We start from the raw sequence: 63286 nt of genomic DNA, 5'->3' as shown, positions 1-63286 counted from the left end.
TATATATAGAGGCAGTACCAGGTCTCGTGGCCACAGTATATATAGAGGCAGTACCAGGTCTTGTGGCCACAGTATATAGAGGCAGTACCAGGTCTCGTGGCCACAGTAAATAGAGGCAGTACCAGGTCTCGTGGCCACAGTATATAGAGGCAGTACCAGGTCTCGTGGCCACAGTATATATAGAGGCAGTACCAGGTCTCGTGGCCACAGTATATAGAGGCAGTACCAGGTCTCGTGGCCACAGTATATATAGAGGCAGTACCAGGTCTCGTGGCCACAGTATATAGAGGCAGTACCAGGTCTCGTGGCCACAGTATATATAGAGGCAGTACCAGGTCTCGTGGCCACAGTATATATAGAGGCAGTACCAGGTCTCGTGGCCACAGTATATATAGAGGCAGTACCAGGTCTCGTGGCCACAGTATATAGAGGCAGTACCAGGTCTCGTGGCCACAGTATATATAGAGGCAGTACCAGGTCTCGTGGCCACAGTATATAGAGGCAGTACCAGGTCTCGTGGCCACAGTATATATAGAGGCAGTACCAGGTCTCGTGGCCACAGTATATAGAGGCAGTACCAGGTCTCGTGGCCACAGTATATATAGAGGCAGTACCAGGTCTCGTGGCCACAGTATATATAGAGGCAGTACCAGGTCTCGTGGCCACAGTATATATAGAGGCAGTACCAGGTCTCGTGGCCACCCTCAAATACAAATATAATATAATTGTGGTAACAAACTGAGTCAGTTTCTTCCCCAGTGTTTTAAGTATTTTCGTTCCCCGTCTCCACCAACATAAATAAATAAATTAATAATAATAATCTATATTTTTACAAATACAATAATACAACTAACTTATACACATCTACCTGACATAATATTTATAATAATAATAATAATAATAATAATAATAATAATAATAACAATAATAATAGTAATGATAATAATAATAATAATAATAATAATAATAATAATAACAATAACAATAATAATAATAATGATAATAATAATAATAATAATAATAATAACAATAATAACAATAACAATAACAATAACAATAATAATAATAATAATAATAATATAATGATAATAATAATAACAATAATAATAATAATAATGATAATAATAACAATAATAATAATAATAATAATAATAATAATAATAATAACAATAACAATAATAATAATAATAATAATAATAATAATAATAATAATAATAACAATAACAATAACAATAATAATAATAATAATAACAATAATAATAATAATAATAACAATAATAATAATAATAATAATAATAATAATAATATAATAATGATAATAATAATAACAATAATAATAACAATAATAATAATAATAATAATAATGTTTACATGTATAAGTACATGATAGACCTTATACAGACCATAGCTGACATCAGTGCAATACTATATAGAAAGTCTCTTGTTATGTAGATCATTTTATCCCCCAGGATGCTACCCACATCAGTCGACTAACACTCAGGTACCTTCTTACTGCTAGGTGAACATAGGCAGCAGGTGTCTTAAGGAAACCCCCCTCCCCCCCAAAAAAAAACAAAATTCCAGCCGTACCGGGGATCGAACCAAGGACCACATATTAATAAGCACAGTTTTTGTTGTTGATTGATAATTGTTATGAATGGTGATCGAAGGATCACTCGTGGGCAATAATGTTCTGGTATTCTCAGCATTTATACGTGATTAATTACTTTTTTAATAATCCACATACCTTGGCACAAAACACATTAGTCTCATCCACCATCAATTAGCCGGATCTAAACCCAACTGGTCGTTTTAGATTAAATTTGTATCTGGGCTTGTGCGCATTAACAACCCCCCCCCCCTTGTCCCTCCCCCGCTACTAGTGCCCGGTTGACCTTTGACCTGATCAAGAGTTGACCAGAGAGTCCAGGAAGAAGAATTCACAGGAAAAAAGTCACAAGAAAAAAGGTACAACCTAATCTGATGTGACTTTTTTTCCGAGCCAAAATTGTGACTTATTTTCCGTGAACTTTTTTCCTGTTTTTTTTTTTTTTCTGAGACCTGAGGAGAGGCCGGTCGGCTGTCTGTTGTGAACATGACATTAACGTCACAAGGTCCGGTCACTGCCACCGTTGCTCCTTGTCTTCAACAAAATTGGATACATCAGCAGTGGCCCGGTGGCCTGGTGGCTAAAGCTCCCGCTTCACACACGGAGGGCCCGGGTTCGATTCCCGGCGGGTGGAAATTCCGACACGTTTCCTTACACCTATTGTCCTGTTCACCTAGCAGCAAATAGGTACCTGGGTGTTAGTCGACTGGTGTGGGTCGCATCCTGGGGGACAAGATTAAGGACCCCAATGGAAATAAGTTAGACAGTCCTCGATGACGAACTGACTTTCTTGGGTTATCCTGGGTGGCTAACCCTCCGGGGTTAAAAATCCGAACGAAATCTTATCTTAATCTTCCACGGTAGGTGTGTTCCCCGTCAAGTTCCACCAGACACCTGGTAAATAACGTGCTGAAAATATCTAGCCAAAACAGGAAGCGCAGCGATGGGTTTAAGTTTGAAAACTTTAGATTTAGAGAGGATATAGGAAAGTACGTAATATAGTTGTGGATGAGTGAAACAAACTCCCGAGTAGCGTTATTGAAGCTAAAACTTTGTGTAGTTTTAAAAATATGGGTGTGGGTGGGCGAGTTGGATCTGACTGGCCTGGGCCAGTAGGTGACTTGGACTTGCCTAGCATGGGCTAGTAGGCCTTCTGCAGTGCTCCTTCTTATGTTCTTATGAGTCACATATATAGTACTGAACTATCAGCCTGAGCTGGGCGACTTCAGCACGATTTATCAGCTACGACAACTTCAAAAATTTCGCTTTAGCGGAACTGGAGTTACTATCACTTGGGAAGTGCCGTCTCTCAACACCACCGTCCCCGTCTACACCAGAAGTGGATTTTTGGTGGATTTATCTGGAAAAGTGATGAAGGGAGGAAGTGTTGCAATAGGTAGTAATTTATTATCTATATTACGTGTGGGTGGTAGTCACCACATACATACCCATGGTGTGGGTGGTAGTCACCACATACATACCCATGGTGTGGGTGGTAGTCACCACATACATACCCATGGTGTGGGTGGTAGTCACCACATACATACCCATGGTGTGGGTGGTAGTCACCACATACATACCCATGGTGTGGGTGGTAGTCACCACATACATACCCATGGTGTGGGTGGTAGTCACCACATACATACCCATGGTGTGGGTGGTAGTCACCACATACATACCCATGGTATGGGTGGTAGTCACCACATACATACCCATGGTCTGGGTGGTAGTCACCACATACATACCCATGGTATGGGTGGTAGTCACCACATACATACCCATGGTGTGGGTGGTAGTCACCACATACATACCCATGGTGTGGGTGGTAGTCACCACATACATACCCATGGTGTGGGTGGTAGTCACCACATACATACCCATGGTGTGGGTGGTAGTCACCACATACATACCCATGGTGTGGGTGGTAGTCACCACATACATACCCATGGTGTGGGTGGTAGTCACCACATACATACCCATGGTGTGGGTGGTAGTCACCACATACATACCCATGGTGTGGGTGGTAGTCACCACATACATACCCATGGTGTGGGTGGTTGTCACCACATATATACCCATGGTGTGGGTGGTAGTCACCACATACATACCCATGGTGTGGGTGGTTGTCACCACATACATACCCATGGTGTGGGTGGTAGTCACCACATACATACCCATGGTGTGGGTGGTAGTCACCACATACATACCCATGGTGTGGGTGGTAGTCACCACATACATACCCATGGTGTGGGTGGTAGTCACCACATACATACCCATGGTGTGGGTGGTAGTCACCACATACATACCCATGGTGTGGGTGGTAGTCACCACATACATACCCATGGTGTGGGTGGTAGTCACCACATACATACCCATGGTGTGGGTGGTAGTCACCACATACATACCCATGGTGTGGGTGGTAGTCACCACATACATACCCATGGTGTGGGTGGTAGTCACCACATACATACCCATGGTGTGGGTGGTAGTCACCACATACATACCCATGGTGTGGGTGGTTGTCACCACATACATACCCATGGTGTGGGTGGTAGTCACCACATACATACCCATGGTGTGGGTGGTAGTCACCACATACATACCCATGGTGTGGGTGGTAGTCACCACATACATACCCATGGTGTGGGTGGTAGTCACCACATACATACCCATGGTGTGGGTGGTAGTCACCACATACATACCCATGGTGTGGGTGGTAGTCACCACATACATACCCATGGTGTGGGTGGTAGTCACCACATACATACCCATGGTGTGGGTGGTAGTCACCACATACATACCCATGGTGTGGGTGGTAGTCACCACATACATACCCATGGTGTGGGTGGCAGTCAAGTATGTAAAGAAGCTGGAAAATGTGCAAAGGTTTGCAACGAAACTAGTCCCAGAGCTGAGTGATCTAAACTATGAGGAGCTGAACCTGACGGCACTAGAGAACAGAAGGTCCAGAGGTTACATGTTTATGATGTACAAAATACCGAGAGGAATTGACAGGGTAGACATGGAGAGCATGTTTGCGAGGCAGGTGTTAGGTACACCAGGTTACAGCTGGAGGTTAAAAACACAGATACATCGGTCACAGGGATGATAAATGCTTCTTTAACCCTTAAGTGGTTGGGAAGTGGAACAACAACAGAGTAAAGTGGTAGAGACAGAATCCATACACAGCTTGAAGAATAGGTATTACATGACTCATGCAGCCATGAAAGTGAACCCAGTAGAGGCTTAGAGATGAGACTCGACCCCCTGCAATCGCAATAATGTGAGTGCAATTAGATGAGTACACCTGTCTTCAGAAGAGGTATCCCTAACTCCGAACACCTGAAGATATATATTACAGTCCAGAAAATCACTCGAGTAGTATTTCATTTCTCTGTTCCTTCTACTACGGTATTTTCCTCACATTTGTTAGTTAGTTAGTTAAATATTAGCCGGTATTCTCCCGGCCCGGGCCCTTTCCAAGTGGTGGCCCGGCCTTGGCTCCCTCTTTAGGGAGTGTCTGAGACCTAAGTCTCCCATGGGAGGAGGCACAAGTACCTCCTCATCTTTGGGACCAACTGTCCCCAGGCCTAGCCACAAGCTAGGCCTCTCTGGTCTACCATCCCCGCCCCAAGGGGGCAAATGGGAATGACAGTCTTATGAGGTAAAGGCTCGGGCTCAGGCACCTACCCTACCCTAGAAGGGTTAGGCATGGTGTCGATCCTCACATTTGCAATCACTACCAATGTGATTTCTCTCCTCAGGGATAAATCAAACTCTCCATATATTTAAATATCGTAATATTTAATTGCCCGTAAATACTAAGGTTTTCTTTCACACATACTTAAATAAATATACAATAAATATTAAAGGTACACATGATAATGGGGTTTTATCATACTATTTACACGGGGTTAATTATGTGGCAAGCTGAGGTGAAGTTCTGCCTGCTGGAATAAAATAGGGGGGGGGGTCTATGTATCAAGACTCTGTATGTATGTATATCTATATATACATACAATATATATATATATATATATATATATATATATATATATATATATATATATATATATATAGTGTAAGTTGGTGCTATGTTAGCATTATCTACATGAAGGTGGTGTTAAGAGCCAGAGAATAAGAAGACACTAGGAAAATATGAGTGGGTATGACTTGGATAAGCGCAGCTAAGACCACAAGGCCTGCTGCAGCGTTCCATCATTCCCCCACAATGGAAATAAGTCACTTTGACTTTATTTTTGGGTTATCCTAGGTAATTTACACATATGTTACTATATATAATAATTTGTGTAACTGTATTCATGTGTACCTAAAAAAACTTACTTATTCTCATGTTCTTTAATGTGCGTGAAGTTGTACCTGGGTTGGTCACCAGATAGATGGCATGAGATATGGCAGACGCTAGTAAAACACTCATACCAATAATTCATTCCTTGAAACACAGTGTTTCAGTGGGGCACAAGTGGTGCATACATATCGTACTTCACAAGCCTCACTTGCCGACTTAGATCGGCAACGATCGATTTGCGAAACAAGCCGAGTATGTTAATATTTTTTTGTAAGAGAGGAAAGCTAAATAACAACACTTAAAGTTAACACAGTTAGGTCAGGGTATATAGTCTCGGTGCACCATTTATCACTGGTACAGCGTATTAATTTACCATTAGAGATTATTTGTACGAATAAATCTATTAATACAACTGGGTTTGTTTGGCCAACTTGGCTCCTTGGGCACGATATACACAAGATCAGTCTGTACAACCTGAGAGGGTTAGAATGCAGAGACACATTAAACATATTCAGCACAAGACGTGTAGGGTTCCTAGAGAATGGAACGAGAAATGTAAAAGTCTGTCTTTCATAAATTATAGTTTTCTTTGATAGTGAGTTCTTTAACGTTTTCTTTGAAAAATGAATTTTGGTTTCTTTGAGGTTTGAGTTAGTTTTTGAATTTTTCTTCCAGGTTTTGGAGAATATCTTCCTCATTAAAGATGGTCTCCAGCTCATGGGCCAGTATGCGGCCAATGCGGGGTACATCGACAGCCTGGACGACCTGCGTGAAGGACATACTTGTTAGTTCATCTATTTAATGGATTTTACCTTAAAATTTCTTAAGAGCACTGACTACTACCTGGCTTCAGTTGAAGACCACTTAATTCAAAGATCTGGAGGTACCTTCCGTTTCCCTGCACAGGATAACACCTATAAAACAAATATTAACCCGTAAAAGAACCCTGAAGATGTATATACAGACCTGATCCTGCACCGTAGAGACCATTTCCGACTCGAAGATGAGGTCAGAGCGGGACACACTGACGGTGTCGTGTGTCATGTCCATCATCTCCATACTCAGAAGTTTGAGCTTGTCCCGGGAACGAACCTTTTTTGGGGAGAGGGAGAGAGAGGTACATCAGTGCCAGGGGTAGGTGCTCTCTCAGTTACCCAGTAGATGTGTCATCATATCTTTATTTACTACAAGTACATGTACAAGGTATACAGTCCTAGCTGACAACAATGACATCTACTACTTATGCTCCGCATGTCGGGCAAATTAGGTCAGTGTCCCAGGATGCGACCCACACCAGTCGACTAACACCCAGGTACCCATTTTACTGATGGGGAACATAGACAACAGGTGGAAAGAAACACGCCCAATGTTTCTACTCTGGCTGGGAATCGAACCCAGCCAGGCCCTCGCCGTGTGAAGCGAGAGCGTTAACCACCAGGCCACCAGAGCCTATACCCACGTCAGATTTTCTCTCACGAGTAAATGAACAAGAGAGCAAGTCACTTACATTCTTGGCTTTGAACAACGCCCGTGCACTGAGGATGATGGCGACCTGGGTCTTGGTGAGGTCTCTAGCCTTGTCTGCCATCTCCACTTTCAGAGGACCCACTGTAAAAGTCGCCTCGAACTGCATCAGACAAAGACGTGACAGTCAGCAAGTGAAGAGTAAGGTAGGCAGAGAGGTCATGGAAGGTACGTTTGATGGGTTTGTGTTGAGAGCAGGGAAAGGAAAGATAAATTGATTAGTACTACAGTAGGTAGCAGTAGTAGTTGTAGGAGTAGTATTAGAAGTAGTAATAATAAATAAGGGAAGGAGTAGTGGTAATAACAATTGCAGTACTAGCAGTGATGGAGGTAGTAATAATAGCGATAGTAGTAGTAACAATAAATCGTGGATACTACTATTCTACGTAGTAAGTTTTAGGTAAACATTTGTCTCTCTAATAAGAATAATAATTTGAATTATTAGCAGGAACAATTATTTTTAGCATAACATAAAGCCAGTTTTTATTTATATCTGGTAAACATGGGTAAGACGATGTAACAATTATTACAGTAGTAATCGACACCATGCCCAGCCCTTCTAGGGTAGGGTAGGTGCCTGAGCCCGAGCCTTTAGCTCATAAGACTGTCATTCCCATTAGCCTCCTTGGGGTGGGGATGGCAGACCAGAGAGGCCTAGCTTGTGGCTAGGCCTGGGGACAGTTGGTCCCAAAGATGAGGAGGTACTTGTGCCTCCTCCCATGGGAGACTTAGGTCTCAGACACTTCCTAAAGAGGGAGCCAAGGCCGGGCCACCACTTGGAAAAGGCCCGGGCCGGGAGAATACCGGCTAATATTTAACTAATTACAGTGGTAAAACTGGCTTCAGTCCTAATGTTACTACGTTACTAAATCTACTTGTCACTATGTCGTAATAATATTCCAGTTACTGTTACTCTGATCTACCTGAGGTTGATTGCCGGACAGGTCGACACTGACATCCTGGCTGCGGGCAAGGTTGCTGAAGCCTGTAAGTCTAGCATTGCTCGTCTCCATCTCGTCTTGAGTGGGCAGGACTGGACCAGTACTGAGGGAGGGAGCACAGTAAGGTGTTAGTGCCTCTGTACACTTACCTTCTTCAAATTCAAATTCAAATTCAAAAGTTTATTCTCTATAAGGATTACAATGCTGAGTTTACAGAAATTTGGTTATTGTTTGGTTTACATGTAGTAAAATTGTGATTACAGAGTGTACCACTAGAACGCTTAGCATGGCTAGGCATTTCGGGCATACTTAGTTTTATTCTTAATTGTAAAATATTACAAATTATGTTGCTGTAACCTTGGTTCCTACTCTCACAAATAAGATGGGTTCAGAGGTGCATCTCTGATCCCATCAAGACGTTATAGTTCTCGATATGAAGCCAAGAACCTTATTGGCTTGGCTACAAATTTCTGCTAATTAGAACTTATAAATATTTATCGCATTCACTTTGCATAATATCTTCATTTATATTATTAATGACATCCCATATGGACAAGATGAATAAGACACATGTATAACACATGGGCAGCAATAATGTGATAGTTATCCCTGAGAAAGATACTCACCTAATTGTGGTTACAGGGGTCGAGACTCAGCTCCTGGCCCCGCCTCTTCACTGAGGGTATACACCCACGAGTGTACCTCTTGAGTTTATACAGCGAGAGGTGCACCTCTTAGTGTATATTAAGTGTATATACACAGATGTGTATACACTTAGTGATGCAACTTAGAGGTGTGTATATACTTAGTAATGCACCGTAGAGGTGTGTATACACTTAGTGATGCACTTCTAGGTGTATATTCACCTAGAGGTGCAGTTTCAGGTGTATATATTCACCTAGAGATGCATTTTCAGGTGTATATATTCACCTAGAGATGCATCAGTACGTGTACATTCGCCTAGAGTGCATTTTCAGGTGTATATTTTCACCTAAAGTTGCATTTCCAGGTGTATATTCCCCTACAGATGCATTTCCAGGTGTAAATATTCACCTAGAGGTGCATTTCTATGTGTGTATTCACCTAGAGATGCATTTCCAGGTGTATATATTCACCTAGAGGTGCATTTCCATGTGTGTATTCACCTAGAGATGCATTTCCAGGTGTATATTCCCCTACAGATGCATTTCCAGGTGTAAATATTCGCCTAGAGGTGCATTTCCATGTATGTATTCACCTAGAGATGCATTTCCAGGTGTATATATTCACCTAGAGATGCATATTCACAAGGAAAGTCACTAACTGCGTCACTACTCACTTCTCCTCGAGATCCAGCGACTCTGAGCGGCTCTTGGAGCCGCTGTGTTTCCCCTTGTTCTTCTTGTTCTTCCTGTTCTTCTTGTTCTTCTTCTTGTTCTTCTTGCCTCTCTTCCCCTTCTTTCCCTTTCCGTTCTTCTTGTTTGCCGGGCGACCGCCCTTCCTGCGTCCCTCCACGTCCTCCACCTCCTGAAAGACGTCAAGAAATCCAGTGCTCTTTACGCTGTCCTAAATGGTCCTCTGGCCAGGGAAAAACAATCTTATTCTTCAAAAAATGCTCTTACTTTGTGATGAATGCTCTTACTGTGTGATGAATGCTCTTACTGTGTGATGAATGCTTTTACTGTGTGATGAATGCTCTTACTTTGTGATGAATGCTCTTACTGTGTGATGAATGCTCATACTGTGTGACGAATGCTCTTACTGTGTGATGAATGCTCTTACTGTGTGATGAATGCCCTTACTGTGTGACGAATGCTCTTACTGTGTGATGAATGCTCTTACTGTGTGATGAATGCTCTTACTGTGTGATGAATGCTCTTACTGTGTGATGAATGCTCTTACTGTGTGATGAATGCTCTTACTGTGTGATGAATGATCTTACTGTGTGATGAATGCTCTTACTGTGTGATGAATGCTCTTACTGTGTGATGAATGCTCTTACTGTGTGATGAATGCTCTTGCTTTGTGATAAGTGTTCTTATTTCATGATAGACTGTTTTATGTCTGATATTCCCTGTGATAGATTGTTTTATGACTGATATTCCCTGTGATAGACTGTTTTATGTCTGATATTCCCTGTGATAGACTGTTTTATGTCTGATATTCCCTGTGATAGATTGTTTTATGTCTGATATTCCCTGTGATAGATTGTTTTATGTCTAATATTCCCTGTGATAGACTGTTTTATGTCTGATATTCCCTGTGATAGATTGTTTTATGTCTAATATTCCTTGTGATAGACTGTTTTATGTCTGATATTCCCTGTGATAGATTGTTTTATGTCTGATATTCCCTGTGATAGATTGTTTTATGTCTGATATTCCCTGTGATAGATTGTTTTATGTCTGATATTCCCTGTGATAGATTGTTTTATGTCTGATATTCCCTGTGATAGATTGTTTTATGTCTGATATTCCCTGTGATAGATTGTTTTATGTCTGATATTCCCTGTGATAGATTGTTTTATGTCTGATATTCCCTGTGATAGATTGTTTTATGTCTGATATTCCCTGTGATAGATTGTTTTATGTCTGATATTCCCTGTGATAGATTGTTTTATGTCTGATATTCCCTGTGATAGATTGTTTTATGTCTGATATTCCCTGTGATAGATTGTTTTATGTCTGATATTCCCTGTGATAGATTGTTTTATGTCTGATATTCCCTGTGATAGATTGTTTTATGTCTGATATTCCCTGTGATAGATTGTTTTATGACTGATATTCCCTGTGATAGACTGTTTTATGTCTGATATTCCCTGTGATAGATTGTTTTATGACTGATATTCCCTGTGATAGACTGTTTTATGTCTGATATTCCCTGTTAGTACAAACATTTTAATAATGAATGTAATTCGTAGGTAAGTAGGTAGGTAGGTAGAGGTGTAGGTAGGTAGGTAGGTAGGCAGGCAGGTGGGTAGGTGTGTAGGCAAGTAGGTAGGTAGATGTGTAGGTAAGAAGGTATATTGGTGTATAGGTAGGTAGGTAGGTGTGTGTGTGTAGGCAGGTAGGTAGGTGGGTGTGTAGGCAGGTAGGTAGGTAGGTAGGTAGGTAGGTGGGTGTGTAGGCAGGTAGGTAGGTGTGTGTGTGTTTAGGCAGATAGGTACGTGTGTGTGTGTAGGCAGGTAGGTAGGTGGGTGGGTGTGTAGGCAGGTAGGTAGGTGGGTGGGTGGGCAGGTAGGTAGGTGTGTGTGTAGGCAGGTAGGTATGTGGGTGTGTAGACAGGTAGGTAGATGGGTGGGTAGGCAGGTAGGTAGGTCTGTGTGTGTAGGCAGGTAGGCAGGTGTGTGTGTAGGCAGGTAGGTAGGTGTGTATGTAGGCACGTAGGTAGGTGTGTGTGTAGGCAGGTAGATAGGTGTGTGTGTAGGCAGGTAGGTAGGTGTGTGTGTAGGCAGGTAGATAGGTGTGTGTGTAGGCAGGTAGATAGGTGTGTGTGTAGGCAGGTAGGTAGGTGTGTGTGTAGGCAGGTAGGTAGGTGTGTGTGTAGGCAGGTAGGTAGGTGTGTGTGTAGGCAGGTAGGTAGCTGGGTGTATAGGTAGACAGGTCAACAGTAATGGTCTCCACTGTGGTGTGAGTCTTACCTCGGTATATGCTTCAGGATCCTCTTGCTCGTAGTCTCCCAGAGCCTTAGCATCTCTTGTAGAGGCTGCGACGCCCTTGTTCTTCTTCTTGTTCTTCCTGTTCTTCTTCCTCTTATTCTTGTTACGTTTGTTCTTGTTCTTGCCCTTCCCGTGTTGTTTTTCTCTCTTCCCTCCCTCCACACTTAAAGCACTCGTGTCACCACCTCCTTCTTCCACCGCCTCGTCTTCGTCCGTGGTGTCCTTGTCCTTATTCTTGTTCCTGTTCTTGTTTTTATTCTTATTCTTCTTGTTCTTCTTTCGTCTCCTGACTGGCTCCTCTACCTCTTCGCCCTCCTGGTTCTTGTTCTTCTGGTTGTTCTCCGATTCTGCCAAGTCGGATTTCCCCCCCTTGTTGTTGCCTCTTCTTTTCTTGTTCTTCTTCCTCCTTCTCTTCTCCTTCTGGGTTTCCTCTTCGGGTTGTGGGTTTGTCTGGCTTGAAGGAGCCTCGTCCAGCTCTCTCAGATTTTGCAACGTCCTGATGCAAGAAAGAAAGGATTGAAACTGCGTCTTGTTGCAACAAAAGTAATGACTGAGACGCCATGTTGCATGCCACTACGGAAGTTAAGACTCCCGTTGCAGAGTGGCAGCTTTCATTGCGACGTTTCGCCATCCGGGGAGCTTTATCAATACTTGATACAGCTGTACACATAGCGAAAAGTTGTCCCAATAAAAGCTTATTATTATTATTATTATTATTATTATTATTATTATTATTATTATTATTTATTAGGTAATTTAGTATCTTTTGGTTGCCATTAAAGTCATTTAACGTGTCTAACCTCTCACGAGTGATATTAGGCCTACTTCAAAAAAAAAAAAAAAACTGCGCCTATGTGTATAGGAAGGGCAAGGTGACTCACGCCTCCTGCAGACTGACAGGGAAAGGCTCCACCTTCTTCATGGCCTTAGCCAGCGTCTTCAGCACTACGTCAGCAGCGTTGTTGTACTTCTGAGTGGCTCTCAATTCCTTCTTCGTCAGCGGCCTCTCTGTCGGCGATGATTAATGTTATTATTACTATTATTTTTGTTGTTGAAGAATAGAAAGACACAATACCGTGACTGGAACAAGACGCAAATTAACCCGCACATAGCAGAGAGAAACTCACCACGACGTTTTGCTCCGACTTGGACCATTTATTAAGTCATAATGTGTTAGTAAGTTTATTTAGGTACAGGTATACATAAATATAGTTACATACATTATCATACATAGCAGCATATGTGTAGATTACCTACGATAACCTCCCCCCCCAAAAAAAAAATCAGTAATTTATTTCTATTGGGTCCTTGAGACTTTGTAAATGGTGACTTTGTTAATGATGACTTTGTAAATGGTGACTTTGTTAATGGTGACTTTGTTAATGGTGACTTTGTTAATGGTGACTTTGTAAATGGTGACTTTGTTAATGTGACTTTGTAAATGGTGACTTTGTAAATGGCGACTTTGTAAATGGTGGCTTTGTTAATGGTGACTTTCTAAATGGTGACTTTGTTAATGGTGACTTTGTTAATGGTGACTTTGTTAATGGTGACTTTGTAAATGGTCCAAGTAGGACGAAACGTCGTTGTAAGATTCTCTCTCTCTCTCTCTCTCTCTCTCTCTCTCTCTCTCTCTCTCTCTCTCTCTCTCTCTCTCTCTCTCTCTCTCTCTCTCTCTCTCTCTCCTATGTGCGGGTTATGTGCGTATGACTGTTATTACATATTGACGGGGAAGCGATAAAGGAAGTTTGGAGTATCGACGGGGAAACACTTACCTTGGAGTGCCTCATCCACCGGGTCAGTATTATTATGAGGTTGAGCAAGTGCAGCCTCCACCACGGTCATGTTCATTTCTTCTTTATTGGTGGAGTCTGATGCCTGCCACCACGGCATCTCTGTGTTGTTGTTCTCCTCCTTTGCTTCTTCCTGTTGATAAACAATTCCTGCTTAACGTATGACTCCAATATCCTATCCTCAGTGATAGATACTGGGCACTTGACACTTTCAGTGGTAGACATTGCTCTCTCTCTCTTTCTCTCTCTCTCTCACACACACACACACATACACACACATACACACACACACACACACACAGGAGCTCGGACTCGACCCCCGCAACCTCAACTAGGTGAGTACACACACACACACACACACACACACACACACACACACACACACACATTCAGACAGCTTTAAGATATTCGGTAAAGCTCCTAAAGCTGGGAAAGAGTGGACCTAGTAGCGACCAGCGAAGAAGCAGAGCCAGGAGCTGAGACTCGACCTCTGGAACCACAAATAAGCACATATTTCAGCATTAGCCCCACAAACATAAGGACACCTAAACATCGGCACCACACTCATGTAAACATTTGCAGTGGGAGATTTGAGTGTCATCTACCCGTGTTTATATTCATTAATTATAATATGTTAAGGTGAGTGGCGACCACATGATGACTCGCTGAGTCACTCACTGCCATCTTCCTTCAAAATTTATGCAATAGTTCCATAAAAAAAAATTTATCATCGATTTGCTGTGTCCTTGACAGCACGAGGTCACTTGACAGCACAAGGTCACTTGACAGCACAAGGTCACTTGACGGCACAAGGTCACTTGACAGCACGAGGTCACTTGACGGCACAAGGTCACTTGACAGCACAAGGTCACTTGACGGCACAAGGTCACTTGACAGCACAAGGTCACTTGACGGCACAAGGTCACTTGACAGCACAAGGTCACTTGACAGCACAAGGTCACTTGGCAGCACAAGGTCATTTGACGGCACAAGGTCACTTGACAGCACAATGTCACTTGACAGCACAAGGTCACTTGACAGCACAAGGTCACTTGACGGCACAAGGTCACTTGACAGCACAAGGTCACTTGACAGCACAAGGTCACTTGATAGCACAAGGTCACTTGATAGCACAAGGTCACTTGACAACACAAGGTCACTTGACAGCACAAGGTCAATTGATAGCACAAGGTCACTTGACAGCACAGGGTCACTTGAAAACACAAGGTCACTTGATAGCACAAGGTCACTTGATAGCACAAGGTCACTTGATAGCACAAGGTCACTTGACAACACAAGGTCACTTGACAGCACAAGGTCACTTGACAACACAAGGTCACTTGATAGCACAAGGTCAATTGATAGCACAAGGTCACTTGACAGCACAAGGTCACTTGACAACACAAGGTCACTTGACAACACAAGGTCACTTGATAGCACAAGGTCACTTGATAGCACAAGGTCACTTGATAGCACAAGGTCACTTGATTAAATAAGGTCACTTGACAGCACAAGGTCACTTGACAACACGAGGTCACTTGCCAGCACAAGGTCAATTGATAGCAAAAGGTCACTTGATAGCACAAGGTCACTTGACAGCACAAGGTCAATTGATAGCACAAGGTCACTTGACAATACAAGGTCACTTGATAGCACAAGGTCACTTGACAGCACAAGGTCAATTGATAGCACAAGGTCACTTGACAATACAAGGTCACTTGATAGCACAAGGTCACTTGATAGCACAAGGTCACTTGACAACACAAGGTCACTTGACAATACAAGGTCACTTGATAGCACAAGGTCACTTGATAGCACAAGGTCACTTGATTAAATAAGGTCACTTGACAGCACAAGGTCACTTGACAACACGAGGTCACTTGCCAGCACAAGGTCAATTGATAGCACAAGGTCACTTGATTAAATAAGGTCACTTGACAGCACAAGGTCACTTGACAACACGAGGTCACTTGCCAGCACAAGGTCAATTGATAGCACAAGGTCACTTGATAGCACAAGGTCACTTGACAGCACAAGGTCAATTGATAGCACAAGGTCACTTGACAATACAAGGTCACTTGATAACACAAGGTCACTTGACAGCACAAGGTCAATTGATAGCGCAAGGTCACTTGACAATACAAGGTCACTTGATAGCACAAGGTCACTTGATAGCACAAGGTCACTTGACAACACAAGGTCACTTGATAGCACAAGGTCACTTGACAATACAAGGTCACTTGATAGCACAAGGTCACTTGATAGCACAAGGTCACTTGATACAGATGTCATGCTAAAGATGTCTCAGTTGTTCACCACTATCTGAGATGGGATACTTACCACGTCTTGACTATATAACTGGGGTTGTTATGGGGTGGATATGTTGGTAATAACTGGGGTTGTTATGGGGTGGATATGTTGGTAATAACTGGGGTTGTTATGGGGTGGATATGTTGGTAATAACTGGGGTTGTTATGGGGTGGATATGTTGGTAATAACTGGGGTTCTTATGGGGTGGATATGTTGGTAATAACTGGGGTTCTTATGGGGTGGATATGTTGGTAATAACTGGGGTTATTATGGGGTGGATATGTTGGTAATAACTGGGGTTCTTATGGGGTGGATATGTTGGTAATAACTGGGGTTGTTATGGGGTGGATATGTTGGTAATAACTGGGGTTGTTATGGGGTGGATATGTTGGTAATAACTGGGGTTGTTATGGGGTGGATATGTTGGTAATAACTGGGGTTCTTATGGGGTGGATATGTTGGTAATAACTGGGGTTGTTATGGGGTGGATATGTTGGTAATAACTGGGGTTGTTATGGGGTGGATATGTTGGTAATAACTGGGGTTGTTATGGGGTGGATATGTTGGTAATAACTGGGGTTCTTATGGGGTGGATATGTTGGTAATAACTGGGGTTCTTATGGGGTGGATATGTTGGTAATAACTGGGGTTCTTATGGGGTGGATATGTTGGTAATAACTGGGGTTGTTATGGGGTGGATATGTTGGTAATAACTGGGGTTGTTATGGGGTGGATATGTTGGTAATAACTGGGGTTCTTATGGGGTGGATATGTTGGTAATAACTGGGGTTCTTATGGGGTGGATATGTTGGTAATAACTGGGGTTCTTATGCGGTGGATATGTTGGTAATAACTGGGGTTGTTATGGGGTGGATATGTTGGTAATAACCGGGGTTATTGTCATGGGGTTGACAAGTTTCTATAACGGACAACGTAAGTATGCCTAGAACATATATTACTAGTAAGGCTAGTGAGGTGGAAGGTTTGGATGGTATGTAATTAGGTTTGTAGATGAATGGTTCAGAGAACCGACATGTTGATAAATTAGACACATGTGCAACTCTTGGGTATCTTTATTGAGGAAACGTTTCGCCACACAGTGGCTTCATCAGTCCATACGTAGGAGAAACTTGAAGAACAGGAGGAGAATGAGGTAATCAGTCCCTCAACCTTGAGTCGATGTGTTCAGTCCATCAATCTTGAATAGAATACGGCATATCAGCGGAGAAGCAGCTTATAAACCGTATGGCAGGAGAGGTGTAGCAGTCATAGGTCGTGTCACATTTGTTCAATGTGGAAGTAGGTCGTGCCCAAGAATTAGGCAAGCGAAGAATTCCTAAGTATTAAGATCCCAAGAAGTTGCAGTGTCTGACAGGTTTGTAGATGAATGGTTCAGAGAACCGACATGTTGATAAATTAGACACATGTGCAACTCTTGGGTATCTTTATTGAGGAAACGTTGAGGGACTGATTACCTCATTCTCCTCCTGTTCTTCAAGTTTCTCCTACGTATGGACTGATGAAGCCACTGTGTGACGAAACGTTTCCTCAATAAAGATACCCAAGAGTTGCACATGTGTCTAATTTATCAACATGTAATTAGGTGGTTGTAAGAGGAACAGGTGACTTCTTAGTGTCGGTGTCACCAGTCTAGTGAATGGAGAAGCAATGGTTGTGTGATAGTGTGGTGATGCTGAGTGTGATAGTGAACGATTAGTGCGAATAGAACGAATAGTGGTAATGAGTGCGATAGTGCAGCGAAGGTGATGCTTGAAATAGGTGAACGTGTAGTGATGGTGATGGGTATATGAGTGTGTTGATAGTGATGGGTGTGGCAGCGAGAATGCAACAATAATGGGGAAGAATACTCAACTGCAGAGCGGAATTTTTGTTGAAACATTACGCCTGTGGCATCAGGCTTCTTCGGTCATCTGAAGAAGATTGTTCCATAGGCGAAACGTCTGGTTAAAGTTCTTCTCTGTAACTATATATCTTTTTTTCCTCCACCTGTCGGTTTTGTTCTATTTACCTCCGTCCAGTAATAATCATGCTGTGAGGAGGGGGACGTGAGGGGGGATGGGCATGACGGGGGGGATGGGCATGACGGGGGGGATGGGCATGACGGGGGGATGGTAGGAGGACGTGAGAACGGTGTGTTCGTGTACTCACCGTGACTTCGATGCCTTCAAACACCTTGTGGCTGGCATCCTCATGCATGGTGTCGATGCTCTCAATGCGGGAACCATCATCTGTGGACACCAACATTCCGTTAGCTGAGAAAATGTGATAATGTTGGTAGAATTACCAACAATGTGTTATGTAAAAGGACACAAGTGCAACTAATGTGACATTTTATTTTGGCAACGTTTCGCTCTCCAGGAGCTTTATCAAGCTTGGCAAAGCTCCTGAAGAGAGAAATGTTGCCACAATAAAATGCCGCAATATTTGCACATGTGTCCTTTTACGTAACAACTGAGAAAACGTCAAGAATCACACGTGACACAGTATTACATCACTTATGTTAACTGATATTACGAATGTTGAATATTTAAACCTCTCCCCAAGTTATCCCAAGTCCCACGACCCATTGCGTAATGCTGAAGAGAAATGGTAGACAATGTTGCAAGATATATACAGTCGTATTTGCATATTTTTAATTAGTTGTAGTTGAGGATGGTAGTAGGAATGATAGAAAAAGTACTGAAACAGTCAATTATACAATTATCATCAATATCTGTTTCAAAAATTAATGTTGATTACGGCCTTGCATGTGTCTCTGTAACCCCATTGTGCTACGTAAAGATGGATGAACTAATGTGCTGTATAACGATGAATGGTGATTCATTATATGGCGATAATGGTGTTTGTTAGCGATCCATCCCATGCTGTGTATAACTGTGGGAACTACTTTGTGTTAAATACATAATATTAGCCAACGGTTGTAACTCTAATGTGTCTTCTTGGCACATAAAATTATCACTGTCATATGGAGAGCACTTCCCTCCAGCGGGTAGATGCTAAGACAGAGGTTGCTACATGGAGGACGCTCTACACGCTACAGTTACTGTAACATCTGCCCCACAGCGGCTTCATGAATTACATAGACCTACATGGAGGACGCTCAGTTACTATAACATTTATCTCACAACGGCTTCATGAACTACACAGACCATTGTGGGTCATCATATGACTTAGGACCCGCGTCAGGAAATACTTGTTTCCTGGCAAACCTTACCTAACCTAACACAGACGGGTGCGTCTCGACAAGTGTCGAGCCAGACGCTGGATGACGTGGACGTTTCCTCCTCCTCTTTCCACAGGAATTCTTATTACGATATGATTATTTCTAGAGTGAGGATCGGGCTCAAACACCTCAACCACAGTCATGCTCACTTCGAGAACGCTCATGTTCCTTTCTGTGAGGGCTCATGACCCTTTCTGTTTGCGCTTATGATCCTTTCTGTGCGGGTTCATAATCCTTTCTGCGTGGCTTGTGGCTCTAAGACCCTTATTCTGTACAATCTTCGCCAAAACATTTGATAAAGTACGTGTCAAATATCCCTTCTTAATAAACCATACCACGGGCGGGATTTGAACCCGCGGTCAGAGAGTCTCAAAACTCCAGACGTCGCGTTTGCAATCGTGTCATTACGATTTCGTGAGTCATCCCTTCTTAATATTTAATATCTCTGGTCTGTCTTCTGTATACAGACCACATCCTTTTCCAGTTTTCCGTCAGCTACGGTTTCTGTGTATGTGTGTGTGTGTATTTTAAGTATCCGTAGATTTGGCTCGCTGCTGCAATATTGTTTATTATTTAGCGAGCAGTTTCCCACTGAGAGCCGCGGGAACATCACATGCTGCACTCTGGTGGTGGTAGCTAGAACCTGGGTGTAAACACTGCCCATGGGAGGAAGCACTCCATACACATAGCTGAAAAAGGATTTATGTGTTTGTTATTATAGCTTAGCTATGTCTGCAAAGTTGAAGTGGCAACTCTAGTTCCATAAATCAAAAGCGAGAGAGCAAGAGAGAGGGATGAGAGAAGTGTGAAGGAGGTCATGTCCAAGAGTTAAGTGATAAATTAGATTTTAGTTTAGATTTTAGTTGTGGTGATAAATTAGATTTTAGTTTAGATTTTAATTGTGGTGATAGATTAGATTTTAGATTTTGTCACCGAAGTGGCTAGTGTATTGTTCATCCCATATCTATCCTATGGACGGTAGCGCAAGAGCATATGGATACATAAAAGGTCTGGGAACCAGGCCCCAAAAGGGTTAACAGAAATACATCTGGCTTTATATCTACAGTTCACTTACCTGTTACAAGCAAATTTAAGAAATTTGCTAAATATATCTGGTATCTTATTTTCATTAAGATACCTTGATATGTCACATAGGTTATTATACTATCTGTATATTCCTCAATAAGTGGACAATTAAGCACATAGTGTTCAAGACAGTGACCATACGCCTGACCACATAATTTACATTTGGTTTGATCATCATCTGTGTGTCTCCCAAACTGCCAGAAGTACTTGTAACCAAGCCTAAGCCTGGCCACTACAACATCAGTCAGTCTGTTCACATTGCAAGTTGCTCCATAGACAAACTTATCTACGTTCATGTTATCACAGTGGGTTATAGATCTACTCAGACTTCTAACTACATTCCTATAATATTCATTTTGATTATTTATTTCTCTCCTAATATTATTTCTAATGCTAGACACAGATATACCAAAGTTATATTCTACATTCTCCTTCTGGGAGAGTAAGCAGTAATCCACTGTGTGATGGGATCCATAGCAATTGTACATTAATTTCTTTATCCCGGATTTTTGAGTATCTGTACCTGGCTTCTCCAATGAGCATGTTGTTGGAGTCATTATATGAGTCAAGAGCCTTCAGTGATGACATAGTCAGTAATGATGATAGAGTCAAGCTCAGTGTCATAAGTTAGCTTTAGTGCCATCAAGATGGCAAACAATTCGGTTTGCAGTGTCGACGCCCAGTTGTTAATCCTTATGCCAAACTCAAAAAAAGTCGTTATGGTTCTTAACTATGGAGGTGGCAACAAGAGCAGATGCAGCCCTGCCAGAAGACTCCTGTTTAGATCCATCAGTGTATATAACTTGTGATAACTTATTACTACCAGCTAGGCGAGAAATTTCTTCTTGAGCAGTTGCTTTTACAAGTGATTTAAGGAAGGGATTGCTAGCAATGAGCTTCTTAAGAAAGGACAAACACTGCAGTAGACCCAATGGCCCACACTTAGCAGGTCCTTGTCACACCCAAACTCATTAACGAAAATAATTGTCCAACCCATTATTAACCTTTTACCAAAGCTACCCAAGAAAGACCGTAATCACGGCCACAAAACAGCATAATTAGATCGACATTTACTCCACCTCAGATTCTCAAAGACACCTCCTTCGAGATCCTCAGGCGATGTTCTCTGCATCAACATTCCATCATGTTGCAGGGAGGTCAGAGGGAGGCCACGGCAGTGTGAGCATGCAGGGAGAGAGGATAAAAGGACAGAGACAGGAAAGGGAAGAGAGGGAGCGTACCCATACGATCCTCGTGTGCCCTGCGACTCAGCACCTCCTGGTAGGGGGTCTTGACTAGGTGTATCACTGTGGACGTGCTACTTCTGGGCCCTGAAAACCAAAACTTTTCAGTATTCCCATCCCTGGAGGAGAGGTAGAGTCTGTACTCTCGTGTTGGTGTCTGTGTTAACTGTGGTGTTGTCTGTGTACTGGAGGACTGGTGTCTGTTAATTGTGGTGTTATCTGTGTACTGGAGGATTGGTGTCTGTGTTAATTGTGGTGTTGTCTGTGTACTGGAGGATTGGTGTCTGTTAATTGTGGTGTTATCTGTGTACTGGAGGATTGGTGTCTGTGTTAATTGTGATGTTGTCTGTGTACTGGAGGACTGGTATCTGTGTAAGTGTAAACACAGAGTTGTGTCAGTAAACGTTGAGCTCCGGCTCCTAGATTCGTCTCTTAACGTTCCAGCAATAGTGTCTTCAGCTCTCGTATTTGACGGTTTACTCTCTCCGTGTCTGTCTGTTTATCTGTCTGTCTGTCTGTCTGTCTGTCTCTCTCTCTCTCTCTCTCTCTCTCTCTCTCTCTCTCTCTCTCTCTCTCTCTCTGTCTCTCTCTGTCTGTCTGTCTGTCTCTCTCTCTCTCTCTCTCTCTCTCTCTCTCTCTCTCTCTCTTTCCTAGACTGAGTCATTACACACATAAGTTCTTCGAAGCACCCATGTGCTTCATCTAGGTGTGTCCGTTTGTTCCGGACCTTCCTATCTACTCGTTAATACTCATAAGTATTTTGTACGTCGTGACCGTGTCTCTCTTGACCTGTAGTTGCTTCATCAGCGTGAAGTTTACCTCTTTAAGCTAAATTCTTTGTGAAACACTCCATTATACAACTTCACCGTCCCCGTGTTATTTCTTCCTCCTCCCCATTCTATCAGTCTTACCTTGCCACCTTCTTGAGGCCTCTGGGTATCTTGCACGTCCTGAACATTTCTCCTCCAGATCTTCGTGTGTGCAATATTACCTGTTTTGTAATTAAATAAATAGACATAATTCCCGTGGTGTCCAATCTTCTCTAAGAGGAGGCCTGGTCACAGACCGGGCCGCGGGGGCGTTGACCCCCGGAACTCTCTCCAGGTAAACTCCAGGTATTCATTTTTGAGCTTTCTGATAGTTTTAGCACCGTTGTCACTGTGATCATTCCAGACACTGGTTTTAGCACCGTTGTCGCTGTCATCATTCCAGACACTGGTTTTAGTACCGTTGTCACTGTGATCATTCCAGACACTGGTTTTAGCACCGTTGTCACTGTCATCATTCCAGACACTGGTTTTAGCACCGTTGTCACTGTCATCATTCCAGACACTGGTTTTAGCACCGTTGTCGCTGTCATCATTCCAGACACTGGTTTTAGCACCGTTGTCGCTGTCATCATTCCAGACACTGGTTTTAGCACCGTTGTCACTGTCATCATTCCAGACACTGGTTTTAGCACCGTTGTCACTGTCATCATTCCAGACACTGGTTTTAGCACCGTTGTCACTGTCATCATTCCAGACACTGGTTTTAGCACCGTTGTCACTGTCATCATTCCAGACTCTGGTGAACAAATATATTCTCTCCAGTTTGAGATTTTTCTTTACCAATTAAAAATTATAGTCTCTCGTTTCCCCTTTTTTCGGTAAAGCTACAAAACCGTCTTTGTTTATCTTGCATCTTTCAAGGCGTTTGTTTGTAGCTGGTGTTACCTCCAGTGTTGCAGCAGTGTTGCAGTGGTGTTGCAGTGGTGTTGCAGCAGTGTTGCAGTGGTGTTGCAGCAGTGTTGCAGCAGTGTTGCAGTGGTGTCATTTGTAATATCTCCGTGTGCCTATCTACAGCTGTCTTAAATGTTGCAAGCAAATTTAGGATGTTTCTTAACGTGTTTGGTATCTTGCTGTATTAAGATGTTTAAATACATTTGTTAATATGGTGCATTAATGTTTTTGTTAATAAGATGCGTTAATGCATTTATTATTTGAGGTTAAAGTGTTTATATTTAGTCAACGAAGGTCGTAGTAGTCGTTTAGAGTCAGCCTCGTTGACCTCAACACATAATGGTTAACGAAGGTCGCTAGGTGATCAACGAAGGTCACTAGTTAATCAAAGAAGGTCGCTAGTTAATCAACGAAGGTCGCTAGTTAATCAAAGAAGGTCGCTAGTTAATCAAAGAAGGTCGCTAGTTAATCAACGAAGATCGCTAGTTAATCAAAGAAGGTCGCTAGTTAATCAAAGAAGGTCGCTAGTTAATCAACGAAGGTCGCTAGTTAATCAACGAAGGTCGCTAGTTAATCAACGAAGGTCGCTAGTTAATCAACGAAGGTCACTACTTAATCAAAGAAGGTCGCTAGTTAATCAACGAAGGTCGCTAGTTAATCAACGAAGGTCACTACTTAATCAAAGAAGGTCGCTAGTTAATCAACGAAGGTCGCTAGTTAATCAACGAAGGCCACTACTTAATCAAAGAAGGTCGCTAGTTAATCTATAAGAAGTTAGAATTATTAATCTGCAGACAAAATGGGTAAAGATCAAGCAAGATGCGATATCATCGTAGAATGATTTGCTAGAGTGGAGGTGAGCGTTGATGTGGTGGTGATGGTGATGTGGTAAGGGTGTTAGTGGTAACTAATAACTAGCAACAGTAACTAGTAACAGCAAGTAGCACTCACCTTGGACTGTCTGTTGTTGCAGGCTCTGCCCCGCCACGCCCGTTAAGAGCCCCGTTAACAGGACCCACCATAACCTCATCCTGTGGACAAACCATTAGAGACGTTACACGATCATACATTACCAGCATCAACCTGTATCTAGTAGGAAGGTTCTCCTGGGCTTCCAACACCAATGTACAAAATCCATCACCTTACTGTGAAAGGTTCTAAACTTAATACTTTCTCCAAACTTAATACTTTCTCCAAACTTAATACTTTCTCCGCACTTGATGTTTTCTCTTAAGTTTCCGGCAGTGTTGGCACATTGACAAGCCAAGAAAGCGGTCAGTGCCAGCCCGTCCTCCGCCTTAGAATATGATCACTGTCAGGGACCTCCTAGCCTCGAACTTGGTATGTAGGGAAGGAGGTCACTTACGCATCCTTGGCACATCCCCTGCCGTCCCACCTTGGTCATCCCCCAGCCTCACACAACCCCAGTCATGTCCGGGATCAACGTCCTGGCTCACTGGCTGACCTAGAAACACTGTGGAACGCTACACACCACGTCTACTGCCGCCCCGTGCCAGTCAGACCAGCTTCCTGGAAACACACTACATCTCATGGATAAACACATCCTCAAGCCATGCGCCATATACGTTCATATTTCAGCGTTACTAAGTTCCCGGAGACGTCCCGCTGCCAGACATATGGTGCTTGTTTTTTTCTTTATGGTTAAATATACTTTTTTTTAATAAACTTGTATAACCTACCATAATTAACCTAACTTTAAAAATATGTATGCAGGGAAAGTTTTAAAAATAAAGGTGGGAGTTGCGTAGTTTGACAGCTGACTGCCAAGTTATACGAGAAACATTCTTAATAAAAGTTTGTTCAACACTGTGTGTATTTCTGTCAGTACGTCACTAAGACCCAGGCTTAAAACCTAATTAACAAAGCACAAGCAGAACAATTTATCTGCGTTATACTAAACTGTCTGGGAAGAACTTTCTCAACGTTATAAAAACAAAAACCTCTTTCTCCTGCTCTCAAAATAGTCGCGGCAGATACACTGTGTCTAAGAAAGCTAATTATGTATGATTGGGAGTAACGGTGTAGCGGCGGGAGTGTGAAAGAAGACTTGCTCAGACATATGTAGGTCACCTCTTTCCTACCTCATCAGCTGGAGCCTACAGCGGAAACACTTAAGATTCCAGACGGAGATTCCCAGAGGCGTTCTTGTCTTCCGCTCTCACTAAGTGGGTACGAACTGTGGATAAGTGGCAGATGGGTGCGCTTGGCTTGTGTTTTGTGACTGGGCGAGACATACGGGCAACTCTTGAAGCTGGTGCCTCTGTTAAGGGGCACGTAAGTTCCCCTGTCTTCTAATAACATGTTCATTTTTCCACTATAATCTACCTTGTACATAATTACTATCGCATTTGCTTTGTCTGTTTCGTAAGGTGAAGTCCAGGATCTTTACTTAATTCATGGTATAACTTAACAAATATTTGAGGACAATTGCGATGGAGAAGTCTGAGCTTTGCTCCTGTATGAAAGTCTCCTGTGTGAGTCTCGTATGAAAGTCGCTTCCACATTCAAATGGGTAGTCTCCTGCACGGGAGAAATTTGTTGCCAATAAAGATACCCAAGTGTTGCACATGTGTCTCATCCATCATCAGAACACAATAAAACAGATGAGACATGACAAACTAAGCAAAACTAAGAGCCAGCGAGAAGAATAAAGCGATGGTTGAAATGTAGGAATACCTGAACGCAAGAAAACGACGACAATAAAAAAACAGAATGTCAGTGTAACCAGTGGAAGTTCCATCAGGCGCTGTATTACCCCTTAGCGTCTAGCTCTCTAGTTTTAAATATAATAATCAACAAGATAACCAGCAAGTCTCCACAATGAGAGAATTCTACGTTAGCATAAAAGAGTGTGTCGAGCCACTTGGAGGCAGCCACCATGCAAGTGCCAAGCATTGACTCTTATTTGAGTGGCACTATGAAGAGGAAAGATTGTAAACAGAGATCAAACTACCAAGAAGATTGTGTAGGTATTTAGGATGCCCTAATTGAAGTGTACTTAAAGAGTGTGGTAAAAGTGGAGGTTGCCATGCAGCTTAAGTTAGATGGGCTGACCAAGAAGTGCCAAGACGCCAAAGGAAGCTATGTTCCAAAGCCGAGAATAGATAACTTAAAACGCAGAGCTGCAGAGACGTCAAAGCGACGAGCCAAAGGACATAGAAAAAAGATTTAGAAATTAGTCTGCTAGGATCTGAAGAGAACTTGACAGTTATAATGGGAAACAAGAGCAGTGTCAAAACAGAGGCGAAACTGTTTTAGCAAAGAAGGTGATGAAAATGAGGAAGTGATAAGATGCGAGGAGGGAGGAACACAGAGATCATCCGTGAGGAATGACAGGAACTAAGTGGAAAGGTCAACACCATTTTCCTAGAATAGTGAGGAAGATAACGGGGAGCTGGGACGAGGGAGATAACGGGGAGCTAGGACGAGGAAGATAACGGGGAGCTGGGACGAGGAAGATAACGGGGAGCTGGGACGAGGAAGATAACGGGGAGCTGGGACGAGGAAGATAACGGGGAGCTGGGACGAGGAAGATAACGGGGAGCTGGGACGAGGAAGATAACGGGGAGCTGGGACGAGGAAGATAACGGGGAGCTGGGACGAGGAAGATAACGGGGAGCTGGGACGAGGAAGATAACGGGGAGCTGGGACGAGGAAGATAACGGGGAGCTGGGACGAGGAAGATAACGGGGAGCTGGGACGAGGAAGATAACGGGGAGCTGGGACGAGGAAGATAACGGGGAGCTGGGACGAGGAAGATAACGGGGAGCTGGGACGAGGAAGATAACGGGGAGCTGGGACGAGGGAGAGGAGGACACACCAACACCCGGTGGACGACATAAACATCAGAGATGAAACTATATAACGACCCAAACATGTCAAGTCAAAACAACATAACGTCACAACATAAACAATCACGTCACAACATAAACCATGACGACACAACATAAACCATCACTTCACAACATAAATCATCACTTCACATAAACCTTCACGTCACAATATAAACCACCACTTCACAACATAAACCATCACTTCACAACATAAACCATGACGACACAACATAAACCATCACATCACAACATAAACCATCACATCACAACATAAACCATCACGTCACAACATAAACCATCACATCACAACATAAATCATCACATCACAACATAAACCATCACATCACAACATAAACCATCACATCACAACATAAACCATCACATCACAACATAAACCATCACGTCACAACATAAACCATCACATCACAACATAAACCATCACATCACAACATAAGCCTTCATATCACAACATAAACCATCACATCACAACATAAACCATCACATCACAACATAAACCATCACATCACAACATAAACCATCACGTCACAACATAAACCATCACATCACAACATAAACCATCACATCACAACATAAACCATCACATCACAACATAAACCATCACATCACAACATAAACCATCACATCACAACATAAACCATCACATCACAACATAAACCATCACGTCACAACATAAACCATCACATCACAACATAAACCATCACGTCACAACATAAGCCTTCATATCACAACATAAACCATCACATCACAACATAAACCATCACATCACAACATAAACCATCACATCACAACATAAACCATCACGTCACAACATAAACCATCACATCACAACATAAACCATCACATCACAACATAAACCATCACATCACAACATAAACCATCACGTCACAACATAAACCATCACATCACAACATAAACCATCACATCACAACATAAACCATCACATCACAACATAAACCATCACGTCACAACATAAGCCTTCATATCACAACATAAACCATCACGTCACAACATAAACCATCACATCACAACATAAACCATCACATCACAACATAAACCATCACATCACAACATAAACCATCACATCACAACATAAACCATCACATCACAACATAAACCATCACGTCACAACATAAACCATCACATCACAACATAAACCATCACGTCACAACATAAACCATCACATCACAACATAAACCATCACGTCACAACATAAACCATCACATCACAACATAAACCATCACATCACAACATAAACCATCACATCACAACATAAACCATCACGTCACAACATAAGCCATCACATCACAACATAAACCATCACATCACAACATAAACCATCACATCACAACATAAACCATCACATCACAACATAAACATCAGAGATGAAACCATACAATGACCCAACCACGTCACGTCAAAACGAACACCATAAACCATCACGTCACATAAACCATCACGTCACATAAACCATCACTTCACTACATAAATCACCACGTCTCAACGTAAACCATCGAGTCACAACATAAACCACATCACAACATAAATCACCATTTCACAACATAAACCAAAGTTTCACAACATAAACCACCACTTCACAACATAAACCATCACTTCACAACAGAAACCACCACTGCATAGCATAAACCACCACGTCACAACATAAACCACTGCACATCATAAACCACCACGTCACAACATAAACCACTGCACATCATAAACCACCACGTCACAACATAAACCACTGCACATCATAAACCATCACGTCACAGCATAAACCACTGTCACAAAATAAATCACTTCATAACAAACCATCACGTCACAACATAAACCATCATGTCACAACATAAATCAAAACATCACAACATAAACCATCACTACACAACATAAACCATCACTACACAACATAAACCATCACTACACAACATAAACCATCACTACACAACATAAACCATCACTACACAACATAAACCATCACTACACAACATACCACCACGTCACAACATTAACCAACACGTCACAATATAAACTACCCACTCACAATATAAACCACAACTTTACAACATAAACTACCACGTCACATCATAAACCACTCCACAACATAAACCACCTCCCAACATAAACCACCACGCCACAACATAAACCACCACGTCACAACATAAACCACCACGCCACAACATAAACCACCACGTCACAACATAAACCACCACGCCACAACATAAACCACCACGCCACAACATAAACCACCACGTCACAACATAAACCACCACGCCACAACATAAACCACCACGTCACAACATAAACCACCACGCCACAACATAAACCACCACGCCACAACATAAACCACCACGCCACAACATAAACCACCCCGCCACAACATAAACCACCACGTCACACCATAAACCACTCCACAACATAAACCACGTCCCAACATAAACCACCACGCCACAACATAAACCCCCACGTCACACCATAAACCACTCCACAACATAAACCACGTCCCAACATAAACCACCACGACACAACATAAGCCACCACGTCACAACATAAACCACTCCACAACATAAACCACGTCCCAACATAAACCACCACGCCACAACATAAACCCCCACGTCACACCATAAACCACTCCACAACATAAACCACGTCCCAACATAAACCACCACGACACAACATAAGCCACCACGTCACAACATAAACCACCACGTCACAACATAAACCACCACGTCACAACATAAACCACCACGTCACAACATAAACCACCACGTCACAACATAAACCACCACGTCACAACATAAACCACCACGTCACAACATAAACCACCACGTCACAACATAAACCACCACGTCACAACATAAACCACCACGTCACAACATTGTCCTACTTCCTCCTCTCGTTCTGCCAGTCCCTTCCCTCTGTCGTATACATACTGGCTCTCTTCCCTTCCCTCTGTCGTATACATACTGGCTCTCTTCCCTTCCCTCTGTCGTATACATACTGGCTCTCTTCCCTTCCCTCTGTCGTATACATACTGGCTCTCTTCCCTTCCCTCTGTCGTATACATACTGGCTCTCTTCCCTTCCCTCTGTCGTATACATACTGGCTCTCTTCCCTTCCCTCTGTCGTATACATACTGGCTCTCTTCCCTTCCCTCTGTCGTATACATACTGGCTCTCTTCCCTTCCCTCTGTCGTATACATACTGGCTCTCTTCCCTTCCCTCTGTCGTATACATACTGGCTCTCTTCCCTTCCCTCTGTCGTATACATACTGGCTCTCTTCCCTTCCCTCTGTCGTATACATACTGGCTCTCTTCCCTTCCCTCTGTCGTATACATACTGGCTCTCTTCCCTTCCCTCTGTCGTATACATACTGGCTCTCTTCCCTTCCCTCTGTCGTATACATACTGGCTCTCTTCCCTTCCCTCTGTCGTATACATACTGGCTCTCTTCCCTTCCCTCTGTCGTATACATACTGGCTCTCTTCCCTTCCCTCTGTCGTATACATACTGGCTCTCTTCCCTTCCCTCTGTCGTATACATACTGGCTCTCTTCCCTTCCCTCTGTCGTATACATACTGGCTCTCTTCCCTTCCCTCTGTCGTATACATACTGGCTCTCTTCCCTTCCCTCTGTCGTATACATACTGGCTCTCTTCCCTTCCCTCTGTCGTATACATACTGGCTCTCTTCCCTTCCCTCTGTCGTATACATACTGGCTCTCTTCCCTTCCCTCTGTCGTATACATACTGGCTCTCTTCCCTTCCCTCTGTCGTATACATACTGGCTCTCTTCCCTTCCCTCTGTCGTATACATACTGGCTCTCTTCCCTTCCCTCTGTCGTATACATACTGGCTCTCTTCCCTTCCCTCTGTCGTATACATACTGGCTCTCTTCCCTTCCCTCTGTCGTATACATACTGGCTCTCTTCCCTTCCCTCTGTCGTATACATACTGGCTCTCTTCCCTTCCCTCTGTCGTATACATACTGGCTCTCTTCCCTTCCCTCTGTCGTATACATACTGGCTCTCTTCCCTTCCCTCTGTCGTATACATACTGGCTCTCTTCCCTCCCCTCTGTCGTATACATACTGGCTCTCTTCCCTTCCCTCTGTCGTATACATACTGGCTCTCTTCCCTTCCCTCTGTCGTATACATACTGGCTCTCTTCCCTTCCCTCTGTCGTATACATACTGGCTCTCTTCCCTTCCCTCTGTCGTATACATACTGGCTCTCTTCCCTTCCCTCTGTCGTATACATACTGGCTCTCTTCCCTTCCCGCTTCTATGTGGTTAATGGTCCAAGTCTGTCCTAAACATCGTCATACGTTTCTCTTTCCTATATGCGGGTTATTTGTGTATAAATCATCACTTAACATAAGTTGTCACGTGTCCAATAAACCTTCACGTCACAACATAAACCGTAGTAACATAAACCACCACCACACAATATAAACCACTATCACACAACAAAACCACTATCACACTATAAACCACCATCATACAGCATAAACCACCTTAACAATATAAACCACCATCACACAACATAAACCACCATCACACAACATAAACCATCACCACACAACATAAACCACCACCACACAACATAAACCATCACCACACAACATAAACCACCACCACACAACATAAACCATCACCACACAACATAAACCACCACCATACAACATAAACCACCACCACACAACATAAACCATTACCACACAACATAAACTACCGCCACACAACATAAACCATCACAACACAACATAAACCACCGCCACACAACATAACCACCACCACACAACATAAACCATCACCACACAACATAAACCACCGCCACACAACATAAACCACCACCACACAACATAAACCACCATCACACAACATAAACCACCACCACACAACATAAACCACCACCACACAACATAAACCACCACCACACAACATAAACCACCACCACACAACATAAACCACCGCCACACAACATAAACCACCACCACTCAACATAAACCACCACCACACAACATAAACTACCACAACACAACATAAACCACCGCCACACAACATAAACCACCACCATACAACATAAACCACCGCCACACAACATAAACCACCACCATACAACATAAACCACCGCCACACAACATAAACCACCACCATACAACATAAACCACCGCCACACAACATAAACCACCACCACACAACATAAACCACCACCACACAACATAAACCACCACCACACAACATAAACCACCACCACACAACATAAACCACCACCATACAACATAAACCACCGCCACACAACATAAACCACCACCATACAACATAAACCACCGCCACACAACATAAACCACCGCCACACAACATAAACCACCGCCACACAACATAAACCACCGCCACACAACATAAACCACCGCCACACAACATAAACCACCGCCACACAACATAAACCACCACCATACAACATAAACCACCGCCACACAACATAAACCACCGCCACACAACATAAACCACCGCCACACAACATAAACCACCACCATACAACATAAACCACCGCCACACAACATAAACCACCGCCACACAACATAAACCACCACCATACAACATAAACCACCGCCACACAACATAAACCACCGCCACACAACATAAACCACCGCCACACAACATAAACCACCGCCACACAACATAAACCACCGCCACACAACATAAACCACCACCACACAACATAAACCACCACCACACAACATAAACCACCGCCACACAACATAAACCACCACCATACAACATAAACCACCGCCACACAACATAAACCACCGCCACACAACATAAACCACCGCCACACAACATAAACCACCGCCACACAACATAAACCACCGCCACACAACATAAACCACCGCCACACAACATAAACCACACGCTAGCAAGGAAACATTAACAAATACAGTCAATCGTAATATCAACTATTCATTCTTCTGGAAGAATAGTTGGCAAACAGGGTTTATATGCTCCCCATGATGTGCAACAGGGTTCATATGCTCCCCATGATGTGTAACAGGGTTTATATTCTCCCCATGATGTGTAACAGGGTTTATATGCTCCCCATGATGTGTAACAGGGTTTATATTCTCCCCATGATGTGTAACAGGGTTTATATGCTCCCCATGATGTGTAACAGGGTTTATATTCTCCCCATGATGTGTAACAGGGTTTATATGCTCCCCATGATGTGTAACAGGGTTTATATTCTCCCCATGATGTGTAACAGGGTTTATATGCTCCCCATGATGTGTAACAGGGTTTATATTCTCCCCATGATGTGTAACAGGGTTTATATTCTCCCCATGATGTGTAACAGGGTTTATATTCTCCCCATGATGTGTAACAGGGTTTATATTCTCCCCATGATGTGTAACAGGGTTTATATTCTCCCCATGATGTGTAACAGGGTTTATATTCTCCCCATGATGTGTAACAGGGTTTATATTCTCCCCATGATGTGTAACAGGGTGTATATTCTCCCCATGATGTGTAACAGGGTTTATATTCTCCCCATGATGTGTAACAGGGTTTATATTCTCCCCATGATGTGTAGCAGGGTTTATATGCTCCCCATGATGTGTAACAGGGTTTATATTCTCCCCATGATGTGTAGCAGGGTTTATATGCTCCCCATGATGTGTACTGTGTAAGTAGACAAATTTACATGAATTTACAGTTTGTTCATAATAGTTATTGAGATGGTGCATGTAACAAGGAGCCTCCACACCTCCCAGTGTGACGTAACCTAGTGTAACAAGGAGCCTCCACACCTCCCAGTGTGACGCAACCTAGTGTAACAAGGAGCCTCCACACCTCCCAGTGTGACGTAACCTAGTGTAACAAGGAGCCTCCACACCTCCCAGTGTGACGTAACCTAGTGTAACAAGGAGCCTCCACACCTCCCAGTGTGACGCAACCTAGTGTAACAAGGAGCCTCCACACCTCCCAGTGTGACACAACCTAGTGTAACAAGGAGCCTCCACACCTCCCAGTGTGACGCAACCTAGTGTAACAAGGAGCCTCCACACCTCCCAGTGTGACACAACCTAGTGTAACAAGGAGCCTCCACACCTCCCAGTGTGACGTAACCTAGTGTAACAAGGAGCCTCCACACCTCCCAGTGTGACACAACCTAGTGTAACAAGGAGCCTCCACACCTCCCAGTGTGACGTAACCTAGTGTAACAAGGAGCCTCCACACCTCCCAGTGTGACGCAACCTAGTGTAACAAGGAGCCTCCACACCTCCCAGTGTGACGCAACCTAGTGTAACAAGGAGCCTCCACACCTCCCAGTGTGACGCAACCTAGTGTAACAAGGAGCCTCCACACCTCCCAGTGTGACGTAACCTAGTGTAACAAGGAGCCTCCACACCTCCCAGTGTGACGTAACCTAGTGTAACAAGGAGCCTCCACACCTCCCAGTGTGACGCAACCTAGTGTAACAAGGAGCCTCCACACCTCCCAGTGTGACGTAACCTAGTGTAACAAGGAGCCTCCACACCTCCCAGTGTGACGCAACCTAGTGTAACAAGGAGCCTCCACACCTCCCAGTGTGACGTAACCTAGTGTAACAAGGAGCCTCCACACCTCCCAGTGTGACGCAACCTAGTGTAACAAGGAGCCTCCACACCTCCCAGTGTGACGTAACCTAGTGTAACAAGGAGCCTCCACACCTCCCAGTGTGACGTAACCTAGTGTAACAAGGAGCCTCCACACCTCCCAGTGTGACGTAACCTAGTGTAACAAGGAGCCTCCACACCTCCCAGTGTGACGCAACCTAGTGTAACAAGGAGCCTCCACACCTCCCAGTGTGACGTAACCTAGTGTAACAAGGAGCCTCCACACCTCCCAGTGTGACGCAACCTAGTGTAACAAGGAGCCTCCACACCTCCCAGTGTGACGCAACCTAGTGTAACAAGGAGCCTCCACACCTCCCAAGTGTGACGCAACCTAGTGTAACAAGGAGCCTCCACACCTCCCAGTGTGACGTAACCTAGTGTAACAATGAGCCTCCACACCTCCCAGTGTGACGTAACCTAGTGTAACAAGGAGCCTCCACACCTCCCAGTGTGACGTAACCTAGTGTAACAAGGAGCCTCCACACCTCCCAGTGTGACGTAACCTAGTGTAACAAGGAGCCTCCACACCTCCCAGTGTGACGCAACCTAGTGTAACAAGGAGCCTCCACACCTCCCAGTGTGACGTAACCTAGTGTAACAAGGAGCCTCCACACCTCCCAGTGTGACGCAACCTAGTGTAACAAGGAGCCTCCACACCTCCCAGTGTGACGCAACCTAGTGTAACAAGGAGCCTCCACACCTCCCAGTGTGACGCAACCTAGTGTAACAAGGAGCCTCCACACCTCCCAGTGTGACGTAACCTAGTGTAACAAGGAGCCTCCACACCTCCCAGTGTGACGCAACCTAGTGTAACAAGGAGCCTCCACACCTCCCAGTGTGACGCAACCTAGTGTAACAAGGAGCCTCCACACCTCCCAGTGTGACACAACCTAGTGTAACAAGGAGCCTCCACACCTCCCAGTGTGACGTAACCTAGTGTAACAAGGAGCCTCCACACCTCCCAGTGTGACGTAACCTAGTGTAACAAGGAGCCTCCACACCTCCCAGTGTGACGCAACCTAGTGTAACAAGGAGCCTCCACACCTCCCAGTGTGACGCAACCTAGTGTAACAAGGAGCCTCCACACCTCCCAGTGTGACGTAACCTAGTGTAACAAGGAGCCTCCACACCTCCCAGTGTGACGCAACCTAGTGTAACAAGGAGCCTCCACACCTCCCAGTGTGACACAACCTAGTGTAACAAGGAGCCTCCACACCTCCCAGTGTGACGTAACCTAGTGTAACAAGGAGCCTCCACACCTCCCAGTGTGACGCAACCTAGTGTAACAAGGAGCCTCCACACCTCCCAGTGTGACGTAACCTAGTGTAACAAGGAGCCTCCACATCTCCCAGTGTGACGCAACCTAGTGTAACAAGGAGCCTCCACACCTCCCAGTGTGACGTAACCTAGTGTAACAAGGAGCCTCCACACCTCCCAGTGTGACGTAACCTAGTGTAACAAGGAGCCTCCACACCTCCCAGTGTGACGCAACCTAGTGTAACAAGGAGCCTCCACACCTCCCAGTGTGACGTAACCTAGTGTAACAAGGAGCCTCCACACCTCCCAGTGTGACGCAACCTAGTGTAACAAGGAGCCTCCACACCTCCCAGTGTGACGTAACCTAGTGTAACAAGGAGCCTCCACACCTCCCAGTGTGACGCAACCTAGTGTAACAAGGAGCCTCCACACCTCCCAGTGTGACGTAACCTAGTGTAACAAGGAGCCTCCACACCTCCCAGTGTGACGTAACCTAGTGTAACAAGGAGCCTCCACACCTCCCAGTGTGACGTAACCTAGTGTAACAAGGAGCCTCCACACCTCCCAGTGTGACGCAACCTAGTGTAACAAGGAGCCTCCACACCTCCCAGTGTGACGTAACCTAGTGTAACAAGGAGCCTCCACACCTCCCAGTGTGACGTAACCTAGTGTAACAAGGAGCCTCCACACCTCCCAGTGTGACGCAACCTAGTGTAACAAGGAGCCTCCACACCTCCCAGTGTGACGTAACCTAGTGTAACAAGGAGCCTCCACACCTCCCAGTGTGACGCAACCTAGTGTAACAAGGAGCCTCCACACCTCCCAGTGTGACGCAACCTAGTGTAACAAGGAGCCTCCACACCTCCCAGTGTGACGTAACCTAGTGTAACAAGGAGCCTCCACACCTCCCAGTGTGACGCAACCTAGTGTAACAAGGAGCCTCCACACCTCCCAGTGTGACGTAACCTAGTGTAACAAGGAGCCTCCACACCTCCCAGTGTGACGCAACCTAGTGTAACAAGGAGCCTCCACACCTCCCAGTGTGACGTAACCTAGTGTAACAAGGAGCCTCCACACCTCCCAGTGTGACGCAACCTAGTGTAACAAGGAGCCTCCACACCTCCCAGTGTGACGTAACCTAGTGTAACAAGGAGCCTCCACACCTCCCAGTGTGACGTAACCTAGTGTAACAAGGAGCCTCCACACCTCCCAGTGTGACGTAACCTAGTGTAACAAGGAGCCTCCACACCTCCCAGTGTGACGTAACCTAGTGTAACAAGGAGCCTCCACACCTCCCAGTGTGACGTAACCTAGTGTAACAAGGAGCCTCCACACCTCCCAGTGTGACGCAACCTAGTGTAACAAGGAGCCTCCACACCTCCCAGTGTGACGTAACCTAGTGTAACAAGGAGCCTCCACACCTCCCAGTGTGACGCAACCTAGTGTAACAAGGAGCCTCCACACCTCCCAGTGTGACGTAACCTAGTGTAACAAGGAGCCTCCACACCTCCCAGTGTGACGTAACCTAGTGTAACAAGGAGCCTCCACACCTCCCAGTGTGACGCAACCTAGTGTAACAAGGAGCCTCCACACCTCCCAGTGTGACGTAACCTAGTGTAACAAGGAGCCTCCACACCTCCCAGTGTGACGTAACCTAGTGTAACAAGGAGCCTCCACACCTCCCAGTGTGACACAACCTAGTGTAACAAGGAGCCTCCACACCTCCCTGACCCAGTGTAACAAGGAGACGTGACACAACCTAGTGTAACAAGGAGCCTCCACACCTCCCAGTGTGACGTAACCTAGTGTAACAAGGAGCCTCCACACCTCCCAGTGTGACACAACCTAGTGTAACAAGGAGCCTGCACACCTCCCAGTGTGACGCAACCTAGTGTAACAAGGAGCCTCCACACCTCCCAGTGTGACGTAACCTAGTGTAACAAGGAGCCTCCACACCTCCCAGTGTGACGTAACCTAGTGTAACAAGGAGCCTCCACACCTCCCAGTGTGACGCAACCTAGTGTAACAAGGAGCCTCCACACCTCCCAGTGTGACGCAACCTAGTGTAACAAGGAGCCTCCACACCTCCCAGTGTGACGTAACCTAGTGTAACAAGGAGCCTCCACACCTCCCAGTGTGACGTAACCTAGTGTAACAAGGAGCCTCCACACCTCCCAGTGTGACGCAACCTAGTGTAACAAGGAGCCTCCACACCTCCCAGTGTGACGCAACCTAGTGTAACAAGGAGCCTCCACACCTCCCAGTGTGACGTAACCTAGTGTAACAAGGAGCCTCCACACCTCCCAGTGTGACGCAACCTAGTGTAACAAGGAGCCTCCACACCTCCCAGTGTGACGTAACCTAGTGTAACAAGGAGCCTCCACACCTCCCAGTGTGACACAACCTAGTGTAACAAGGAGCCTCCACACCTCCCAGTGTGACGCAACCTAGTGTAACAAGGAGCCTCCACACCTCCCAGTGTGACGTAACCTAGTGTAACAAGGAGCCTCCACACCTCCCAGTGTGACGCAACCTAGTGTAACAAGGAGCCTCCACACCTCCCAGTGTGACGTAACCTAGTGTAACAAGGAGCCTCCACACCTCCCAGTGTGACGCAACCTAGTGTAACAAGGAGCCTCCACACCTCCCAGTGTGACGTAACCTAGTGTAACAAGGAGCCTCCACACCTCCCAGTGTGACGCAACCTAGTGTAACAAGGAGCCTCCACACCTCCCAGTGTGACGTAACCTAGTGTAACAAGGAGCCTCCACACCTCCCAGTGTGACACAACCTAGTGTAACAAGGAGCCTCCACACCTCCCAGTGTGACGTAACCTAGTGTAACAAGGAGCCTCCACACCTCCCAGTGTGACGCAACCTAGTGTAACAAGGAGCCTCCACACCTCCCAGTGTGACGTAACCTAGTGTAACAAGGAGCCTCCACACCTCCCAGTGTGACGCAACCTAGTGTAACAAGGAGCCTCCACACCTTCCAGTGTGACGCAACCTAGTGTAACAAGGAGCCTCCACACCTCCCAGTGTGACACAACCTAGTGTAACAAGGAGCCTCCACACCTCCCAGTGTGACGTAACCTAGTGTAACAAGGAGCCTCCACACCTCCCAGTGTGACGCAACCTAGTGTAACAAGGAGCCTCCACACCTCCCAGTGTGACGCAACCTAGTGTAACAAGGAGCCTCCACACCTCCCAGTGTGACGCAACCTAGTGTAACAAGGAGCCTCCACACCTCCCAGTGTGACGTAACCTAGTGTAACAAGGAGCCTCCACACCTCCCAGTGTGACGCAACCTAGTGTAACAAGGAGCCTCCACACCTCCCAGTGTGACGTAACCTAGTGTAACAAGGAGCCTCCACACCTCCCAGTGTGACACAACCTAGTGTAACAAGGAGCCTCCACACCTCCCAGTGTGACGCAACCTAGTGTAACAAGGAGCCTCCACACCTCCCAGTGTGACGCAACCTAGTGTAACAAGGAGCCTCCACACCTCCCAGTGTGACGCAACCTAGTGTAACAAGGAGCCTCCACACCTCCCAGTGTGACGCAACCTAGTGTAACAAGGAGCCTCCACACCTCCCAGTGTGACGTAACCTAGTGTAACAAGGAGCCTCCACACCTCCCAGTGTGACGTAACCTAGTGTAACAAGGAGCCTCCACACCTCCCAGTGTGACGTAACCTAGTGTAACAAGGAGCCTCCACACCTCCCAGTGTGACGCAACCTAGTGTAACAAGGAGCCTCCACACCTCCCAGTGTGACGTAACCTAGTGTAACAAGGAGCCTCCACACCTCCCAGTGTGACGTAACCTAGTGTAACAAGGAGCCTCCACACCTCCCAGTGTGACGTAACCTAGTGTAACAAGGAGCCTCCACACCTCCCAGTGTGACGTAACCTAGTGTAACAAGGAGCCTCCACACCTCCCAATGTGACGTAACCTAGTGTAACAAGGAGCCTCCACACCTCCCAATGTGACGCAACCTAGTGTTTATATATGTAAATATTGTCTGAGACTTTATGTACATAACTTATGGAAAGTATCTGAGCAAGGTCACTTATGCTTTCATCCATCCATAGTATTATATATATATATATATATATATATATATATATATATATATATATATATATATATATATATATATATATATATATATATATTATTTAAGTTGCCATTGCATTAGGATGGACATGTAAATGATAATGTAGAACATAAGTGAACACTTGAGGTATTTTGTGTTTGTTGATGTTTGGTACACACTGGTTGATGGATGGAGGGAGGGAGGGAGCCTGGTTGATTGAGGGAGGGAGGGAGAGAGCCTGGTTGATGGAGGGAGGGAGGGACAGAGCCTGGTTGATGGAGGGAGGGAGGGAGAGAGCCTGGTTGATGGAGGGAGGGAGGGAGGGAGCCTGGTTGATGGAGGGAGGGAGGGAGCCTGGTTGATGGAGGGCGGATCACTATCCTGCCACAGCATTGAAGTCTCCACACAGACGCCTCACTATATCACTGGGGTATTATATACCGACAGATGTGTTAATAACACAACATACGGCTTATGGAATTTTAGTGAAAAAAAGCTTCATTCACCAGGGACTTTATCATTCCTCACTAGAATTGATAAAATTCCTTTTGGATGCAATATTTTCTCAATAAAATTCCATGAGGCGGATGTTGTGTTTTATTAACAGACATCTCTCACTTTACTACGCTATCGTTTCAGAAATTGGGACTAATATCTTATATAATCAGGAGACTCCTCTTCTGTGTTTAATTTGTTGGCGAGAATATAAAACCACATATCTGGCACAACACTCTTATGCCATCCCCATAAAAGACTCACAAATCTGCATACTCATAAATACGTTATACAAATAATAATATAAATGTGTTTACCACTACGAGATGGAACATTGAGTACGACCTTGAGGAACCATGACTCTGCTTACTGGGGGGATCTTGACACTCAAAAACAGGTTTTGTTAACAGCATTAGGCAAATAATTCCTTTGTAACACGAAGGACAAACAGTTGGATTGTGTAACTAGCGTGTTCTTGTAGAAGTGGAGTCCTGAGTCCGGAATGTATCTTAAGGTGGCTCAGTCTGCCACGAGTAATAACAAGAGTGAGCTGAGGTGTAATAACCGCAGCATAACACCAAGGCAACTCACTTTGCAACGTTCTTTCAGGGCCGCTGTTTGTTTGCTACTGGCAGTGAAGTGGGAGCCAAGCTCCCAATACACCTCCCCTCCCACCTGCTTGACCTACTCCCGGCTGACCACCGCCTCCAGCTACCTCCAGCGTCTGCAACCCCCACGACCAGGGTGGTCAGTGATCCTCATAAAGTGCTACTCTCCTTCACAGGTAATAACGGAGGTGGTAGCTTTGACACAATGTACATTGACTGTAACGCAATTTACAATCGGACTTAAATTTCTCTATCTGGAAGCAGGAAGGTCTTTCAGCCCCCTTCCTGACCTTACAGGAAGCCACATCACATCCACCTCTTTCCTCCCCTACCACCTCTTCCCCTGCCCAACCACCACTTCCTCTACCCTACCCCCTCTTCCCCTGCCCCAACATCTAAACATTTAGCACACTCAGCATTCGTTTAATCTTGATTAATCCTCTACCCACATAAACATTTCGTTTCCTATCATTACACTCGACAAAATTAAAGTACAGCTAAATTTATATTTGAAACTGCGCTACCAAGGACGAGAAATTTGGCTTTTGTGATGCATCGAAATATTTTGAAAATGAAGAGTTTCCATACGATCATATCCAGTGCTGGAGAAGCAACCAACCCGGAAGACTCGGTCACTGGGCCACTAGTGCTGACGGGGTGAGAGAGACAGGGAGGGAGGGACGGAGCAAGAAAGAGGACGGGAGGGGCAAGGAAGAGGAGGGGAGGGGCAAGGAAGAGGAGGAGATGGGCAAGGAAGAGGAGGGGATGGGCAAGGAAGAGGAGGGGAGGGGCAAGGAAGAGGAGGGGAGCAGCAGGGAAGTAGGAGTGAGAATCCTTGCAGGAATGTTGAGGGATGGCAGCGCCTGTGTTGCCCTGGACCAGGTGACGGCAGTCTGTGATATATATAATAATCACCAGTGTCAGGAGCTGACATGGAAACATTGGGCGTGTTACCTTAAAACACCTGCTGTCCCTGTTCACCTAGCAGTAAATAGGTACCTGGGTGTTAGCCGACTGATGTGGGTCGCATCCTGGGGACACAGTTAACCTAATTTGCCCGAAATGTATTACAAGGGGCTTTCTGAGCATGTCATAGGTGTTACCTATGTTCTGTATAAGTTGTATCAACTACTTGTAGAAATAAAGATTATTATTATTATTATTATTATTATTATTATTATTATTATTATTATTATTATTATTATTATTATTATGAGTGTTTAATGCATAAGGTCTTCTTTGATCTCCTGGAGTCACAAGAAAAGCACTGAGTGCCGAGCCAAGGAACTTTCTCTATAATGTCTATCACATCCGGTTCTGGACACTTGGAAATGTTGAAGACATGTAGTGTGAGAAGGCAGCCTTGCTTAGTGGTGACATGTAGTGTGAGAAGGCAGCCTTGCTTAGTGGTGACATGTAGTGTGAGAAGGCAGCCTTGCTTAGTGGTGACATGTAGTGTGAGAAGGCAGCCTTACTTAGTGGTGACATGTAGTGTGAGAAGGCAGCCTTGCTTAGTGGTGACATGTAGTGTGAGAAGGCAGCCTGGCTTAGTGGTGACATGTAGTGTGAGAAGGCAGCCTTGCTTAGTGGTGACATGTAGTGTGAGAAGGCAGCCTTGCTTAGTGGTGACATGTAGTGTGAGAAGGCAGCCTTGCTTAGTGGTGACATGTAGTGTGAGAAGGCAGCCTGGCTTAGTGGTGACATGTAGTGTGAGAAGGCAGCCTGACTTAGTGGTGACATGTAGTGTGAGAAGGCAGCCTTGCTTAGTGGTGACATGTAGTGTGAGAAGGCAGCCTTGCTTAGTGGTGACATGTAGTGTGAGAAGGCAGCCTGGCTTAGTGGTGACATGTAGTGTGAGAAGGCAGCCTGGCTTAGTGGTGACATGTAGTGTGAGAAGGCAGCCTGGCTTAGTGGTGACATGTAGTGTGAGAAGGCAGCCTTGCTTAGTGGTGACATGTAGTGTGAGAAGGCAGCCTTGCTTAGTGGTGACATGTAGTGTGAGAAGGCAGCCTGGCTTAGTGGTGACATGTAGTGTGAGAAGGCAGCCTGACTTAGTGGTGACATGTAGTGTGAGAAGGCAGCCTGGCTTAGTGGTGACATGTAGTGTGAGAAGGCAGCCTTGCTTAGTGGTGACATGTAGTGTGAGAAGGCAGCCTTGCTTAGTGGTGACATGTAGTGTGAGAAGGCAGCCTGGCTTAGTGGTGACATGTAGTGTGAGAAGGCAGCCTGGCTTAGTGGTGACATGTAGTGTGAGAAGGCAGCCTGGCTTAGTGGTGACATGTAGTGTGAGAAGGCAGCCTGGCTTAGTGGTGACATGTAGTGTGAGAAGGCAGCCTGGCTTAGTGGTGACATGTAGTGTGAGAAGGCAGCCTGGCTTAGTGGTGACATGTAGTGTGAGAAGGCAGCCTTGCTTAGTGGTGACATGTAGTGTGAGAAGGCAGCCTTGCTTAGTGGTGACATGTAGTGTGAGAAGGCAGCCTGGCTTAGTGGTGACATGTAGTGTGAGAAGGCAGCCTGACTTAGTGGTGACATGTAGTGTGAGAAGGCAGCCTGGCTTAGTGGTGACATGTAGTGTGAGAAGGCAGCCTTGCTTAGTGGTGACATGTAGTGTGAGAAGGCAGCCTTGCTTAGTGGTGACATGTACTGTGAGAAGGCAGCCTGGCTTAGTGGTGACATGTAGTGTAGGAAGGCAGCCTGGCTTAGTGGTGACATGTAGTGTGAGAAGGCAGCCTGGCTTAGTGGTGACATGTAGTGTGAGAAGGCAGCCTTGCTTAGTGGTGACATGTAGTGTGAGAAGGCAGCCTTGCTTAGTGGTGACTTAGTGGTGACATGTAGTGTGAGAAGGCAGCCTGGCTTAGTGGTGACATGTAGTGTGAGAAGGCAGCCTTGCTTAGTGGTGACATGTAGTGTGAGAAGGCAGCCTTGCTTAGTGGTGACATGTACTGTGAGAAGGCAGCCTGGCTTAGTGGTGACATGTAGTGTGAGAAGGCAGCCTTGCTTAGTGGTGACATGTAGTGTGAGAAGGCAGCCTGGCTTAGTGGTGACATGTAGTGTGAGAAGGCAGCCTTGCTTAGTGGTGACATGTAGTGTGAGAAGGCAGCCTGGCTTAGTGGTGACATGTAGTGTGAGAAGGCAGCCTGGCTTAGTGGTGACATGTAGTGTGAGAAGGCAGCCTTGCTTAGTGGTGACATGTAGTGTGAGAAGGCAGCCTGGCTTAGTGGTGACATGTAGTGTGAGAAGGCAGCCTTGCTTAGTGGTGACATGTAGTGTGAGAAGGCAGCCTGGCTTAGTGGTGACATGTAGTGTGAGAAGGCAGCCTGGCTTAGTGGTGACATGTAGTGTGAGAAGGCAGCCTGGCTTAGTGGTGACATGTAGTGTGAGAAGGCAGCCTGGCTTAGTGGTGACATGTAGTGTGAGAAGGCAGCCTGGCTTAGTGGTGACATGTAGTGTGAGAAGGCAGCCTTGCTTAGTGGTGACATGTAGTGTGAGAAGGCAGCCTTGCTTAGTGGTGACATGTAGTGTGAGAAGGCAGCCTTGCTTAGTGGTGACATGTAGTGTGAGAAGGCAGCCTGGCTTAGTGGTGACATGTAGTGTGAGAAGGCAGCCTGGCTTAGTGGTGACATGTAGTGTGAGAAGGCAGCCTTGCTTAGTGGTGACATGTAGTGTGAGAAGGCAGCCTTGCTTAGTGGTGACATGTAGTGTGAGAAGGCAGCCTTGCTTAGTGGTGACATGTAGTGTGAGAAGGCAGCCTGGCTTAGTGGTGACATGTAGTGTGAGAAGGCAGCCTTGCTTAGTGGTGACATGTAGTGTGAGAAGGCAGCCTTGCTTAGTGGTGACATGTAGTGTGAGAAGGCAGCCTTGCTTAGTGGTGACATGTAGTGTGAGAAGGCAGCCTTGCTTAGTGGTGACATGTAGTGTGAGAAGGCAGCCTTGCTTAGTGGTGACATGTAGTGTGAGAAGGCAGCCTGGCTTAGTGGTGACATGTAGTGTGAGAAGGCAGCCTTGCTTAGTGGTGACATGTAGTGTGAGAAGGCAGCCTTGCTTAGTGGTGACATGTAGTGTGAGAAGGCAGCCATGTAGTGTTGCTTAGTGGTGACATGTAGTGTGAGAAGGCAGCCTTGCTTAGTGGTGACATGTAGTGTGAGAAGGCAGCCTTGCTTAGTGGTGACATGTAGTGTGAGAAGGCAGCTTAGTGGTGACATGTAGTGTGAGAAGGCAGCCTTGCTTAGTGGTGACATGTAGTGTGAGAAGGCAGCCTGGCTTAGTGGTGACATGTAGTGTGAGAAGGCAGCCTTGCTTAGTGGTGACATGTAGTGTGAGAAGGCAGCCTTGCTTAGTGGTGACATGTAGTGTGAGAAGGCAGCCTTGCTTAGTGGTGACATGTAGTGTGAGAAGGCAGCCTGGCTTAGTGGTGACATGTAGTGTGAGAAGGCAGCCTGGCTTAGTGGTGACATGTAGTGTGAGAAGGCAGCCTTGCTTAGTGGTGACATGTAGTGTGAGAAGGCAGCCTTGCTTAGTGGTGACATGTAGTGTGAGAAGGCAGCCTTGCTTAGTGGTGACATGTAGTGTGAGAAGGCAGCCTTGCTTAGTGGTGACATGTAGTGTGAGAAGGCAGCCTTGCTTAGTGGTGACATGTAGTGTGAGAAGGCAGCCTTGCTTAGTGGTGACATGTAGTGTGAGAAGGCAGCCTTGCTTAGTGGTGACATGTAGTGTGAGAAGGCAGCCTTGCTTAGTGGTGACATGTAGTGTGAGAAGGCAGCTTAGTGGTGACTGAGAAGGCAGCCTGGCTTAGTGGTGACATGTAGTGTGAGAAGGCAGCCTGGCTTAGTGGTGACATGTAGTGTGAGAAGGCAGCCTGGCTTAGTGGTGACATGTAGTGTGAGAAGGCAGCCTTGCTTAGTGGTGACATGTAGTGTGAGAAGGCAGCCTGGCTTAGTGGTGACATGTAGTGTGAGAAGGCAGCCTGGCTTAGTGGTGACATGTAGTGTGAGAAGGCAGCCTGGCTTAGTGGTGACATGTAGTGTGAGAAGGCAGCCTGGCTTAGTGGTGAGGCTTCAACTGCGCCTCAGACTGAATGAAAGGTGATGCAGTGATCTTACACGTAGGACGTTCATGCACACAGAGCTAAAACTATGTGGCTTCGTCAAGGGGAATATGGATAAAGATCTCACTGGGCGAAACGTTGTTTTTTTTTTTATAATACAGACGTCTTTAACTTGGTATCTGGCAAACTTTTGTATAATAGCAGGAGCGACCTTGATCTTGGTGGCATGAATTGACACTAACCTCCTCCTTCAGTGAAACCTCGCTTCCTCCCATTCCCCAGACTGCATGACCTTACCATTCTCCAGACTGCATGACCTAACCATTCCCTAGACTGCATTACCTTACCATTCCCCAGACTGCATGACCTTACCATTCCCTAGACTGCATGACCTTACCATTCACCAGACTGCATGACCTTACCATTCCCCAGACTGCATGACCTTACCATTCCCCAGAATGCATGACCTTACCATTCCCCAGACTGCATGACCTTACCATTCCCCAGACTGCATGACCTTACCATTCCCCAGACTGCATGACCTTACCATTCTCCAGACTGCATGACCCTACCATTCCCCAGACTGCATGACCTTACCACTCCCCAGACTGCATGACCTTACCATTCTCCAGACTGCATGACCTTACCATTCCCCAGACTGCATGACCTTACCATTCCCCAGACTGCATGACCTTACCATTCCCCAGACTGCATGACCTTACCATTATCCAGACTGCATGACCTTACCATTCCCCAGACTGCATGACCTTACCATTCCCCAGACTGCATGACCTTACCATTCTCCGGACGGTATGACCTTACCATTCCCCAGACTGCATGTCCTTACCATTCCCCAGACTGCATGACCTTACCATTCCCCAGAATGCATGACCTTACCATTCCCCACACTGCATGACCTTACCATTCCCCAGAATGCATGACCTTACCATTCCCCAGACTGCATGACCTTACCATTCCCCAGACTGCATGACCTTACCATTCCCCAGACTGCATGACCTTACCTTTAACCAGACTGCATGAACTTACCATTCCCAGGCTGCATGACCTTACCATTCCCCAGACTGCATGACTTTACCATTCCCCAGACTGCATGACCTTACCATTCCCCAGACTGCATGACCTTACCATTCCCCAGAATGCATGACCTTACCATTCCCCAGAATGCATGACCTTACCATTCCCCAGACTGCATGACCTTACCATTCCCCAGACTGCATGACCTTACCATTCCCCAGACTGCATGACCTTACCATTACCAGACACTGCATAACCTTACCTTTCCCCAGACTGCATGAACTTACCATTCCCCAGACTGCATGACCTTTCCATTCCCCAGACTGCATGACCTTACCATTCCCCAGACTGCATGACCTTACCATTTCCCAGACTGCATGACCTTACCATTCCCCAGACTGCATGACCTTACCATTCCCCAGAATGCATGACCTTACCATTCCCCAGAATGCATGACCTTACCATTCCCCAGACTGCATGACCTTACCATTCCCCAGACTGCATGACCTTACCATTCCCCAGACTGCATGACCTTACCATTCCCCAGACTGCATGACCTTACCATTCCCCAGACTGCATGACCTTACCTTTCCCCAGAATGCATGACCTTACCATTCCCCAGACTGCATGACCTTACCATTCCCCAGAATGCATGACCTTACCATTCCCCAGACTGCATGACCTTACCATTCCCCAGACTGCATAACCTTACCTTTCCCCAGACTGCATGAACTTACCATTCCCCAGACTGCATGACCTTACCTTACAGAATGCATGATTACCCCAGACTGCATGACCTTACCACCTTACCCCAGACTGCATGAACTTACCATTCCCCAGACTGCATGACCTTACCTTTCCCCAGACTGCATGACCTTACCTTACTGCATGATTACCCCCAGACTGCATGACCTTACCATTCCCCAGACTGCATGACCTTACCATTCCAAAGACTGCATAACCTTACCATTCCCCAGACTGCATGACCTTACCATTACCAGACACTGCATGACCTTACCATTCCCCAGACTGCATGACCTTACCATTACCAAACACTGCATGACCTTACCAGTACCAGACACTGCATGACCTTACCATTACCATACACTGCATGACCTTACCATTACCAGACACTACATGACCTTACCATTCCCCAAACTGCATGACCTTACCATTCCCCAGACTGCATGACCTTACCATTCCCCAGACTGCATGACCTTACCAGTACCAGACACTGCATGACCTTACCATTACCAGACATTGCATGACCTTAACAGTACCAGACACTGTATGACCTTACCATTACCAGACACTGCATAACCTTACCATTACCAGAAACTGCATGACCTTACCAGCACCAGACACTGCATGCCCTTACCATTCCCCCAGACTGCAGACCCTTTCCATTCCCCAGACTGCATGACCTTACCATTACCAGACACTGCATGACCTTACCAGTACCAGACACTGCATGACCTTACCAGTACCAGACACTGCATGACCTTACCATTACCAGATATTGCATGACCTTACCATTACCAGACATTGCATGACCTTACCAGTACCAGACACTGCATGACCTTACCATTACCAGACACTGCATGACCTTACCAGTACCAGACACTGCATGACCTTACCAGTACCAGACATTGCATAACCTTACCATTACCAGACACTGCATGACCTTACCAGTACTAGACACTGCATGACCTTACCAGTACCAGACACTGCATGACCTTACCATTACCAGATACTGCATGACCTTACCGTTATCAGACATTGCATGACCTTACCAGTACCAGACACTGCATGACCTTACCATTACCAGACACTGCATGACCTTACCATTACCAGACACTTCATAACTTACCATTACCAGACACTGCATGACCTTACCAGTGCCAGACACTGCATGACCTTACCATTACCAGACACTGCATGAGCTTACCAGTACCAGACACTGAATGACCTTACCATTACCAGACACTGCATGACCTTACCAGTGCCAGACACTGCATAACCTTATCATTACCAGACACTGCATGACCTTACCAGTACCAGACACTGCATGACCTTACCAGTACCAGACACTGCATGACCTTACCAGTACCAGACACTGCATGACCTTACCATTACCAGACACTGCATGACCTTACCGTTACCAGACACTGCATGACCTTACCATTTCCAGACACTGCATGACCTTACCATTACCAGACACTACATGACCTTACCATTACCAGGCACTGCATGACCTTACCAGTACCAGACACTGCATGACCTTACCATTACCAGACACTGCATGACCTTACCAGTACCAGACACTGCATGACCTTACCAGTACCAGACACTGCATGACCTTACCATTACCAGACACTGCATGACCTTACCAGTACCAGACACTGCATGACCTTACCAGTACCAGACACTGCATGACCTTACTGCATGACCTTACCATTACCAGACACTGCATGACCTTACCAGTACCAGACACTGCATGACCTTACCAGTACCAGACACTGCATGACCTTACCAGTACCAGACACTGCATGCCCTTACCAGTACCAGACACTGCATGACCTTACCATGACCTTACCATTACCAGACACTGCATGACCTTACCAGTACCAGACACTGCATGACCTTACCATTACCACTGTACCACCTTACCAGTACCAGACACTGCATGACCTTACCAGTACCAGTACCAGACACTGCATGACCTTACCAGTACCAGACACTGCATGACCTACCAGACACTGCATGACCACCATGACCTTACCATTACCAGACACTGCATGACCTTACCAGTACCAGACACTGCATGACCTTACCAGACCTTACCATCCCAGTACCAGACACTGCATGACCTTACCAGTACCAGACACTGCATGACCTTACCAGTACCAGACACTGCATGACCTTACCAGTACCAGACACTGCATGACCTTACCAGTACCAGACACTGCATGACCTTACCAGTACCAGACACTGCATGACCTTACCACCTTTCCAGTACCAGACACTGCATGACCTTACCAGACACTGCATGACCTTACCATTACCAGACACTGCATGACCTTACCAGTACCAGACACCTTACCAGTACCAGACACTGCATGACCTTACCAGTACCAGACACTGCATTACCAGTACCAGACACTGCATGACCTACCAGACACTGCATGACCTTACCATTACCAGACACTGCAGACCTTACCAGTACCAGACACTGCATGTACCAGACACTGCATGACACTGCATGACCTTACCATTACCAGACACATGCATGACCTTACCAGTACCAGACACTGCATGACCATTACCAGACACTGCAGTACCAGACACTGCTACCAGACACTGCATGCACCAGTACCAGACACTGCATGACCTTACCAGTACCAGACACTGCATGACCTTACCAGTACCAGACACTGCATGACCTTACCAGTACCAGACACTGCATGACCTTACCAGTACCAGACACTGCATGCATGACCTTACCATTACCAGACACTGCATGACCTTACCAGTACCAGACACTGCATGACCTTACCAGTACCAGACACTGCATGACCTTACCATTACCAGACACTGCATGACCTTACCAGTACCAGACACTGCATGACCTTACCAGTACCAGACACTGCATGACCTTACCAGTACCAGACACTGCATGACCTTACCAGTACCAGACACTGCATGACCTTACCAGTACCAGACACTGCATGACCTTACCAGTACCAGACACTGCATGACCTTACCATTACCAGACACTGCATGACCTTACCAGTACCAGACACTGCATGACCTTACCAGTACCAGACACTGCATGACCTTACCAGTACCAGACACTGCATGACCTTACCATGTACCAGACACTGCATGACCTTACCAGTACCAGACACTGCATGACCTTACCAGTACCAGACACTGCATGACCTTACCAGTACCAGACACTGCATGACCTTACCAGTACCAGACACTGCATGACCTTACCAGTACCAGACACTGCATGACCTTACCAGTACCAGACACTGCATGACCTTACCAGTACCAGACACTGCATGACCTTACCAGTACCAGACACTGCATGACCTTACCAGTACCAGACACTGCATGACCTTACCAGTACCAGACACTGCATGACCTTACCAGTACCAGACACTGCATGACCTTACCAGTACCAGACACTGCATGACCTTACCAGTACCAGACACTGCATGACCTTTCCAGTACCAGACACTGGATGCCCTTACCACTGTACCAGACACTGCATGACCTTACCAGTACCAGACACTGCATGACCTTACCAGTACCAGACACTGCATGACCTTACCAGTACCAGACACTGCATGACCTTACCAGTACCAGACACTGCATGACCTTACCAGTACCAGACACTGCATGACCTTACCAGTACCAGACACTGCATGACCTTACCAGTACCAGACACTGCATGACCTTACCAGTACCAGACACTGCATGACCTTACCAGTACCAGACACTGCATGACCTTACCAGTACCAGACACTGCATGACCTTACCAGTACCAGACACTGCATGACCTTACCAGTACCAGACACTGCATGACCTTACCAGTACCAGACACTGCATGACCTTACCAGTACCAGACACTGCATGACCTTACCAGTACCAGACACTGCATGACCTTACCAGTACCAGACACTGCATGACCTTACCAGTACCAGACACTGCATGACCTTACCAGTACCAGACACTGCATGACCTTACCAGTACCAGACACTGCATGACCTTACCAGTACCAGACACTGCATGACCTTACCAGTACCAGACACTGCATGACCTTACCAGTACCAGACACGGCATGACCTTACCATGACCTTACCAGTACCAGACACTGCATGACCTTACCAGTACCAGACACTGCATGACCTTACCAGTACCAGACACTGCATGACCTTACCAGTACCAGACACTGCATGACCTTACCAGTACCAGACACTGCATGACCTTACCAGTACCAGACACTGCATGAGCTTACCAGTACCAGACATGACACTGCATGACCTTACCAGTACCAGACACTGCATGACCTTACCAGTACCAGACACTGCATGACCTTACCAGTACCAGACACTGCATGACCTTACCAGTACCAGACACTGCATGACCTTACCAGTACCAGACACTGCATGACCTTACCAGTACCAGACACTGCATGACCTTACCAGTACCAGACACTGCATGACCTTACCAGTACCAGACACTGCATGACCTTACCAGTACCAGACACTGCATGACCTTACCAGTACCAGACACTGCATGACCTTACCAGTACCAGACACTGCATGACCTTACCAGTACCAGACACTGCATGACCTTACCAGTACCAGACACTGCATGACCTTACCAGTACCAGACACTGCATGACCTTACCAGTACCAGACACTGCATGACCTTACCAGTACCAGACACTGCATGACCTTACCAGTACCAGACACTGCATGGCTTCAGCAGGTTTAATGCTTTCCTATGAATTTTAATATATCAGTGTTGAAAGTTTGAAGCCTATCAGAATAGGCATTCTTTAGTTGTTAAACAGCCACTAAATCTTGGAAGTGTACATTTAACTGACCAGAGAGCACTTGCACATGCCAGTAATTACATAAACTTCTTTCTCCACTCACAATACACCAGCAGTGAAAGTTTGAAGCCTATCAGATGAGGCGTTCTTTAGTTATTAACCAAAACCTTGGAGGAAAAAATCAGACACCCGTTTTATTGTATCCTTTCAGGGATACCTCTTCCTCCTCCTCTTCCTCCTCCTCTTCCTCCTCCTCTTCTCCCTCCTCCTCCTCCTCCTCTTCCTCCTCCTCTTCCTCCTCCTCTTCCTCCTCCTCTTCTCCCTCCTCCTCCTCCTAGTCTTCTTCCTCCTCCTCTTCCTCCTCCTCCTCCTAGTCTTCTTCCTCCTCCTCTTCCTCATCCTCCTCTTCCTCTTCCTCTTCTGCCTCCTCCTCCTCCTCCTCCTCCTCCTCCTGCCTCATTTTTGACTTCTGATAATAATAATATTTTTTTATAATAATAAAAGTTATTATTATTATTATTATTTTTATTATTATTATTATTATTATTATTATTATTATTATTATTATTATTATTATTATTATTATTATTATTATTATCAAGAAATAATAATAGTCTTTATTTAAAATTAATTCACCTTCACAATTTAAAATATATAAAATAGATTGAGCTAGTGGGTTGGTCACTGTCTCTGTGTTACTAGTGTTGCAAAGATGAAACAGTACACACAGTGTAAGGTAGAACAGTACACACAGTGTAAGGTGGAACAGTACACACAGTGTAAGATGGAACAGTACACACAGTGTAAGGTGGAACAGTACACACAGTGTAAGGTGGAACAGTACACACAGTGTAAGATGGAACAGTACACACAGTGTAAGATGGAACAGTACACACAGTGTAAGGTGGAACAGTACACACAGTGTAAGATGGAACAGTACACACAGTGTAAGATGGAACAGTACACACAGTGTAAGGTGGAACAGTACACACAGTGTAAGGTGGAACAGTACACACAGTGTAAGATGGAACAGTACACACAGTGTAAGATGGAACAGTACACACAGTGTAAGGTGGAACAGTACACACAGTGTAAGATGGAACAGTACACACAGTGTAAGATGGAACAGTACACACAGTGTAAGATGGAACAGTACACACAGTGTAAGGTGGAACAGTACACACAGTGTAAGATGGAACAGTACACACAGTGTAAGGTGGAACAGTACACACAGTGTAAGATGGAACAGTACACACAGTGTAAGGTGGAACAGTACACACAGTGTAAGATGGAACAGTACACACAGTGTAAGATGGAACAGTACACACAGTGTAAGATGGAACAGTACACACAGTGTAAGGTGGAACAGTACACACAGTGTAAGATGGAACAGTACACACAGTGTAAGATGGAACAGTACACACAGTGTAAGATGGAACAGTACACACAGTGTAAGATGGAACAGTACACACAGTGTAAGATGGAACAGTACACACAGTGTAAGATGGAACAGTACACAGTGTAAGATGGAACAGTACACACAGTGTAAGATGGAACAGTACACACAGTGTAAGATGGAACAGTACACACAGTGTAAGGTGGAACAGTACACACAGTGTAAGATGGAACAGTACACACAGTGTAAGATGGAACAGTACACACAGTGTAAGATGGAACAGTACACACAGTGTAAGATGGAACAGTACACACAGTGTAAGATGGAACAGTACACACAGTGTAAGATGGAACAGTACACACAGTGTAAGATGGAACAGTACACACAGTGTAAGATGGAACAGTACACACAGTGTAAGGTGGAACAGTACACACAGTGTAAGATGGAACAGTACACACAGTGTAAGATGGAACAGTACACACAGTGTAAGATGGAACAGTACACACAGTGTAAGATGGAAGTGTAAGATGGAACAGTACACACCGTGTAAGGTGGAACAGTACACACAGTGTAAGATGGAACAGTACACACAGTGTAAGGTGGAACAGTACACACAGTGTAAGGTGGAACAGTACACACAGTGTAAGGTGGAACAGTACACACAGTGTAAGGTGGAACAGTACACACAGTGTAAGGTGGAACAGTACACACAGTGTAAGGTGGAACAGTACACACAGTGTAAGGTGGAACAGTACACACAGTGTAAGGTGGAACAGTACACACAGTGTAAGGTGGAACAGTACACACAGTGTAAGGTGGAACAGTACACACAGTGTAAGGTGGAACAGTACACACAGTGTAAGGTGGAACAGTACACACAGTGTAAGGTGGAACAGTACACACAGTGTAAGGTGGAACAGTACACACAGAGTAAGGTGGACCAGTACACACAGTGTAAGTGGAACAGTACACACAGTGTAAGGTGGAACAGTACACACAGTGTAAGATGGAACAGTACACACAGTGTAAGTAAGGTGGAACAGTACACACAGTGTAAGATGGAACAGTACACACAGTGTAAGGTGGAACAGTACACACAGTGTAAGGTGGAACAGTACACACAGTGTAAGATGGAACAGTACACACAGTGTAAGGTGGAACAGTACACACAGTGTAAGGTGGAACAGTACACACAGTGTAAGGTGGAACAGTACACACAGTGTAAGGTGGAACAGTACACACAGTGTAAGATGGAACAGTACACACAGTGTAAGGTGGAACAGTACACACAGTGTAAGGTGGAACAGTACACACAGTGTAAGGTGGAACAGTACACACAGTGTAAGGTGGAACAGTACACACAGTTTAAGGTAGAACAGTACACACAGTGTAAGGTGGAACAGTACACACAGTGTAAGGTGGAACAGTACACACAGTGTAAGGTGGAACAGTACACACAGTGTAAGGTGGAACAGTACACACAGTGTAAGGTGGAACAGTACACACAGTGTAAGGTGGAACAGTACACACAGTGTAAGGTGGAACAGTACACACAGTGTAAGGTAGAACAGTACACACAGTGTAAGGTGGAACAGTACACACAGTTTAAGGTAGAACAGTACACACAGTGTAAGGTGGAACAGTACACACAGTGTAAGGTGGAACAGTACACACAGTTTAAGGTAGAACAGTACACACAGTGTAAGGTGGAACAGTACACACAGTGTAAGGTGGAACAGTACACACAGTGTAAGGTGGAACAGTACACACAGTGTAAGGTGGAACAGTACACACAGTGTAAGGTGGAACAGTACACACAGTGTAAGGTGGAACAGTACACACAGTGTAAGGTGGAACAGTACACACAGTGTAAGGTGGAACAGTACACACAGTGTAAGGTGTACACAAGGTGGAACAGTACACACAGTGTAAGGTGGAACAGTACACACAGTGTAAGGTGGAACAGTACACACAGTACACACAGTGTAAGTGGAACAGTACACACAGTGTAAGGTGGAACAGTACACACAGTGTAAGGTGGAATAGTACACACAGTGTAGAACAGTACACACAGTGTAAGATGGAACAGTACACACAGTGTAAGGTGGAACAGTACACACAGTTTAAGGTAGAACAGTACACACAGTGTAAGGTGGAACAGTACACACAGTGTAAGGTGGAACAGTATACACAGTGTAAGGTGGAACAGTATACACTGTGTAAGGTGGAACAATATACGCAGTGTACGGTGGAACAGTATACACAGTGTAAGGGTGGAACAGTACACACAGTGTAAGGTGGAACAGTACACACAGTGTAAGATGGAACAGTACACACAGTGTAAGGTGGAACAGTACACACAGTGTAAGGTGGAACAGTACACACAGTGTAAGATGAAACATTACACAGAGTGTAAGGTGGAACAGTACACACAGTGTAAGATGGAACAGTACACACAGTGTAAGGTGGAACAGTACACACAGTGTAAGGTGGAACAGTACACACAGTGTAAGGTGGAACAGTACACACAGTGTAAGGTGGAACAGTACACACAGTGTAAGATGGAACAGTACACACAGTGTAAGGTGGAACAGTACACACAGTGTAAGGTGGAATAGTACACACAGTGTAAGGTGGAACAGTACACACAGTGTAAGGTGGAACAGTACACACAGTGTAAGATGAAACAGTACACACAGTGTAAGATGGAACAGTACACACAGTGTAAGGTGGAACAGTACACACAGTGTAAGGTGGAACAGTACACACAGTGTAAGATGGAACAGTACACAGAGTGTAAGGTGGAACAGTACACACAGTGTAAGATGAAACAGTACACACAGTGTAAGATGGAACAGTACACACAGTGTAAGATGGAACAGTACACACAGTGTAAGGTGGAACAGTACACACAGTGTAAGGTGGAACAGTACACACAGTGTAAGATGAAACAGTACACAGAGTGTAAGGTGGAACAGTACACACAGTGTAAGATGGAACAGTACACACAGTGTAAGGTGGAACAGTACACACAGTGTAAGGTGGAACAGTACACACAGTGTAAGGTGGAACAGTACACACAGTGTAAGGTGGAACAGTACACACAGTGTAAGATGGAACAGTACACACAGTGTAAGGTGGAACAGTACACACAGTGTAAGGTGGAACAGTACACACAGTGTAAGGTGGAACAGTACACACACTGTAAGGTGGAACAGTACACACAGTGTAAGGTGGAACAGTACACACAGTGTAAGATGGAACAGTACACACAGTGTAAGATGGAACAGTACACACAGTGTAAGGTGGAACAGTACACACACTGTAAGGTGGAACAGTACACACAGTGTAAGGTGGAACAGTACACACAGTGTAAGGTGGAACAGTACACACAATGTAAGGTGGAACAGTACACACAGTGTAAGGTGGAACAGTACACACAGTGTAAGGTGGAACAGTACACACAGTGTAAGGTGGAACAGTACACACCGTGTAAGGTGGAACAGTACACACAGTGTAAGGTGGAACAGTACACACAGTGTAAGGTGGAACAGTACACACAATGTAAGGTAGAACAGTACACACAGTGTAAGGTGGAACAGTACACACCGTGTAAGGTGGAACAGTACACACAGTGTAAGGTGGAACAGTACACTTTGTAAGGTGGAACAGTACACAGAGTGTAAGATGGAACAGTACACAGTGTGTAAGGTGGAACAGTACAGAGAGTGTAAGGTGGAACAGTACACAGAGTGTAAGGTGGAACAGTACACAGTGTGTAAGGTGGAACAGTACAGAGAGTGTAAGGTGGAACAGTACACACAGTGTAAGGTGGAACAGTACACACAGTGTAAGGTGGAACAGTACACGCAGTGTAAGGTGAAACAGTACACAGAGTGTAAGGTGGAACAGTACACAGAGTGTAAGGTGGAACAGTACACACAGTGTAAGGTGGAACAGTACACACAGTGTAAGGTGGAACAGTACATACAGTGTAAGGTGGAACATTACACACAGTGTAAGGTGGAACAGTACACAGAGTGTAAGGTGGAACAGTACATACAGTGTAAGGTGGAACAGTACACACAGTGTAAGGTGGAACAGTACATACAGTGTAAGGTGGAACAGTACACACAGTGTAAGGTGGAACAGTACATACAGTGTAAGGTGGAACAACACACAGAGTGTAAGATGGAACAGTACACAGAGTGTAAGATGGAACAGTACACAGAGTGTAAGGTGGAACAGTACACAGAGTGTAAGATGGAACAGTACACAGAGTGTAAGGTGGAACAGTACACAGAGTGTAAGATGGAACAGTACACACAGTGTAAGGTGGAACAGTACACAGAGTGTAAGATGGAACAGTACACACAGTGTAAGATGGAACAGTACACACAGTGTAAGGTGGAACAGTACACAGAGTGTAAATTGGAACAGTACACAGAGTGTAAGGTGGAACAACACACAGAGTGTAAGATGGAACAGTACACACAGTGTAAGATGGAACAGTACACAGAGTGTAAGGTGGAACAGTACACACAGTGTAAGGGTGGAACAGTACACACAGTGTAAGGTGGAACAGTACACACAGTGTAAGGTGGAACAGTATACGCAGTGTAAGGTGGAGCAGCACACACAGTGTATTAACAGTACACACAGTGTAAGGTGGAACAGTACACACAGTGTGAGTAGGAACAGTGCACACAGTGTAAGTAGGAAGACACACATGGTAAGTATTAACAGTACACACAGTGTAAGTATTAACAGTACACACAGTGTAAGTATTAATAGTACACACAGTGTAAGTATTAACAGTACACACAGTGTAAGTATTAACAGTACACACAGTGTAAGTATTAATAGTACACACAGTGTAAGTATTAACAGTACACACAGTGTAAGTATTAATAGTACACACAGTGTAAGTATTAACAGTACACACAGTGTAAGTAGGAACAGTACTTAAATATAGATGTATATGGAAGAGCACGTTCTTATTAAATAATGGTGCAGAAACTGTCGGTTTGCTGGTCGTGAGAAAATTTCACTGGCCCGGATCCCTAGGTTAGGCTGGAGTGAAACATGTTATCTTGGTCTCCTGACAGCCTGGTTCTTCCGACTGACACAGCCTGCCTTCCCATGTTGAAGGGAAAGTTTGACATGTTCCGTGACCCACTCTAGGTTAGGGTGTGTGTGTGTTGTGGTGGTGACGTGTCTCCGGGTGCACGGGCAGGAGGAACAATGTGTGTCCTGGAAGAAGGGAAAGCTGGAGGTGGTGCAGGGCAGGCCACTCACCTGCTACACTGCCAACACTGGTGCTATCTGGCCGTGATGGTCACTCGTGCACTCATATCACTGACTCATCTCCAGTTGTCTTGGGTAAAACGATACATGAACGACTGATGACATAATTAATTACAAATACGTTTCTCTCCAGGAGCTGTGTTAAGCTGGTATTATTGTGGCGAATAAGACACATGGTTGATTTTTAATAGGTTTAAATCTTATCAACTGCTCGAGGGTCATTAAGGTTGCATGTAATTTTTCACTTCCAAACTACTTATACTGTCTATAGTTTCATATTCGCCTGCGGAAGTCTGCTGGGCGGGTGGAACGTTCAGCAAGATATCCAAGTGCCTTACTCAGGATCTCTTGTTCACATTTTTGACTTAGGCACCGCCTTTCTCCTTGTGTTAGCAACGATACTATCATTAATGTGTTTTGAATATTACTCACAAAAACTTGCTGTGCCTTATTTATCATGCTTTCACCCACCACCAAAGCCGCCCCCGTCAGCCATTCTCACACTACATAAACCCGCTACACCTAAATAACGTTCATACCAGGAACCATTTGCGTCACCGGTGGTGCCGAGCAAAATACATTTCCTTACTAAGTGAAGGGTGGCATCTAGAACTGCTTCAGTAATCAGCCACCAACGCCTAACTATCCGACCTACATTCGTCTCTCGAGGAACACTCAGCCACTACGCTAGCCATATTAAGGCACTTCCTGAAGGGTATATACAATGAGAGGTATGTATCTCTCAGCGTTTATATGCTAAAATTTGCCTTGATCTCATTCTTAGGAATTATTCCTAACTGGTGGCTCATATGTGACATGCAGACTTAATGACTATCGTTAGTCGATAAGCTTTATACCTAATAAAGAAAGTAATCAGACACTTCCTGTAGACAGTTAACGAGACAACTCGTTCTTCAAATAGGACGCGTTTCCGGTGCCTCGGGATGCATCACTTTGGTGTAAACTGAGACCATTTACACTTCCTACGGTTCTCAGTGCTTTCTAAACTCTCACTGGTAGTTTATCCTTTATTTACCACTTCTTCATTTCGTTTTCTTCCTTTGGTAGTGTGGTGACCACACAAGCTGGCTAGTGTACCGGCAGTGGTGGTGCTGCTCCTATTGGTACTCCTTAAGGTGCTGCTGCTGCTCCTGAAGGTGCTGCTACTGATCCTGCAAGGAAAGCAAGAGGTGGGAGGTGAGGGCAGGTTAGAGAGGGACGAGCTAGGATACACACTGACTAGCTGGACTTTGTTGCCTCTGATCCCAGTCAACAAACCCACAGTCCGTCCAGTCACGTTATTACGTTCAGCTTTTACTACAAGCTGGAGTTTGTGGGTTGAGAACGAACTTTGAAGGTATTGGATAGTGAAGCTGCTCTCTCTCTCCCGTAACTCAATGTTAACTGGTTTTGTGTACTCACTTTTCTTTATCATCATTCAGCTCCCTCTTTTAGCTCCTCGTTTTGTTTAGTTTATATCTGCTTCCTCCTGCCCCAAATATGTATATCAAAAAATCTCTCTTAAAGTTCCTGAACGACCCTCTTATACTTGACTTTAACATAGGCCGCAAATGTTGTTATATTTATATAATATCTCCGCTTACATTGATGGCAGCGACAGGTATATAATAATAATACTTACCACTTTATACATAGTTTTTCGCAAAATTAGATGATGTTTATTTCTTCAAGTGGAAAGTCGGTGGTTATGTAGAGCATTTCTGGTAAGGAATTAATCTTTAATGATATGGGTTAATCTGTCCCAAATCTGCACACAGAAATCACTCCCTACGAAAGTAAAAGACTGGGCAGGCGATGCAAAATGCCTCCAATAAAAAGTAGGGGCGCCATTGGTACACTAAGGGAAAACACCATAAGTGTCCGGGGCCCAAGACTGTTCAACAGCCTCCCATCAAGCATTAGGGGAATTGCCAATAAACCCCTGGCTGCCTTCAAGAGAGAGCTGGACAGATACCTAAAGTCAGTGCCGGATCAGCCGGGCTGTGGCTCGTACGTTGGACTGCGTGCGGCCAGCAGTAACAGCCTAGTTGATCAGGCCCTGATCCATCGGGAGGCCTGGTCATGGACCAGGCCGCGGGGGCGTTGATCCCCGGAATAACCTCCAGGTTACCTCCAGGTTACCCTCAAGAGAGAGTGAGAGCAGACATTATATAAAGTGTTATTTCTGACTGTAGGTGAACTTATGTACCATCGTGGTGTAAGAGTGCAGGTGTAGGTGGGAATGTGCAGTCATGTTGTAAGACCAAAGGTGAAGAAATGTAGCATCATGCTGCATAAGTACAGGTGTATGGGTATGTACCATGATTCATTTTTCATGGGAATGAACACTAGACAAACCTGGGTCCGTGTGTCTGTGTATTGTGCATTCCGGTTTAATCCGTCTTTGGAAAATAAAACTGAGAAATGCGAGATAACGGTATATTTAAAATGGTTGTGAGTGTAGTGGAACAGATGGCATGGTCACGAATCACACTACAAGACAATACTGGCGAGCCTAGCTGCTGGACACCTGTTGTAACCTCAATAATAGTGACCATGCTCTATATAGATGACTTTGTCTATGATCATACAACATATTTGTATTCACTTCTTACACGTTTTTGTTAAATAAAATGTTATGTAAATGTATATTAAGCTCTTAAAATAATGTGAGGGACAATATGTGAGGTTATTGTATATATTCAGTACTGAGTTGGGGCGCTGTTGTCACCCATACGGATTAATAATTTAGTTTTGAACTTACTATCCTCAACCCCGTGAAGGAAGGAGGTTAATGGACACAGATGCAACTATTGTGATATTTTATTGTGGCAACGTTTCGCTCTCCAGGAGCTTTGTCAAGGAAAGTGCCTCGATGCTGTTGAAAGAGCCTTTGATTCTTGGACGCGGAGTTACTCTCTCTAACCTAGCCTTTGTGTGCGTGTACTCACCTAGTTGTGGTTGCAGGGGTCGATTCATAGCTCCTGGCCCCGCCTCTTCACTGGCCGCTACTGGGTCACTCTTCTTCAACCATGAGCTTTATCATACCTCTTCTTAAAGCTATGTATGGATCCTGCCTCCACTACATCGCTTCCCAAACTATTCCACTTCCTGACTACTCTGTAACTGAAGAAATACTTCCTAACATCCCTATGATTCATCTGTGTCTTCAGTTTCCAACTGTGTCCCCTTGTTGCTGTGTCCCATCTCTGGAACATTCTATCTCTGTCCACCTTGTCAATTCCTCTCAGTATTTTATATGTTATTTTCATGTCCCCCCTATCTCTCCTGCCCTCCAGTGTCGCCAGGTCGATTTCCCTTAACCTCTCCTCGTAGGACATACCTCTTAGCTCTGGAACTAGTCTTGTTGCAAACCTTTGCACTTTCTCTAGCTTCATTACGTGCTTGGCTAGATGTAGGTTCCAAACTGGTGCCGCATACTCCAATATGGGCCTAACGTACAGAGCGTACAGGGTCCTGAACGATTCCTTATTAAGATGGCGGAATGCTGTTATTAGGTTTGCTAGGCGCCCATATG

The 63286-nt window shown here is 45.2% G+C and overlaps 1 protein-coding gene across 2 annotated transcripts; it reads right to left on the bottom strand.

Annotated features, from left to right (window-relative positions):
- Positions 1 to 6198: 6198 nt before the first annotated feature.
- On the bottom strand, positions 6199 to 41454 carry LOC128697602 (uncharacterized protein DDB_G0283697-like). Of its 2 annotated transcripts, XM_070099731.1 has the most exons (12): positions 41381 to 41434; positions 24370 to 24449; positions 21695 to 21784; positions 18293 to 18372; positions 13796 to 13946; positions 12902 to 13028; positions 12003 to 12516; positions 9702 to 9889; positions 8366 to 8486; positions 7426 to 7545; positions 6885 to 7010; positions 6199 to 6683 (listed from the first exon to the last, which is right to left on the bottom strand). In XM_070099731.1, the coding sequence occupies exons 2-12, from the start codon at positions 24446 to 24448 to the stop codon at positions 6570 to 6572; spliced, it is 1710 nt and encodes a 569-aa protein (XP_069955832.1). In that variant the 5' UTR covers position 24449; positions 41381 to 41434; the 3' UTR covers positions 6199 to 6569. The 2 variants fall into 2 exon arrangements, with proteins under 2 accessions (XP_069955832.1, XP_069955833.1); XM_070099732.1 differs by lacking the exon at positions 21695 to 21784 and having other exon boundaries at positions 41381 to 41454.
- Positions 41455 to 63286: the final 21832 nt, after the last annotated feature.

Source organism: Cherax quadricarinatus, chromosome 68, assembly GCF_038502225.1.
Source record: "Cherax quadricarinatus isolate ZL_2023a chromosome 68, ASM3850222v1, whole genome shotgun sequence".
Classification (NCBI taxonomy): domain Eukaryota; kingdom Metazoa; phylum Arthropoda; class Malacostraca; order Decapoda; family Parastacidae; genus Cherax; species Cherax quadricarinatus.
Note: the sequence above shows the minus strand (reverse complement) of the source record. Positions and strands in the feature narration are given on the sequence as shown.

Bases quoted from the DNA above. Each gene is read 5' to 3' on its own strand.
- LOC128697602 (XM_070099731.1), bottom strand. From the start codon at position 24,448: ATGAGGTTATGGTGGGTCCTGTTAACGGGGCTCTTAACGGGCGTGGCG. The intron at 21,785-24,369 runs GTGAGTGCTACT...TTTGGTTTTCAG, and splicing joins GCAACAACAGACAGTCCAAG to GGCCCAGAAGTAGCACGTCC. The intron at 7,011-7,425 runs GTAAGTGACTTG...TCCCCAAAAAAG, and splicing joins CGTTGTTCAAAGCCAAGAAT to GTTCGTTCCCGGGACAAGCT.